General features: G+C 41.7%; 2 protein-coding genes and 1 pseudogene across 2 annotated transcripts; all 3 read left to right on the top strand.

Annotated features, from left to right (window-relative positions):
* The first annotated feature begins 5,203 nt into the window (after positions 1-5,203).
* On the top strand, positions 5,204-7,968 carry LOC141955183 (zinc fingers and homeoboxes protein 1-like; annotated as a pseudogene).
* A 13,514-nt stretch (positions 7,969-21,482) lies between these two features.
* LOC141955181 (zinc fingers and homeoboxes protein 1-like) lies at positions 21,483-31,790 on the top strand. The gene is made up of 6 exons (XM_074895145.1): positions 21,483-21,541; positions 23,446-23,680; positions 26,273-26,415; positions 27,205-27,723; positions 30,014-30,146; positions 31,764-31,790. The coding sequence occupies exons 1-6, from the start codon at positions 21,483-21,485 to the stop codon at positions 31,788-31,790; spliced, it is 1,116 nt and encodes a 371-aa protein (XP_074751246.1).
* Positions 31,791-40,775: 8,985 nt separating this feature from the next.
* Positions 40,776-68,120, top strand: LOC141955180 (ATPase family AAA domain-containing protein 2-like). Its single transcript, XM_074895144.1, has 25 exons — positions 40,776-40,845; positions 41,315-41,378; positions 42,378-42,485; positions 43,358-43,466; positions 43,689-43,804; positions 45,061-45,235; positions 46,480-46,568; positions 46,911-47,070; positions 48,657-48,747; positions 49,187-49,501; positions 50,764-50,890; positions 52,263-52,446; positions 53,995-54,180; positions 55,459-55,591; positions 55,726-55,934; positions 57,190-57,349; positions 57,803-57,925; positions 58,020-58,169; positions 59,343-59,741; positions 60,359-60,480; positions 62,445-62,573; positions 62,942-62,996; positions 65,838-65,890; positions 66,052-66,244; positions 67,981-68,120. Exons 1-25 carry the CDS (start codon positions 40,839-40,841, stop codon positions 68,118-68,120), a joined length of 3,597 nt encoding a protein of 1,198 aa, XP_074751245.1. The 5' UTR covers positions 40,776-40,838.
* The last annotated feature ends 3,020 nt before the right edge of the window (positions 68,121-71,140 follow it).

Raw genomic sequence — 71,140 nt, 5'->3', positions numbered from 1 at the left:
AGTGCTCACAATTTGAATTGAACACTTCAGTGGTTAAAAAAAGAAAAAACAAAACCTGCTTGTATGAGGTTTAGCTACCAAGGTGACTGCATCATGTGAAAAATAAATGTTTATGTGACTGAGGAGCAGAGACACATACCATATATGTTAAAGGTACTTTGTCAGTGCACCCATGATTGTTAAGTACTTGCCATGTTTGATCAGTAGCTTCTATGTGATCAAATGTAAAAACTGGTGATGGCTTTGTGTGTCAAAAGCAGTGGCACAAGTTACTGTCCTCCCTGTAGAGATACCTGGGGGAAATTTTGTAATAGAGAAAGACAATCTAGGTTATTTAGTGGTCACTTCTGGCCTGATCTTCTAAGTTAGTTTGGTGGAACCTGCTCATCACCCATTAAAACCAGTGGGGATAGGGAGAATCCAAGAAAACCTACTCGCAGGTCCCGTGACAGGCTCCCTTCAGCCTCTGTTGGGCTTCGTGTTCTCTTCCCAGTGCTCCACATGGGTCTGGCTTTGGCATACCCTGAAACTGTGTGTGGGCAAGCAGTACAGTCGTTTTTGGAAGATGCCTCCCTTATTACAAATTGTAATGTGACAAGGACCCTAAGCATGCCCTTATCTTTGTAGCACACATGAAGTCCTGCTGAAATAATTTTGACAAGTTTTGTGCCTGTGTTGAATTAGAACCGGAACTAATTTAAAAACAGGGATGAGATGTGAATATTGCAGAGTTTAGGTAGAGAATTTGCCTTTATTTTGGAGTCATAAGCAGTAATGCCCCCCTGATCTTTGCAGATAATGAACAGCTGAAGAAAATGGCACTATAAAATTAAGTCCTTCACACACCTCGCTGAGAGGCAGTACGGATCATAGCAGATCAGCCTACACTGGGCTGTGTGCGGAATAGTTTTTGACATGGATATATCTACTCTGAATAAATGGTAATAGTTAGAAGGAGGCTAAACAAAGGATCAACGATTGCATGTTGTCATGGATTAATCAGATGCTATAAGAAAAAGACAAAATGTTTTCTGCGTTGAGAGAGATCGTAGGCAATTTGTAATCTAGGTGATTTTAAAAGTTAGAAACAGTTTCTATTGCTTCATCTTCTCCTGAGCCACTCTGTGCATGTTCTTAAAATGACATTTGGGTTTGGATTTTTTGTTGGCACACTTTTCCTGCACACAGGATGGAAGTGTCATACAGCAAGCAGGGAGAAATGCCTTTTCATAAAGCATACAACCTGAACACACAGTGAACACTTTCTGTAATCTCATTTGTTTTCTTGATGCATTGGTTACTCCTGTTTGGGGAGGGAAGGAAGAGGTAGGTAAAAAATTTGTGCTAGAAACAGATTCTTTTATGTGTGTCTTCTGCTGTCAACCCCTCATCTTTTCCTTCTCAAACTATAATCAAAAGGGGCAGAAGGTTTCTGCCTGCGTTTAGAATATTTATATAAATCTTTATCCAAATCTGCTATAGAGACTACTTTAAATGTTGAATTCCACTGTGGAGAATAAATCTATTTTGATCTTGAGAGAACAAGAATGCAACTAATTGAGAGTTTTGCTTCAGATTCTTTCACTGAAAAATTATGCTTCTAACATAAAGCAAACACCTGGGATATTTCATTACAAACCAAATTACACAATGTCAATATTAACAGCGAGGGATAAAAATACAGTCCAGATGAAAATAGAAAATCTTAAACAATGTTTTGGCTTGTCCCTTATATATTTTAGGGTCAAATACATGACTAAATAATCTGAACCATTCGTGATGATCTTCAGGAATTCATAGAGGATGGGGAAAGGTCTCAGAGGACCTGAGACAGACAAACATAGTACCTAGTCTTAAATGAGGGAGAGGCATGAGAAGAGGAGGAGAACATGTAGGGAATCACAGATCAGTTAACAGGATCTTCATTCCCAGGACAATACAGGAAGAATTTACTAAAAATCACTGTGTAAGAATGTAGAGAATTGGGAAAATGTTCTTAAAAAAGGTGGATTTGTCAAAACCGGACTATGTCAAGCCAATCTGGTTTCATTTTTTGCTGGAGTAATCAGCCTACTGGAACAAAATGTTGCAGACCTTACTGAAGCCAAGATAGATGGCAAGGTCCCACATGGCATTCTTGTGAGCAGTACAGGAGAGGTGTTCTAGAGGAAGTACAAGGCTGATGCATAATTGATTTGATAAACTACTTGAGTGCAAGTTTTCATAATCCCCTGGTAAACTGAGAGAACATGTCAAGCAGAGTGGTACAGATGGAATAATCCTGTTAGCGCCAAGGAGAAGAGAACGGAGGTTTCTGTAAAGTCTGTGGAGGAAAGAAGTCTAGGAAGGGTTGCAAGCATCTTGCTTTGTTGAGATTTCAGTGAATGCTGTCGTAGCTCTTCATTAAGCTCTGAATTAAACTGGGTTTTGAAATCACAACATCCTTAAAAAAAAAAATAATCTTACATAGCATAGTCAGAAGAGCGTAGATGCAGCTTTCTTTTTCTGAGATGTGCTTGTGTTAAAGAAACTTATTTCTCCATTGGTAAACAGTGGAGGGGTAGGATAATCTGCCTGTGCACGATGAGCACAACTGAACCACAGCAGGTACGTGGTACAGAGATTTAGCTAAACGGCTGCAAATGCTGCAATTGCATATGGATCTGTAGGCTTGGAGACGCTGTGAATGCTATTGGGTAAATGAGGAGACTGGAGAAAAACGCTTACTGATTTATTGGACAGGTTTCCCATTTTATTTATCTCCGTCCTTATCTTGAACACGCTTCAACACTGCATGTCAGGTGAAATGTTGCTTTCACTTGGGCTCTGTGCCATCCCAGAACAGGACCTTTAGCAAGCTCTTATGTTCACTCATGCCGCCCTGCATGTAGATCCTACGTGCTGTGCTAGGGATGAGGCACTGTGGAGTACCGCAGTCGCTTTTTCAGACTGCAACTCGCAGTCAGCAAAGCTAGCTGTTAAGTAGCTTTTGAAAACGGGCATTTCTGGCATTTTAAAAATTTTACTCAAGATTGCAGAAAGATTAGGTAATACCACCCAGCTCTTCCCCAAGAGCATTGCTCAACATTGAGTCTTGGCAGTTGTCTGTCTTTTGTCAAGAGCCCTCTAGCCCCATAAAAAAAGCAGTATGGTTAGTAATGCTCTACCTCTTGTCCCTCAGGACACTGAGACAAATGGATCCATTTAGCTTTGCTTCATGATTCCTTCACTGCAAAGATAAATGAGATGGTGTGAAATGCATTATATAGGCATTAAAATAAATATCTTTTACACTTCTGTGTAGTTTTACAGACTGTCAGCATTAACTTGTAGAAGAAGGGTATCTTTCCGTTTCAGTACTATTAAATAATTGCCATCCCAGAATGATGATTACCCACAATTTATTGAGCACTGTCGGTGTCCTTAATACCATGTAACCGTATCCTTGGCATAAAAAGCCTATCGTGTCAGGCTGTGCACTTTGAATGTAAGCACAGAAGGAGTGCAGAGGGTGACTGTCAAAAACATTTGGGGAGGATTTTTATGAAAAAGTGAGGTGAGGCATACAGTTTCAAAAAAGCAGCTTATGGAACAGCACTGGGCAGCAGCTATGGATGAACAGTTTTGTCTTTTGCCTAAAGAAAAAATGGGAAGCTGAGAATTACTTATCTTCTTTCCTACCCACAAGTCCTGCTCTGCCATAATCAAAACGAAAGAATCTTCTTACCGTACAGTGAAAATAGTGTTTCTTTTCCCCTTCCCATTTCTTGTAACTGCATTTCTTCCTTTTACACTGTTCTTTTTCCTTTAAGACTTTGTCATGAACAAAGCTGGCCTTCTGTAACAGCTACTGAGTATTCCCCTTGAAGTTGAGCATGCCCCCACTTTGGGAAGTAGATGATGTTCCACTGTCTAAAAGTTAATGGTACCTATGGGATTTCTGTTATGAGAAATCAGTGTCTGATTTTATTTCAAGAAGAAAACTACTACAGAATTAAAACCCTCTGCAGAAGTTTGTGCATCATTTCCAACAGACTAGATCTGCTCCCTGTGGGATAAAATTCTCTCAAGTCTATGCTATTTAAGGTTACATTTATTCTCTGAATTTCTGTAGGCCTGAGATTTATTTGGTGGTACTTTAGATTTCTTAGAAATGGACAAGGAATTCTAAACATCATTTTATTTGGCTTCTGCTTGCTATATCAGTCTTCAATGCTTTTTTTCTCCGGTACAGTTCACACAATCAGTCATGTCCCTGTTAATGCATAGAGGCGTGAAAACAGATTTCAGTTAATTGCCATGTGCTAGCAATCAACTTTTATTGGTTTGGGATTGGTCTTCAACTGGAGAATGACATTTGGGGAGCTAGGAAGAAAGGATAGTCATCTTTTGTCTGTCAAAGTGCCTTAAAAAAGGCATTGTTCTGCCTGTTTTCAGTCTTGGGATAAAGACATACTCATGTTTGCATATAGAATGCAATAGAAAAACACTCTTAGGCCTGCCTTTTCTGGGACCCTTCACAACCTCAGACATGAGGGACATGACAGAGTCAGTAGTAGAGATGTCATACTAGGGTTGAGTTTTTGATAGAAAGGACTTGAGCTCATGGGGCAGTCGAGAAATGTTGCCAGAGCTTAGGCAAAGCAGTTCAAAGGCAAGTTATATAGGACAACTGACCTCAACATTATGCCAAGAAAAAGGGTTCTGAAGACAGGGAAACAGTCAGAAGGTTCCCTGTCTTACACCATCCTGTGTTTTATGCCTTTCAGTGCATTGACACGCACGAAAACAGATTTCAGCCTACAGTAAGTGGATTGGATTTTGCCTTTCTTAACTTAGTTTGAGTAACTCTTTTTGGAATGGGTCTGCTGTTTTCAGGGGATGAACAGTGGCAGATTGAACCACAAAGGACTGAATTACCTTAAGCCAAAATACGTAGCAGAATAGAAATTACTCTTTAACTAATTCCACTGTCTCTTCTTTGCTACAGGTGGTGGATGTGGACTTTAAAGCAGTCTCTCTCAACATTTCATCCTCAACTATTTCTAACCTGATTGCACTACAAAAGGAAATCTGCTAACGGGATAAATGTTGAGACTTTACAAGAACTGACTTGAAGTACCGAAAGCCATTACTATTAATCAAGAAGAGCTTGAAGTTAGGTCTGTACCTGACCAGTCAGTATCATTCTCACATAACAGGCATGGCAAGTAAAAGAAAATCAACAACACTGTGCATGGTCTTAGCCAACGAGCAGGATCCGGATCTAGAAATGGTATCAGAGTTGGAGGAAGGACCACCTGTACTTGCGCCAGCAGATAACCCTACAGCAGAGAGCGTAACAAGTGATGAGGATGTTCATGAGTATGTGGATTCAGACAATCAGAAAAATACAAATAAAGTAGAATAAAGTAGAAGGTGGTTACGAGTGTAAATACTGTACTTTTCAAACTCCCGATCTCAATATGTTTATTTTTCACGTAGATTCAGAACATCCCAACTTAGTATTAAATTCATCCTATGTTTGTGTAGAATGCAATTTTCTTACCAAAAGATATGATGCTCTCTCAGAACATAATTTGAAGTACCACCCTGGAGAAGAGAATTTTAAGTTGACCATGGTGAAACATAGTAATCAGACAGTCTTTGAACAAACAGTGAACAATCTCACTTTTGGCGGGAGTTTTGTTAGAGAAGAAAATGTTGAACAGGCTGACTCTTCTGAGGTCCCCTCATCAGGGATCTCAATCAGCAAAACTCCTATTATGAAAATGATGAAAAACAAAACTGAGAATAAACGTATTGCTGTTTTCCACAATGTAGTTGATGACATTGCTGGTGAAGAAAAGGGAACTGAAAAGGAGCCAAACTCTGAAGAAGTAGTAGAAAACCCACCACCAGCAGTTTCTGAGTCAAAAGCGAGCCATTCAGGTGTTTGCAGTGCAGCAGATGTGGCTAGTGCCGTAGTGACTCCAGCACCAGTGCTTCAGCCTGGGGTGGCACAGGTTATAACAGCCTTTACAGCTCCACAGAACTCAAACCTGATTCCAAAAGTCCTAATACCTGTAAATAGCATTCCAGCCTATAATACTGCTTTGGATAACAGTCCTCTTTTGCTTAACACCTACAACAAATTCCCATATCCAGCCTTGTCAGAAATCACTGTTCCACAGAACTCAAACCTGATTCCAAAAGTCCTAATACCTGTAAATAGCATTCCAGCCTATAATACTGCTTTGGATAACAGTCCTCTTTTGCTTAACACCTACAACAAATTCCCATATCCAGCCTTGTCAGAAATCACTGTTCTTTCCACTCAAGCTAAGTCACACAGAGGAACAGATTAGAATATGGTTTTCTGCGCAGCGTCTGAAACACGGTGTGAGCTGGACTCCAGAGGAAGTGGAGGAAGCAAGGAGGAAACAATTTAATGGCACGGTGCATACCGTGCCACAGACAATTACTGTTATTCCAGCACACATTTCTGCCGCTAGCAATGGTTTGCCTTCAATTTTACAGACATGCCAAATAGTTGGTCAGCCAGGACTTGTTCTCACGCAAGTTACAGGTGCAAATACGTTACCAGTAACAGCCCCAATAGCTTTGACTGTAGCAGGAGTCCCAAACCAAACACAGTTACAGAAGAGTCAGATTCACACTGCTCAGCCTGTTGCAGAAACCAAACAAGGAGCTGCTGTTCCAGCCCCTCAGCCTATCAAAAATGAATGCGCGCTGATGAATCCTGACTCCTTTGGAATCTGAGCGAAAAAAACTAAGGAACAGCTGGCAGAATTGAAAGTCAGCTACCTTAAAAATCAGTTTCCTCAAGATTCAGAAATTGTAAGACTTATGAAAATAACGGCCCTGACTAAAGGAGAGATCAGAAAGTGGTTCAGCGATACATGCTACAATCAGAGAAACTCAAAGAATAATCATGGGATTCATCTCAACAGTGATTCGTGTGCCACCATTGTTATTGATTCAAGCGATGAAATGAATGAGTCCCCAACGGGAGTCACTCCACAGAACAAGTCATCATGGAGCGCTTTTCCTGATTTCAACCAGCAGAAATTCAAAGAGAAGACTGCTGAACAGCTGCAGGTCCTCCAAGCAGGTTTTCTTAATAAGCCAGTCCTTACTGATGAAGAGATGAATAGGTTAATAGCCAAACTGACCAGGAGAGAGTTTGATGCCTGGTTTACAGAAAGAAGGAAATTGAATGTCTTGAAAGAAGAGGGAGCTGACTTGAACGAGAGCAATGCTGGCAGCTCAAAAGAAGAGACTGGAGAAACATCTGTGGGAGATGGAGCAGCAGGAGCCAAATCAGTGTATTCCACTTCAAGCAAAATAGGCAAAAAATCACCAGAGCAGTTGCACTTGCTTAAAAGTTCTTTTGTCCGTACTCAGTGGCCATCTCTACAAGAATACAACAAACTAGCAGAAGAAACTGGGCTCCCAAGATCAGAAATTGTGAGCTGGTTTGGAGATACTCGCTATGCTTGGAAAAATGGAGGATTGAAATGGTATTATTATTACTAGAGTGCCAATGCAAACAGTCTGATTGGCCAAGGCTTTGCGAGAAAGAGAGGAAAAGGAAGACTGAAGGGGAGGGGGAGGCCTCGGGGGAGACCTCAGGGAAGCACGAGGTTAAATTGCTGGGACAGAGGTGTGTCTGTCATAAAATTCAAAACTGGAACAGCAATCCTAAAGGACTACTATATGAAGCACAGATTCCTTAATGAGCAAGACCTCGATGAACTGGTAGCCAAATCTCACATGGGATATGAGCAGGTCAGAGAATGGTTTGCAGAAAGGCAAAGAGGATTAGAACTTGGAATAGAGCTGTTTGATAAGAACAAGGAGGAAGATGAAATGCTGGAAGATCAGGAAGATGAGGAAGAAACAGATGATAGTGATACTTGGGAACGCCCCTGACATGTTAAGCGTAAACTTTCAAAATCAGATTGACATGCCATTTGGGATTTGGGGGCCAAAACCCAACTAATTAGGTTGGATGTTATGGTGAAGAGCCAAATGATTTTTCATGGCCTTCAATTTAGCAAGCACCTGCTCAGCATTTTCCTTCTACATAAAAGAACATAGGCAAGTGTGGTGGTGCAATTCTTACCCCTCCCTGCCCTCCTTGCTGGGCTGCTTGGTGCCAGGTGTGATTCCATCCACATTCCCCCAAGCTATCCACCAATCTATGGAGATAAGGACTGATAACCTTGAGGAGCCTGGCTCCTGCCCCTCCCAATTGCTTGGAAAAGGTTATAATGGCCCATCATCTCCTGATGGCCTGACACACCTATGCCTGGGATGTGATCAGATGGAACAATAACAGGGTTGCATGTTATTCAAATTCTTGTGCAACTGCCGGAAGGCACCAGATAGTATTTGACAAAAGTCAGTTATCTTGGATCCTATAAACTGCGACCACCAGAGAGACCCTTTGAGCTCTCCTGGATCGCAGCAGCCTGTGACCAGCATCTCCCCTGAGCTGGGACGCCTCTCAGGTACCAAAACCCTTAAGGTGTCGTCTGCTCCAGGTGGAAGGCCAGGGCGAAGTCCCCCCGCTCGAGTCTCAATTATCGCCCGTTGAGGAATGCCAAGGCATTGTGAGTATTTGCTCTAAACTCGAGAGGGAAATTTTCTTTGAGCTAGCTTCTATTTCACCTGTTTGTTGGTGGGGATGTGTGTGTGTGGGTACGTACCCTTACCCTTGTTCCTGTGTGCTTGTCCCTTTTGTGTTCATTTCACCAAATCCAAACCCCTTTGTTTCTGTATGTATATGTCTGGTTTGTGTATGTGCATGTACATATGTGTATAAACTAAGGTACCGTTAAGTAAGTTAGAGTGAATATTGTCATTTTAGAACCTGAATAAGTCGCTTTTCTTTCTGAGCTATTTTGTATTGACAAATAGTTGTTAGTTATTAATAAATCTAGATTATTTTTCTAAATCATTACCGTGTCAATACTTTCATCCGCGACAGCAAGATGCTACCTGTGCAGGCAACAACTATTTGCTTCCTTGCTACAAAGCGATGGACATCCTTAGGCCTAGCCTAAGACATGGGGTTATAAGTCAGATTCAGTTCAGCTCCTCCTCTTCCGCATTATCAACTGGAAGATTCATGTTCATCATTCATGTGACTGCTTCTCAATATTTAATTGCTTTATGTTGTTTAATTCAAAAAAAACCATAGACGTGTTTTTCGTTGATGTAGGAGAACATTGCCCGCTCATGAAGGATGAAAATGCAAAAACCTAAGATGTCTTTTTGCAAACACCACTTCACCTGAAAGGTTTCAAGGCCTGGGTTTATTCCTTAAGGAAAGAGTTCAAAACAAAAGAGAAGGGGAAAAGTGTGACAAAGGAATCAATGAACCTAGGGGTGAGGATTGCTTGGTTTAAGAATGCGAGGTGATTATGGCACCTTTTGTGTACCTTCAAAGTGTTTTGGGTTTACAGAACTTGTGCTGAAATGTTCTTTGTTGATAATTATTTAGACTGAATGAGTCTAATGCTAGAAGATGCTTTTTGTTACATTCAATCAGTGTATCCTACATCAATTTAATTTAAATGCCTGACAGACTTCGTGCAGTTGATAGTAACATTTGTTTTTAGCTTGTGCACTCTTTGTTGGAAATGGTAAGAAAAGTACGTATATTTCTAGCTGAAAAGAATAATTTCTTGAAAACTTACACTGAATTTTAAGGTAAACGTGAGGTGGAAGCTGCCTAAAAGCTGTTCAGAGTTGCTTGGAGTTCTCTAAGAATACACAGATACAGAGATGAAAAGCGTCTTTGGCTGCTAGTAAGAAAGTTTTTCAAGTTGTGGCTATGACATGATGTTTATTTCTCAAAAAAAAAAAAAAAAAAAGAGGTTATATGGCTTTTAGATTCTTAGAAATTATAAACACGCTTGTGTTTAGTTGTTCTGAATAAGAATAAGAATAAGTGATAGCCCAGTTGAATGATTTGTGCGCAAGTTTAACCTAAATTCATCCTGACAGATTGAGCTCACCTCACCACTATGCTGATTGTTCTTGAGGCTACTGGGGAAACACACTTATTTTTAGAGGTAGTTTGATCTATGTGAAGTGAATGTCAGAAGTAGTTTAATCTGATACAGAACATCTACGTCTTGAACAAGTGTCTTTAAAACAGAGGGAGGGGGAAAAGAAGGCCATTTAGTCTCAACACATAGAACTCTGAGTTTGAATTAGCAACTTAAAAACAATGGGCCAAATTCACAGAAGTTAGTTTAGGCAGATGTCTGGCATCCTAGAAAACTGGCACTCTGAGGACAAGTAGTTTGTGTTCTTGCTACGATCAGTCTGTATTTTTTAGGGATGTTACTTTATACTTAGATGTCAAAAGGTGATGATGATTAATTGGTGCTGCTGTTATTGCCAGCATTGTCTGCTTTTATATTGACACTAACAGAAAGGATACTAGCAACCTCCTTTTGTACATCTGTCAGCATCTCCTCTGTAGGCTTCTGCATCTGATGACCAATGAGAGACAGATTAGTGTAGAGAAAATACATCCTAATGTTTCCACATTTCCAAGAACCTAATCTGGAATTACTCTTTCTTCCTCACTGTGATAACTGTCAAAAGACCAAGAAAGTCCTTTTAGTCATGATATTCTGAAACAGAGGAGCCCATGTTAGATCTGGGTTTTGTGCCTGGTAGTGGGTGAAACCCAGATCGAAGCAAGAAACGTCTGATGAAAAAAATATTAACTCGCCTTTCTCCCTGGACACTTGTAGCTGTCTTTCTGCTCGCAGGTTGAACAGGCTGCCTGAATTACAGGAGGATGTTGTCTGTGAAAGCCATTTCCTGCGGTGAGCTCTTCTGACTATTTGAGATTGCTGGAAAGAAAAAGGCAGTGGCTTTTGGTGTGTGTCATGAATTTGATGATGAAACTATTGCCTGGCTTCCAAGATTCAAATTGGTGAGGCACAAAGTAGCCAGTGGTGCTGGAGAGGACTAGCCAAGAATCCCTTGGTTTAACTTTGGAATGGGGGAGGAGCAAAACCATGTTGTCAGCATATTTCATTGAACTCTGTATGGATGTGAGATGCTGTAAGAGAGATCAGGGTCTGGCCTTTTCAGCATTGACTGCTCCGTGTGGTTGGGAGATACTCTTGTTTGGCTGGTAATGGTATGGATGAGGCTGTTGTAGATACCAGCAGATAGAATAAAGACTTATATTAGCTTCAAGCTCTGCTGGGAATAGGGGGTCAAAAATCTGGAGTTGCCTTAATCCTTAAGCTTGACCCAGAATTAATTTTCTTTTAAAAAACCCAAAACTAAAACCCGCCCAAGCAACCTGTCCATAATATCTCCACTTTTTGTTAGCAGAGACCGCATTTATATTATCATTAAATCCAGCCTTCTTTAAAAGATGAGAAAAAAATAAAGATCCAAGTTAATGATCTGATTAAACTGGGAAATTTTCCATTTTGGCAGTGTTCTGTTAAATAACACTCGTCTACAATGGTAGGCCTTAGCACATCTGGTCTGAAAAACACAGGAAGAGGAAATACATTGTTTATCAGACTAAATATAGTTGGATTGAATTTCTTCTTTCAGTAAAATGGTCAGAGATGGCGGCTAATGTATACTGGGCCAGATTTTCAGTTGCTGTAAATATTACAGTTCCACGTATTCCAGTAGTTATAATAGTATTTACAGCCCATTGAGGATCATCATCTCTGCAGAGTATAAAATTTAAATTAAGCCATGTGCTGTGGATCAGCTAATGAGAGATGCGGAGTGTCCACATTTCCTTTGGGCTACGTGCACACTGTAAGCCTTTCAGTTGTGCCAAGGATGAGAAAAATCTGGGTGAGTTCAGCCTAAAGAAAGCAATTGAATGCATTCATTATTGCTCCTAATCTGTCTGTTATTTCTCTTTGAACAAACAGAGTCCATCAGTTACCAGTTTATTTCATGTTTGCAGCACGTGTATTTGCACTGTGTACTGGGAGAGAGGGAAGCTCCTTCCGGAGGCCTCCTGTGTCAGGAGAGGAGCATTGGAAAGAGCTATCAGCATGCTGGTCTCTGTCTGTGAATTGTGGTTGTGGCTGGTGGGAACTCAAAGCTACTGGTAACAGGAGTTTAGCTCAGATTCATCTCGGCCAACCTTAGGCTGCTGTGCTCCTTGCATAGGTGCCCGAGGCACACTATATGGTCACTTGAGAGGAAAGAAATTGCCTGGTGGGTGGAGAGGATATGGCACCTTCTCATTCTACCGGTTACATACAGGAAACTTCCTCAACCTAAGCACATCAGCAAGTGTCTTTATGATGAACCTGAGCATTGCAGTGCTCAGCAGCAGCACGCCCCTGCAGCCTGGCTCCCTCCTGTAGCTTATGCACACCTGCAGGATGTTTTGGAAGCCACTTGGACTGAGCTGTGTTGACAGTGGGGAGCGAAGGGGCAAGAAAGTATGTCTACCCTGGGGTGAGTGTCCAATGTGGGGTTTTATGGATTTCCCTGCTTGGTGAAGAACTGTGTGTAGATGAGCCTGTGGTATGTTCTCTCTATTTGTGTGGAGCTTCACCTCTTAGGTTTGAGCCAGTTATGAACCAGCTTCCAGTGATTGTCATTGAGAGTGAGATGAAGAAACTGACCTTGCTCAGACCTTGCCTCTCGTTTGTTCTCAGTCTTCGTTGGGAGCACTGTTTCAGAATTCAGCTGTGAGCACCAGTTCCTTTAGAGCTAAGGTTGAGCTTTCCTCTCCGTCTGCTGTTTCTGCCAGGAGTACCTGATCTGATAACACCAGTTACTTGCTGTATCTAGAATTCAGCTAAAGGGAGAATAAAGATAATCCTGTGCCAGAATGGAGTGAAAGAAAGGGTTAAAAGAAAGCAAGTGGTGTCACAACTGGGTGAGGCATCCACCATCGTTGTATCATGCTGCTTCATGCCATGTTCTGCTCTTGCTTCTGAGTACAATGAAGGAGCACAGTTCCATCTTAAACAGTGCTGTCTTCCCAGTATCAACCTCTCACTGACCCCATGGTTAGTGCTTGTTGTAAAAAGAAAGAGCTAGTCCTCCCTGGAGGTTTGAATGAACTAACAGAGTGCTGGCTTGTAAGAAGTGGAAAGAAGGGAAGATGTAGAAGCTTGAAGGCTTTTGCTTGCCCTGCACAATTCAGTTACCTAGAAGTTGATAAGCAAAGCAAATTTTACTCTTGTTCTGACAGAACAAGTAAAGTATTGCAATCACTCATTTTTAGAAATCTCTGTCTTGTTTTCAAAGCAAAGGAGAGGAAAGATATCTAGTACCTCATGATTAGAATTTAGTGGATTGTCTCTAATACAGTATAGTAAATGAGGCCATTCCCTTTTCAACCTTGTCCAGTACCTTTTTTTTTTTGGTTTTTTTTTTTGTTTTCATGCCATTATATGCAATATGGTCTGGCAGTAACTTTGATTATAGGGAAGGAAACTTGCAATGATGTCCTCACATGACATGAAATAATTTTTCTAATGCAAGATTTGCTGACTTTGGGCAAAAGCCTATTTTCCTCCTGCTCGCCAAGGAACTGTTGAGGCAGGCAAGTGCACTCCCTTCTCTACAGAGCAGAGAAAGCATTTCTGGAGCCCATACAAAGTGATTCATGGCTTTATGCAGTCCCCGTAGGCCAGAAAGCCTAAAGGTGCTGACACTTTTCCTCCTCCGTTTTCCTCTGAAATGAGAGCACAGCAGTAACTGACAACTAGTCTGTGGCTGCTGAGTAACCAAGCTGTAGCTTAAGGTGGGGAGCGTTTTCCCTTTTGCACTTAACAGAGTACTATGTATCCAGGCTGGATTTCAGCATTTGCTTCTGTAATTACAGCAGTATCGATTTGCATCCTCCACCTGAATGTATCTGTCTATATTCATATCTCCCAAGGAGAGAAGATAATCTTTAAGCTTCTGTAATATTAAATATCCTTGCTCTAACCTGAATGCACAAAAATAGAGTGCAATAACATATAGCTACTTTATTTGATTTAATTTATTTTTTCTTGGAAAATAATTTTGCCTACATTCAGTGGTAATGAAAAGATGGTGGCTGTGATTAGAGAGCAGTGAAACTGTTGAGAGTTGTTCATGATGCTGATGTAAACTAGATATGGGAAGGGCTAGTAGAGGGCTTGGTTCCCTGCACTGAACAGTGCTGGATTACACCTATACTCTCCACCAAACTTGTAATGTAGATTTAGCAAGTAGCATGACACAAACTTACTAGGTCAAGTTACTTGAGGTTTGGTGATGTGTTAAAATTCTGTAGGAAAAGATTTTAAAATGAAAGATGTAGCAAGGTGAAAAATCCCCTCAATAGCTACTTATACACACTCAATAGCTCAAACTTTTGTATTGTTTTCCCACCTTTAAAAGGGGAGATTTTGAAGCACAGGCAGGTAACATCCAGTATTTTCAAGTTTAATGATTGGAGCTCTTGGGAGTTTTTCTCCTTCTGTGGTGAAGAGCATCTTCACTTTTTCAGTGGATAGTCATTGCAAATCTGACTTACATGACATTGTAAAATGTAGAGTGATAACTGAGGATCCTGTAGCACTTTTCATGAATTAAGGTGGGATTCTTCTGCATTTGAGCAAGACACTGCAGCTAGTCAGTATACCTAACAAATGCAAGCCCGTTGATCCTACATGCTTGGAGTTGGTCAGATGAACTGCACCCTGAACTTCATTGACTCTTAACATGTGGCTTGCAGGCAGACACGGACACTACAGACATCTGAAATTAGGTGAGGTGGATCTTCACCTGGGAGTGTGCTGGCTGGATTGCAGCACTTGTCTTTGTGTTGTAGTTAGCAATGGTACTTACCTCTGCTTCTGACTTGATGCTTGTTGGGAAGTGTGAGGCCTTTTTTTTTTTTTTTTTTTTTTTTTCCTAGAGCAGGTAGCACTACAGTGGTGAATAAAGTAACTGATCTTTGGCTATAATACTGTGGCCTAAAAATGATTTGGGGTTTCTCAAGTATTTTAGAGATAAGATTACTATATGAACATATGAACTATATGGATCGTGCATAACTTAGAATGTGTTAAGACACATAATATTTGTGTCCCAGATGATGAAAGTATTTCCTTATGCTTGTCCAATACTAGATACCTATCATGAAACTTTCCCTAAAGAACGTGCTAGAACGGCAGAAGATTCAAGTCTTCATCTGTGATATGATAAACTGCAAGAGCTCTGTTATGATGTCAAAATATTCCCCCTGCCTCCAGTTCCAACTTACAAAGGTGTTTCCTATTTTGCATAGTTGGCTATCTGCATGTTTGCTTACAGTCTGTACAGAAATGCACTAAAGCTGAGTTGCCCTACCTGGGAAGGCTTTATATTGTATAGAAAATGTGGCACTAGGTACGGCTCTTCATGTGCACAGGAGAGTTAACAGGTGTCGATCTCGTTTACAGAAATGATGGCGCTTTGCAATTTTCTATAATATATTGCAATATACTTAAATGTCCTGTTTGACATGTGAAATGAAATTAAGGTAATGCATTGTTATATATTTGAAGTATGAGGAAGACAATTCACTCACGACCAGCAAGGTTTTTAGAGGGTGTCCAGTGTGTCGCCCTCTGTGATCTGTCTGTTGTATGTGATGTTAAAGGAAGCAACAATACTGTCACTGTTTAGAATGAAGAGTTTCTTTTGAATGATGCAATAGTCTACAGTGTCTTTCCTTTGTAGTTGCCCAGTGTGGTGAAGGGGAAGCAATTCTTGAAAAAGTTCAAGATAACTGGTTGACTGTGAATGGGCCTAATCTTTTGTGAAACCAAGAAAATTTTTGGACACACACAGGACTTGAATACCAAAAGGATTGGAACTTAGTGTTGTGCCAAAGTTAAACTACTGTAGTTGGCAGAAGTTCCGCACTGTAAATTGAAGACTGATTAAAAGCTTGTAAAAAAAAAATAAAAAAAAAAAAAAAATAAAAAAAATCACATTTTAATACAGTACATTTTTATTCTGATACGTAATGGAAACATTCTGTTTTAGACCTTTTTTGAAGAGGCTTCAGTGACCACTAGATTTTGTCCTCTTATGTTTTGTTTGGCCTAATACTATATGTTCTAGTAAAATGGGCTTTATTGCCTGTGTTCTTTGATATGTGATTAAGCTTATAGCTTTGAGTGGCCGAACATTTTACAGAGTAAAAGTCCTTAGAAACAGTATAACATAACTGATATTTCCGTGTCTTATTTATCAGGCTCTGCACAAACTTAGAAAGTTGTGCTGGACTTGTACAACTCATATACGGGAACGCAGCGTACTTCTGGATATTACAAACCTAAGCCTTTGTGGCAGTATGGATCTTGTCTTTGGATTTATTTTTGTTAATTTCTTGAGGCAAAGAGACAAATAAATGCTGCTGTAAAATATTTGTAATATTTGCCATTATTGCTTTCTGTAGCAATTACTGCTTTTGCTTCAACAGATAAAGAAAATAAATCGGAGATAGAAAATTCCTGGTAAGAGAAAGGATCATGTGGGAACTTCTGAAAATAAACTTTGTACCAAAAATTTGAAAAAAGAAATAATGGAATAAATGTCTCTTTACTGAGTGCGTGTGGTTTTAAGAGGTGATGTGGAAACCAGGAACCATGTCTATATGAAAATGTCAGAAACCAGCTCTTCTCAAATGTCTTTTTTTCCTGTTTCACAAAACTGAATTTCACTGATTCCTCAGACGCATTGAATTTGGAGAACTGGCTTGGCTGAACAGCCAGCGTGAGGTCAGCTTCACGTGCAAGTCAGTACAGCTGCTTGTTGCTGAACTGTTCTGCTGTGTCAGCAGGCCAGGGACTTTCACGTGATTTTTCTCATTAAGGCAGATGCTCTTTATTGCATTTAAAAGAGTAGAGGCGAGTAGGAACCACTTCCCTGCTGAAGTCCCTGTCAGTTGGACATCATGCTTCATGGCTGCTTTTGACATTAACATGTGCCTTTTCCTCAGAGAAGAAGGGTCTGAGAGGAGCACTTTCTGCACCTCTCTGGTGAGCCTGACTTGCTGTCACCCACAGAAGCTCCCCACCAGTGGCAGTGCCGCCGTCTTGCATCAGCATGGCGCATCACACCTGTCTACTCAACTGCTGGGCTCCAGCTGGAGGGCTCAAGACCCAGTCTTCCCTTCAGGACCCGGCATTGTGCCTGCAGACCTATCCCTGCCTGAGAAAAAGGTATTTAAGGAGGTACAATCACTCCTGTGCTGTAGTTTGTCAGTCCTGAAAAATTACATCCCTAGCTGAAGCAGCGACCTGTGTGCAGGCCTGGAGATGAGTGCTAGTACCCAGCAGAGCTTGGTGTTTGGCCAAATGGTTTTACTCGATCTGGGGAAAAAAAGAAAAAAAAAAAAGGGGGGGGGGGCGGGGGGAGGGAGAAAGAATGCTTATTCAAGACTCCGTCAGCTAATGAGGGAGTTATGAAAAGCCCTGGATTATGCACACAGTCACCTTTTTTAAAACAGTTACCTTTTTTGTTTACAGTGTTGTCAGCAATTCCAAAATGCTGCAATTCAGTCGATATTTTCACAAGAGACCAGCTGGCTTTGTGCGTTGTTTCCCCTCTCCCAGCCCCCTCTTCCCAGCCCCTTCCATTTTCCATTTGTTTTCATAACAATACTGTCAGCTACTATTTTTAGAAATTTAAAATACCAAGCTACTTTGGGCTCTGCCTTATTTTTCTCTTTATGCCAAAAAGTCCCCTCTAGAATGATGTTAAACTGCTCCCTGTGGTCTTGGTGTTGCTTTGAAATGCTGATGGTGGTGGTCTTCAGTCTGTTGCATGGTGGTTTCTAACATCTTTGTTTTTTAAATGACTTGCTGCACTTCATATACTGCAAAATGAAACCTTTGAATATTGTGTTTCTACTGCTGTAATGTTGAATTATTAGCATTGTGACTAATTCCTCTCCCATGTGTGTTTCTTTACAGGCTCAGTGCTGAGCTGGTGCTCATTACCTTAAAATACTTATTTGGTAGAAGGAAGAAAAGGTAGAAAAGGAACGCAAGTGTGTGTCACACCTAGTTGATTTGTGTCTTTGGGTGAAAATAAAGGTCAGTGTTGGCAGTAATTCTCCTCTTCGTGATTTTCAGTTTTCCTAAATGAAAGCCAAATATAAAAAAATGTAATTGCAGTGAAGCCTGTCTTAAGTGACTAACGTGGAAGAGGGTCCACAAAATAGACTCTAATAATGACGTGTTCTGAACTGAAGGACATGGTACAAATAATATTGCAATAGTAACTGCTCTCAGTCTTGCAGTTTCTTTCCAGCAGCTGGCCAGAGCCCCCAGGTGAAGTCCAGCTGCAAGGATGTCTGTGCAAGCATGGCACCCAGCACCCACAGAGTGCAGAAGCAGAGGCCCACGGAAGCCCTGTGATGGAAGTGGCTCATTTGTCTTAGTGACAGCACGAAGTTAAAAACTGCATCACAGATGTATGTTTTGTGGTGTTCTTGGCTCTAAATTCAATTTCACTTGCAATGATTTGTGGAAGGGAGCAATTGTGGGCAAAGTCCATTTTTTATTTCTACATTTTGTTTGCATTTGCTCATTGAGTAGTTCTTTCCCTGTGCTTTGCCTCACGCTTTCTGTGGGACTGATACTTGTACAAGGCAAATATGAAGCCATAGAAGCTAAATTTAATAGCTGTTTCCACTGGTCCTTTCCAACAGTGCAAAAGCTGCATGGGAAATGAGGCACCGGAGAATCAACAAACAGTTTGGTTGTTTCCCTTGTGGAGGCAGCCTCCCCTGCCAGTCTCCATATGGAAAAGGAAAGCAGGAATGGAAAAGCCCACGAGTTGTGCAGGTCGCTCAAGGGCAGTCCTGAAGCCCTGCATATATTTCTTCAATGTAGCAATTTTTTTTCTAACTCTAGATTTGTTTCTCATTGTTCCTGCAAGACAGCAGTATTGCAGTAAGTCAGCTCAGTGTAATGCATGTTATTACAGCAGAGGTCTACAGCAGCCAAGGCTGCTTAAGTGGTGTCCTACAGGAGTTGCCACCTGCGTTACTTAGCCCTGCCCAGTCCTGAAAACCACAGTAGTAAAGTTTTAACCTAGAGAGGTAACAAATCCACTGTGGTTTCCACACCCTGGTTTCATCATGAGTAGCAATTAAGCAACAAGTGTAACTGTGGCCATGGGAAGTTAATGAATTTTCAGAAAAACTGATAAAACTGAAAAAAAGGGCATAGAAGAAGGTATACAAACTTCACTGTGCCTAACACCGAATCTGTTGGGGTTTTTTACAGTTAGAACAGTAGATTGAGGATACCACACTTTGCCATGACTTCTGCATCCAGCTTGTATCTTCAGACCATGAAGGTACAACCTTGGTGCTTGTACTACACGGCTGAGTGAAGAGGTTCAGACACATGATTCACATCAGTACTGGAAATGTGCAGGCTTGTGCAGGAAGATCTTTGCTTTAGGATTCTCCCTGGCATCTGATCACCTTCTTCCTGACTCTCCAGAAACCTTTTTTCCTATTCTGTTTTCAACAGCATTCTGGTCAAAACCGAGGGTGTATTCATTTTGTTCATCATTTGTCATGCTAGACAGAAAATAGTTGCAAAACCCATTAACAGCTGAACACATCTGTGTGTGGTGCACCCTCTTGGCAATAACAACTTTTCTGGGTTTTGTGAGGCCCGAGGGGGAAGGATTATGGCCTAGTTAAGATGGCTTGCCAGGGTTTTGAAAGGTTGCACTGTTTTAAGGTAGAGCAGGCAAATGAACCATCTTTTGGGGGTTATGTCTTCTCCTGACTGTCCTAAGGACCCCTAAAAAACTTCTGGCTTCTGCTAATAACAAACAATTCTTGCTCTTTGATTTCCATGATGCATGACCCTTCACCTCCCCACTCATTTTCGTTGCATCTTACTAGAACTGTGGGGTGACTTGATAACTTCTAAAGGAACCAGATTCCATGGTTCTGCTCTTCTGGAGAGATGAGAATGCAGAAGGACATTCCCTGCCTGTTGAACTCAGTGCCTGTTTGAAGCAGTGCTGCCTGGGATCACCTCTTCCTGCCCGGTTTCTTGCCTGATGCCCTTCTGCTCGGCCCCTGGCCTCTGTGCTCACATGTTAATACTGCCCTAGTTTCAACGTACTCTTCTCTTTCCACAGTGTGTGAGGGTGCCAGAGCACTTTTCCCCTTCAAGAGTAAGGACTCATTTTAGTTCCTGTATTTGCCTTTGCTCAGTCCTGTTTTACCTTCCTCGAGGACGGATCTAGGTTAGCAAATGTAGCTTCTTGCTCACATTTGGCTGAACTGGCTTCTCAGCTAGCTTGAGATGGATGTTCATTCTGATCTACCAGGACTTTCTTTAAAGATGTACTGAGTTTGAGACAAGTATTATTTTTCTGAAATTTGGGTCAGTAGCTCTGGCTCAGGGGGTCAGGCTTCTGTCACCCTCAGTATGACCACTTACTGTTCCAGGACGATTGCTCTTGAGCTCTGCAGTTGCATCTCATACCATCATAGTAAGATATGCTAGAGCTCATCTGAGCTCATCAGAACTTTAACTGCAGATTTGTTTGCAGTTTGTAGTAGTGGTAACCTCTGTATGGCCCTAGCCATGAAATGTTATTTGTATTACCCTCCCGAGTTGGTCATGGACAATATCTCCTTATGTGTGACACTATGCTAAGAGGATGAAAGATGGTCTCTGCTGTAAAGAGCTTGCAATCTAAATAAAAAGCAAGAGACAAGGACACAGTGAGACAATGTCAGAAAATAAAGAGCTGCTCCCCTCTTTTCATGTTTAGGGAGAAGCCTATGACTGTCAAGAAAACTAATCTTCCCTCAAGGTATGAATATTTCACAGTGTCTGGAAGAATCCACTTAAGATTCAGGAGCCGCCCATCCTTTGAGGAGTGCTCGCTGTGGGCCTTACTGCCCTCTTCACTGCAGGCAGCTCTCTTGCTTTGAGGAGGGAACTAGTCTCTCCTTTGCTTTCTTCCAAGAGCAGCTACTTTCCAGCATATTTTAATAAAGCTCTAAACCATGTGAGAGCTGCATGGTCGATGTGTGTGGATAGTGCCTACCAAGGTAGGGCCCTAGTTGCTGACCAAGGTTTCTTGTTTCTACTGTGTGCTTGATGGTCTCTGAAAACTTTGTGGTGTACATGCTCCTGGCACAAGAGTGGCTGGACTGTGGCGAGGACCCATGGAGGCTATCACAATACAGATAACATCAGTAATTAGAGAAGCACTGGGGGAGAATTCTTCCAAATTAATTTTGCCTCAGAGTAGACTGGAAAACGAGGAGAAGAAGGGCTGTCGGGATCTAGACAAGCTTCATCTGCCATGCTGTATTTTCTTTCCTTGGCCAAGAGGCTCAGGCAATAGAGCAGTGTGACAAATTCCTGCCTATCGCTTGAGTTGTCTTCACCACCCAGGCTGTGGGCTCTGGGCTCACCCTGACTGCAAGATGAAGCATGCTAGCCTGCCCCCAGTTACCGAGGTTGAAGCTGGGTCACAGCACCTCACCACCAGCGTAAGGAAGCATGCTCGTGTAAACAGCTACAGTAGCTTTGCTGATGCACGGGAACTTGTTCATCAACCACAACTTACTGGGGCCCGTTTGTTCTCTTGGTCTGATGTTCATGTGCAGAGCTGGTGGTTTAGGCTGATGGTGGAGTAATACCTTGGCTGCCTTTAGGAAGAGATTCATCTATGGCTTCTTTTATCCCTGAAGATGCCTACACAGCGCAGCTGCAGCCATGCAGGCTCTTGTAGGGCTCCTGTATCTCTGAGCCCCCTCAGAGCTGCCTCTTCCAGAGATTTCTCCTGTGTGAAGCCAGGGCTAACAGCACCGTAGCAAATCATGCTGTGCAGACTCAGGCAAACAGCTTTACTTAAGTACAGTGGGAATTTGTGTTCTGGCAGCTACATTGATGACTCGGGTCTTAGGGGAGAAATTGAGCAAATCTCCAGTGCTGACAAGGCACAGGAATTTCCTAAAGTTGCATTTTTTAATTTCTGTAATTAATACATGAGGAACCTTTTAAATGTCTGAGGGGAGGCAGGGGGAGAGCCAGGCAAGGGAGGAAGGAGGAAGAGAAGCAATTTTATGCCTGTGATTTATGACTGAAACCATGCAGTCAGCTGCTAGGCCCCCTGTGTGGTGCTCAGGAATCACTGCTCTCCTATCGCTGATTTACCAGACAAAGGCACTCTCTGTTGCAACACAGAGCCTCTGCAGACCACGCTGGTATCCTCAGAGGCCACGGCGGCTGAAACCCCCAGCCCGGGAGGACTCGGCAATCCAAGCTGGCAGCCAACCGGCTTCTCTGGGATTTGCCCCTGGGAGTGCCTTGCTCTTTGTGTTTTACTTTGAGCTGGGGCCACATTTCACTTTGATTACTCATGTTTCTTTTTTGTTTTTTCTTCTTTTTGATTTGTTCTTAATCGTCTTGCTGGATTTTCATGCTTTGCTCGTTAGACTGGTGTGTTGCAGCATGACTGGCAGTCCTGGAGGAGTGGGAAGGGAATAGGTGTGTCCAGTGTCCATGAGACATGCAAAAGAAGCCTCAATCCCCTTTTATTTTTTTGATCAAATCTACCTGCCAAAGTTGAGGTTCTACCCAGGGATTTATGCCAGCTGTTGCTACATCCAGTCATAAATATGGTGGCATGGAAAGATATTTTGGGCATGTATCCACTTAGAACAACAAAAACCCACATGTCTACTTAGAAAGGAAACCTTTAAAATTATGCATACAAGCAGTGCTTTGGCCTCAAAGACCGTTCTGGTATAGCCAGGTTCATTAGTCCATTTTGCAGGTTAAGGAAGTACAAGGATGACTTTTCAGCTCACCCTCTCCAAACCTGCGTGGTGATTAGATGGGACAAAATGGACCTTCCTGGGTGGATGGACTGGCAAGGTGGAAACAGCATTGCAGTACACTTAAAACACAGCACACTCTGTGCATGGTAGTATTGTGAGGCAGGGCAAACAGCTGAGGTAGCTACAACTTCACCTAGGTGCTGTTAATGAGGAATGGTGTGCCTGAAAATCTTTGTCTTGAAGAAGCTCTAGGATCAGTCTTCACTTAGTCATATCCCCTTTTGGGAAACCGTGTCTCAAAAACGCTGAGATTTCTCAAGTTTCCACCTTCTGCTTTGGAGCAGAAGTGAAATCAAATGGAAAAGTTACCAAAATACACTCCCACCCGCCCCCACGTAGGCACTGAGCCAAGATACTAACAGAACAACTCTGCAGTTATGCAATTAATTTATCAAAGCAGCTTGGTTTGACTATTTGTTACAAGATCTTACATTTCCATTACAGTGACTTGTGACCAAACTCCTTGCCAGAGCTGGGGAGGTGCGACAGCCCTGCTGCCTGTCCAGGGGTGCAAACCGCACCCGTTTACCGCCCCCTCCTAACACCGACAGGCAAACGCCAGAAACGGGGAGTCAGCCAGACGCTGCCCTGAGGCCGGGCCTTCCTCTGCTCTTGCTTCGCTCGGCGGGCTCGCCCCTGGAAGGCCAGCAGCACCCGGGCTGCCACCGCCGCCGTTTCCAGCCAGTGCCCCAGCCGGCTCTCCCCTCCAGCCCATGCAGCGGGGGAGAGCATGAGGCCTTCTCAGGGCGCCTGCCCCAGGCACACTACCGGCAGCAGGACTTTGAGGTATTTCCAGGGCTCTCACACGGCCTGGGGGTCTGAGCCGAGCCTGGGCCCTGGTGGGTGGAAGCTGTGGGGATAAACTGGGCTGAGCCTGTGGTCCCTGGTGCGCTGAGGAAACGTGTCTATTTATATAAAAGCCTCCCGGTAGAGCCGTGGCCTGGAGATGCTAGAGTGAGTGGCAGGGTTATATCCAGCTTGGTGGTTCCTCGTTTGTGCGGAAAGCATGACTGGCCCACGGGCAGGGGTGGTGACCTGGTGAAGAGCAGTCCTGCTGGCTGAGCTGCTGCCAGGCCACGATGGGTAACTGTTCTGGCAGGCTCCCCCAGCCAGATGTCATCTTTCCAGGAGTCAGTGTGAAGTCAATGTGAACTGGCCAGAAATGTTGTTCTGCACCCAGAGCTGATCCAGATCAGGCTTGCCCACCTGAGCAGTTCAGTGGTGAGCAGAGCTGGTGTTTGTGGCCGTGAAAGTCATAGTCAGCCAGAGGTGTGTGTGTGGATTTCTCTGCTCCTGGGGATAATACCATGTCCCACAAAGGCTGTCTCATCTCTTGTCAACCACCTGGCTGCTGCTCACCTTTTTCAGAGCTCCCCCTGCTGCCAGGTGAAAGCTGACCTTGGTTGTCAGGCTCGTGACAGTTGTCTTATGAGCCGCCTCATGAATTGCCCCACCTCTCTGTTGCTCTCTCTCTCTGGATGGCTGGTTGTGCCTTTGGGGTGCATTTACGTTTCTGTTTCTGCTCCTGCCTGATGTAGTCCTAGATCCTGTCCTCACTGCCTACTTTCTGAGCCTCATTCCTGATCATCCATGCTCTCCTGCCTTTATAGTCGTAGTTGCAGGATCCAGTCTTTTGTTACCTTGTTCCTGGTTGAAACCAGCCACTTCCGCCCTTGTTTCAGCTGTAATAGCTTCTTGTTCCAGGCTATATGGTTTGCATTACAGGCTCCCTGATTTCAAAGCCCTCAGGCCAGCTTCTAACTCCACTCCTTCTGCCTTGCCCACTGGATTTGTGGACCTTTTTGTATATCTCAGCTGGCACTGACTTCTGCTTTTTAATGTTATTCCAGTGCTACTGCTGCCTTGTCTATACACAACAGATGCTTGCCAGTCTCAGCTGAGACACCCTGAATGGATTCATAAAAGTGTGCTGAGAAGAAAGATGCCTCAGACGGAGGTCAGACATGGCTGCTGACCCTCAGGAAGAGCAGATTGCTTCTTGCTGTGTGCTGTGGTGCCCTCTCAGTGTAGAATGACACCCCTTCAGATCTCCTAGTGGAACAGACCATTGGTCCCTAACCCATTTCTGTCATGATGATCCATGTTAAAAATGTCTAGTCTTCAGTCCTATTGCTTAGCCTGGATCACTGTGACAGGACCAGAACCAGACTGCACATAAAATTACAGATTTGAGAGCACTGACCCTAGAAAGGGGGCTGGAAATGAATACATGGGGGTAGTAATCTCTTTGTTTGTTGTGAATACACTTTTATGTCAGCCTAGGCCACGTGATAAGAAATGCCAGGGACAGCAGTGATCTAAGCTGTGCCCATTTTTAAGATACAGGTGACTGTAGAATCTACTTGGAATTCGTAATGCCTGATTCTTGCCAGGTTATATCACTTTGTCCCGTAACAAGGCAAACAGGGGTGTCTTGCATTCCTTCTGTGATCCGTTTTGACCAGTGGCTGCTGCATTCTCTGGACAGAAGGGAGATGTCTCTTTTGGTCGAGAAGGAATGCAAGCTTAACACCAAGGAAGAAAAATATTTCAGCCATTTTGCTAGGAAGTATTTAGGGTATGTTGCCTGGAAGCTCTTTGTGTTAGAACCATTCAATTTTGCAAGGAATAATTAAATATTCATTGTGAGAGATTGGAGAATAAGCACTGCTCTTTAGTCTTCTGGTCTGAGCACTCACATGGAGGGGGAGGAACCAAGATCCCAGCCTTAGCTTCACTGAATACGTAATTTAATGTATTTAAATGTTAATTGGAGCCCCGTTGAATGCCCTGAGCATTAAGCTACAGAAGTATTGCTCATTCTTGTCTTTTTCCTTAACCCAATTAATATATAATTATTTTGTGCAAATTAGAACCACCCTACAGGAATGATAAAGATTCACCTTCCTTGCTGTATTCTCCGACTTGCTGATTATTCATGTGAGGTGAGGTACCTGCAGGTTCAAACCTTCCTGTGGACAATGATATGAATTTGAAACAAGGTCTTCCAAATTTAGGTTAAGTGCTCTGATCATTGAGTTGGTGGCTGGGGGAGGTACATCTTGCGTTGCAGATGATCCCTTCTGGATCAGTCCTGGTGAGGGAGAGGTGGACTGATGTGTAGTAAATCCTGCCAGGGCTTAAGCACGAGTTAGGATTGAGGTTGCTCATCACTGTCTAGATTTGACTGTGTAGTACCAGGGCCCTCGTCTGTTGCTGGCATAGGTGATAGCTGAGTCTGGAGAAATGAGAATGTGGACTTCAGCTCCTGAATTCCCTTTGTGACTGTAGTCATAACCAAAGCGTACTGTCAGGCTTGCCTTTAAATGAAAATCTCTTACTGTTTCGTTTGGCTTTTCTTTTTGTCGACACTACTAGAAAGCCCTGTGTGAATATTCAAACTGCTTACTACTCTTACCTCCCAGTAACATTGCAATGAGACAAGATGTCCAAGAGGGCCAGGCTCGGTGTTTATGTCGCTTAGGAAGGCATAAGGAGGCTCTGGATATTGCAGAAAAAATGGTAAATAATGCAATCGTTCTTTTAGATTTTGAATATTAAAATATTGCCAGTAGTTCCTTTATATGGACTATTTTCTGGAAAAATAATCTTCATGTGTACAATCCTTCAGGATGTTCAGTGCTCAGAGTATTTGGTAAACAGAGGGTAACTGTCACTGCAGATATAATCACTCTTTATAAATCAGAACACCCTGTACCACAATGAGCTCCCTGTGCAGGGAGGCTGCTAGTCCTGGAAGGGACTAAATATCATGCCCTGCCAGGCAGAATTAATGTAATGTAATAGGAAGTATAAGAAAGGGGATAAATGAATGCTTAAATCTTTGCACTATAAAAGGACGGCTCAAAACTCCCTTTTATTTCCATATACTCGCTGCCAAGCTGCCACCAAGAAGAGTATCTCACCACAAATTGAGTTTTTCCCATAAAGGAAAAAGTCCAGAGGCTCTAGAGTCTGCTAGAGTTTTACTGCTGCTGTTTATTTTACATAAAAGGTGTTTACGCTACAAAGAAGGGCAGCTGTATAAAACTCTGAAAGCATATAAACAAATGACAGCATTTGAGCCTCCTTGCCTTTCAGACTGGGACAGGGCAGCTGAAGGGAATGCTGTCAGCTTCATCGTGCATGATCTCTATCATGTATCGTTTAAAATTAAGAGCGCAGTTTTGTACAATTGAAAAATTACCTCTAGTGATATATGTGTGTCATTATTAAGGGAGACATTTTCTTAGGCTCTGAATGATGATTCTGTTCCACTCCTGGTTTTAATCTATTATCTTTTGTTTCTGGAGAAGCAGTGCTACTAACACAGATCACTTAACAATGGTTCTCAACCTGCAGTTTTCCATTTACCAGGGTCTGGAAAATGTAGAAAAAAAGATCACATGCCTGCAGCAACTGATCTGCTTACATCCTTTCAACCCTTGGTACTGGAAGTTACTTGCTGAAGTTTATATGAGCCTTTTACAGAGCTTGTCTTCATCAGTCATTCCAGAAACAAATATAAATCAGTCTGAAGAGGTTATTGTAAGGGGTGGTAGTTTCAAAACATCGACTGGAAGAGAGATTAATTTGCAGCCTCACAGATCAGACAGCCAGAAAGAAGACGCTTGGTCCGGCCTTGCTACAGAAACCAAGAGTGAGAATGCAGTGACTTGTAGCAGCAGCCAGGCTGTAAAAGAATTCCTCTGCGCTTCAGAAGAACTGGAAAGGATGGACGAAGGGGAACACACAGCCTCTGAGTCCTGGGAGCAGAACATGTCGAAGAAAGTTGGGATAAAGGCATGTGCCTCATTTATTAGAGCAAGGTAACTAAATGTATTCTTAGAATAATGTTAACTTTGCCCAATCGAGAACAATTTAAAGCATATTTTTCCCAGCCTTAATATAATATAATAAATAAAAATATTTATTTTCAGTTTACATTTTCAATTAAATGTTTGTTTTGGCATTGGCAATGCTAACTTAGAAGCACTCTGCTCTTGCTTCAGATCTTAAAAAACCAAATCCACAGCATGGTAGCTGTGAACAACCTCAATCTGAGTGAAAAGAGTAAACCAGCGTCATACACTGTTGAGAAGTAAAGCGTTTTTTAATGGCCTTATTATATTAATCTTTTCAAGTAATTATATACAAAAGGGCTTGTTCTTCAACAAATGCTTCTGTTAGAGCATGGCTGTTTCCTGGTTTGGTATTAAAGATGCAGCAGCAGAAGTGCCCCAAAGGGAAGGCTAGCCAGTCCTCCTTCTGCGAGTGCCACCTGTCTTATTTGCTTGAAGCCTCATGCTTGAGCAAAAATATATTTTGTAATAATACCCCAATCTGCATAATGGATGAGGTTGAAAAATGAACTCTGTGACAGCTGATTGACAGGCCTGCATTAAAATGCTCTTTCCTTTTCTTCCCTCTGTTGCTAAAACTCTTGCACACAACAAAAATCCCCAAAGCGTAATCTGTCAAAGAGATAATTAGGAACTGGTTTTGTTAAAATAGTCTTGGATTTTTTCCCCCCCTCTTGCCTCTCAGTAATGTATGAGTCACTGAGAGTATTTAAAGCCATTTTATGAACTTCCACAAATGTTGACAGCGAACACCTGTTAGGGCAAGATTTAAGAAATGTAAAAAAAGATATAGTAGCTTCTAATTGTACTCAGGCTAAGAGATGGTGACTGTAATTGCTACTTGGGAGAAGTTAATAAATGTAGTACTGATATTTAATATTAAAGCTACATTCATATTAAAATAATCTGTGTTGCTTGTTTTGGTGTGTATAGTTCAGCATTGAGACAATTAAAAATTGTGGTATTTGCTTGCTTGGCTGCACAGTTTCACAAAATGTTATTGTGGTTTATATTTGCAGATACACTTGTCCAGGGTAAACTTGTCCCCTGCTCAGGGCTTATGCATTAAATAGGTTGTCTAATATTTTCAGGTCTGTTGGATTTTAAGTGCATGTTGCATAAACAGGTACAAGGTAAATTGCACCTGGAAAGGGGATGTTGGTATTGCTTTTTGTAGGAAATAAGGTTCTGTGTTAAAACATCATGAGCTCTTCTAGTTTTGTCAACCAAAAAAAAAAAAAAAAAAAAAAAAAAATTGGATAAATTGTTTTGTTTAATTTTTATTCTTTTTTTTACATTATGTTGATGCAAATTTTGAAACAAAAATGCTTTACAAATTAAAAATACTTTCTGTTTTTACTTTGAATTTCCCAGTCAAAACTTTATTGAAATTACAAATGGTTTACTGGCTCAGACTTATAAATTTTGATGTTTATAATGCTCAACTTTAATCTAAGATTTTCTCTTCATAAAAATACACTCCGTTATTGTAACACCTGCTTTGTTTAACCTTGGTAAATGTGATACAATTTGTTGTCCTATATGCATAAAGCTTGAGTTAAACATAGTTTCAGTCATGATACTGCTAAGTTCTAGTAGTCTCTTGGTTGAATATAGTTAGATATTTCCTCTGCTGACGTGTTTTACAGTCCTTGTGTGAGGATGACTCTGGAAACTGCCACTGCGCTCTCTGGTCGAGCAGTTGGTGATGGGGTCCCTCAGTGACACAAACCCACATTGTGAGCACAATGTCTAACCTTCACCAAATCATGGTGGTGACTTCTGGGGCACTGCCTTGAATATAAAACGGTGGTGAAAGCTGTTAGAAAATATTCCAGGGTTGGCCTATGTGGGGAGAATGAGATTTGTCTAAACCCCCAAAATTTCTAGCTTTTCAGGTTACAAAGTCAATCACTGCCATAGGCAAAAATGCACTGCTGTCTTGTTAGGCCTTAATAAGGATGTGGGACTCCTGATGTACTACAGTTAATGCTAGCAGATCCAAGCTTCACTTTGAAATTGTGTGATGGATGCATGGAGAGAAAAATGTTTGCACTTCTCAGTACTTCTGTGGTAGCAGGGGTATACCATACCCATAGTAGATTGATATGGATGTATTCACTTCTTTGCAGGTTTTGCAGTTAGCAAAAGTCAGGAAGAAGAGCCGTTCTTAAGTATTGTATTTTGGTTGGTTTTAGGTTTGCTGACTTGCTCTTTTGCCAGCTGTGCCTTTTTTGAACTGCCTTTTTTGTTTCAGGCTTTTACTTCAGCTTACTCGGTTACAGCAGTCATCCTTTGCGTTAGAAAATAACATAGAAGGTCAAAAAGAAATTGATGACAAAGTGGCACGACTTGGTTTCGGTGAAAACTCCTTGCTGTTGATGATCAAGGTAAGGGGATGTTTCACAGTGTGCAAGTTCTCAGCTACACGTAGGCTGGTTGAGGTACCTGAGCCAGTTCAGGCACAAAGTGTCTGTAAGCATGACACTCCCCTCAGGTAATTAACTGTGCCAGGAAACATGGTAAATTAGCTGGGACCAGTTGTCCTGGTAGTGCATTATCTGGAACTGACAGTGATAGCTATATAGCTTTTGGGAATGTTCAGGGTTGTTAAGTTTCTCACTGGATGTGTACTTGCAGATGCATCATCACTGTGAGTTTCTTGGGATGCAGATTTTATCTCAGGAATTTTAGATACCACAGAGTGAATCACAAGTATGAAATGGAAGTGGAGATTACTTTGATGACCACAGCAGTATTAAACACTTCCAGAAAAAGTATTAAACATTTTCAGAAGATGACAGAGACATCCTTTTACATTATTTCTTTGTCCTGTTTGATGTACTGGATTCTATTTTTAAAGAAATACAAAGGGGGAGAGTAACATTGCATGACTTTATTCATAGAGATTAAACATTTTTAGTGCCATTTATAGAATTTCTGACTTTTATTTTAAGGAATAAAAGGAAGCTAGTGAGATTCTAACTTCGCTGTCAGTCTTACAGCTTTAAGTTAGTGAGCACCAAGCCGTTGCCAGGGTGGCGGTAAGTCCTGTGGGATTTCACCGTAAGAGGGCAGCAGCATGTAGACTATCTCAGGTTTTGGGAAGCTTGGAAAAGAAACTTGTTTCCTTGCTTCCCTTGACACCTCCAGGAGGAGATGAGTGTTGGTGCCTTTGCAAGGTGAGCACTGAATGCAGAGCATTGGTGTTGAGAGATCCGCTGGCGCTCAGAGAGTAAAAGTCTCCCTGCACAAGCGTAGCCAGAAGCTGGGCGGGGTTGTGCAGCTCTGTAGCTTGGGCACTCAGTTCTCGGTGGTTACAGCAGAGTGCAACAGGCAGACAACTTGATCGTGACTTGGAAACTTCTGCATGGCATGTGGTTCATGTGTCAAGGGCTTTTCTTGTAAAAATCTGTTATCAATGTCATATTTGTTGTTTTCTCTGCAAGTTATTTTCTTGTTTCTCATCTTTCTGACTGAACAAGATCAGCAGGCATAAAAAAAAAGTGTATCTTCAGTTGCTTTGGTTTCCTGTGGATAAATGCTGTCCTCTCGAAGGAAATCTTTTATTGTTCCTCTGAAGGCAGTTATAAATGGAACAGAAATAGGAGAAAAACTCTACTAACTAGTTTTTAATCCCAGGACATGCATGTTCAAACTTGATTGCTCCTCAGAACCAATTTTGAAATAACAGGCTTTGGTTTTTTTCATTAAAAGACAAGTTTATATGAAAGACTTTGCTGCAATAATTTTTTAAAAGGATATCAAGTTATCCACAAGAAAAGCATGGCAGAGAGGAGCTTTAGCTTTGGAAGCTGATTTTCCACCCCCCCCGCCAAGAACTACTTCTTGGTGTAGAAGCAGTCCGAGGCTCGCCTGCCATTAGTTGTAACACTATCAAGACAGGAGAATTGAAAGAACAAACTTGCCTAAATGAGGCAGAATTTCCTTCTCAGCTCAACAGATGTGTTTCAGATAAAAGTGTTCTTATTTCCTTCTTTTCCTAGGAATTTTCCTCTGGCAAAATTGTATGATTCAAGGGACACTGTTTAAGATCAATGCGAAAAAAACATGTTGCCCTGTTCAGACTCTAGCTTTGATGAAAGCATGGAAATATTAAGTGAAAATGTCAGTCGAAGACACTTGATGAGGTATTGTATTTTGAGATGTCCAATCTCTGTTCATTTTATAGAATGAAGAGGAAAAGTGAAAGCATGCACAATGAGTCACATCATGATAAATCTACAGCTAAAAATCTGTGGGTGTATATGATTATGTTAATGTCAGTGCCAGTATCTTAGAACTAGAATCACTCTTCTTAGGAAATGTCTTTTGCTTGTATAAAAACCATGCCTCTTTCCCCAAATCCCTTGAGACTTCTCGTCCACTTTGGTTTGGTTTTGGAGATTATTTGCCCGACCCTGAGACTTAAAGATTTGCAGGTTTAGGGAACGTCCATCCCTATAAAACTCTTTGCACATGATAGACAGCAGACTTGGGGTCTGAATCCGTATGGTCCACAGGCTTTTATTTGCATGATGTGGAGCACTGGATTATAAACCTGAAGTTCCCTAGTCTTGAGGGGGGAACCATACAATGCGGTACGATACGATACAATACTTCTATACAATAATTCTAATCCAGTAATTCTTCTCTCCTCTGCCCTCTTTATTAATGTAGAGAGTTGGCAAAGCCGAACTCAGACCAAAAAAATGAAGACTATAAAGAAGGTAAGTAGTTGTAATTCCTTAGGATTCCTTTTTAGTCTGGTTTCTGAGAAGCATTGCATTTGGTCACTCTATTTAACTTGCCCCCAAAATCTTCTGAACACATCAGCCAGAATCGGCTGAAGTTGTGAGTATTGATATCTCCAAGATAGTGAATTTCCTATGAGTTTTGTGAAGAGAGGTAAGTGCAAATAGGAGGATGTGCTGTTAATTCCTTTCAGGCTGTGGGAGAGCACAGTGTGAATTCCAGCCTGTTCTTAGGCACTGGAGAATCTGTTCCTTAGCCTGGGTTTCTTGGTGACATAGATTTTTCTGGAGTTTGCAGGACACCAAGTAATGGAAAATCTGTCTTGCAGCTAGGAGGGAATGTTGCAGTATTGTCGTGGTTCAGCTAGGATAGGGTTAAGTTTTCTCCCAAGCAGGGGGAAGGGATCTCTAGCCGGGTTATTCACACCATGCTGATGTCAGGTCCGTCATGGCAGTGCGGGAAGCTTTCCTTTGTGGCTTTGGTGGCAGAAAGCACGCATGGCGGGCTGGCTGTATCCTTGCGGTATTTCTCTGTATATCTTTTGTCTCGTTTACTGTCATTACTGTTTGTTGTTGTTACTATCGCTACTGTTGTTGTTCAGATTGTTTTATTACACTGTTGTATTAAACTTCTTATTTTAACCCGGGGTTTGTGCCCTACTTGTGTCTGGGGGTGGGGGAGGGACAACGGCAACGTGGTCTCCGGTCCCAGCAGGGCCTAAACCAACACAAGTATTATCATAGAACAGTTTGGTTGGAAGGGACCTTAAAGATAGATCATCTAGTTCCAACCCCTTGCCATGGGCAGGGACACCTTCCACTAGACCAGGTTGCCCAAAGCCCCATCCAACCTTCCAGGGAGGGGACAGCCACAGCTTCTCTGGGCAACCTGTGCCAGTGCCTCACCACCCTCACAGGAAAGAACTTCTTCCTTATCTCTAATCTGAATCTACCCTCTTTTTTGAAGAGTTTAAAACCGTCACCCCTCGTCCTGTCCCTACACTCCCTGATATCGAGTCCCTCCCCAGCTTTCCTTTAAGTACTGGAAGGCTGCTATAAGGTCTCCCCAGAGCCTTCTCTTCTCCAGGCTGAACACCCCCAACTCTCTCATCCTGTCCTTGTAAGGGAGGTGCTCCAGCCCCCCGGTCATCTTCTGGGCCCTCCTCTGGACCCACTCAAGCATGTCCTTCTTATGCTGCCAGAGCTGGACACAGCACTGCAGGTGGGGTCTGACGAGAGTGGAATAGAGGGGGAGAATTGCCTCCCTTAGCCTGCTGGCCACACTGCTCTTGATGCAGCCAAGGATACAGTTGGTTTTCTTGGCTGCAGATATACATTGCAGTGTCATACTGAGATGCTTCTCACCAACACCCCCAAGCCCTTCTCCACAGGGCTGCTCTCGTTCCACTCATTGCCCAGCCTGTACTTGTGCTTGGGATTCCCCCTACACTTGTGCAGAACCTTGCACTGGGCCTGACAGAAGTTCGTGAGGTTTGCACAGGCCCACCTGTCCAGCCTGTCCAGGTCCCTCTGCATGGCACATCCCTTCCCTCCAGCGAGTCGACTGCACCACCCAGCTTGGCATCATCAGCAGACTTGCTGATGGTGCACTCAGTCCCCCTGTCCATCTCTCCAGCAAACAGATTATTATATATTGCAATATTTTATGATATTGTAATACACTATAATATTGATTTCATTGTAGTGTTGTAATCTTTATTGTTTGTTTATACTATTGAATTAATTATTATAACATGCAAGTTAGAAAATAATTCAGTCAGGAGACGCACAAACCCACTGATGTCAGGAAGGTGTCCCTCGAGCTCAGCGATTCATCTTGGAACTGAATTGCCGTGCTGAGAGCACAGGAAGGCTCAGTGCTCCTAGGCTGTTTGCTGGCAGCTGGGAAAATCCGTTAGCTCCAGGCAGTGTCCTGCTAGCCTTGGGCTGTATGCGGGAAGGGACCTGAAATGCACTTTGTCTGTAGTAATTCAAGTTCTACCTGTGCAATGTACATTGTTATTTAATGAGCTCTGCCTTAGTGTTATTGTTGCTGATGATGAGAGGGAAGCATAGCTGTGTTTATACTGACTATCTCACTGATCTCTCCACTGTTTTAATTATAGTACAAGTAACAAACCCATGGCAAGTGATGGTGTGTGGTAAGTACTGGGCAGATCTTTCTTTGCAAGCAAGCAAGGGTTTGAGTTCTTTGGTATTTGTCTTGAGGAATTTCTTACCTTCTAGAGATTTTGTGTGATGATGGAGAAAATTAAAGTGATGCATGTTTAAACAGTGTACTAAAACCACGCATCTTAATGAGAGACTTCCCACGTAAACAATTTTTTAAAAAAACAATTAGATACAATTTTACATGGATGGAGCAAAAACACTTGATATGGAGTTATATTCGGGAAGAAGTAACTGCATGGAACAAAAGTTGTGTGTTTGTTTTCATCAGAGTGTCTTTTCAGTCTATTAAAAACTTGAGATACAGGTCGTGCTTTTAAGTAGGTAGTTTAAAGAGAAGTAATTTAAGCTGAATGCTGTGGTCACAACAATAACTTCCAATTCAGTATTTGAAGAAAAAACCCCAGTGCACTGCATATTTTCTTTACATTTTATTAGAGCAATGGTGAAATAAAGGGGAATAACGTATTTTCTGCCTCACAACATTTTATATACGAATGCATTTTAGTCACCAGAACATTGAAGATGAGAGCTGAAGCAAAAGCTGCAGGACAAGTCCATGAAGAAAATGAGGCTTTGGAAGTCTGCCGAAGCTGCAGACTTCGACAGAGTCATTACACCGCTACAAATCAGTCTGTTTTGTTTGACAAACTTATAACAAAGTAAGTGGGCTTTTTTTTCACCATCTTGCAAAAGTACTAAAATGAGCCTTATTAGCAAGCCTTTGTGCTATGGCATAATACTGGCTAGGGACTTTCTCCTTTGGACAGCAGAAAAAGGTGCTACTCGTGGCAGCCAGAGCTAGATGTATTCAGTGGTTAGGCTGAGACATGTCCACGTGCCCCTATGTAAACATTCCGTGCTACCATAGTTACCAGGCTAGTAGGTTCCACCACGTTCCGTAACTTGGAACTTTCTGGATCTTTCTAAGACCTGGTAGTGTTCAGCTGCTGTGGACCAGGTAGGGTCTGCTCCTCCTCCTCCTCCTATGCCCCTATGTCCTGTAATTGTTAATATACGGATTTATATAAGGTGGGAGCCTTTTTACTTCACAGCCAATCTGTTTAACCGATTTTTGGGGGAATACGTGCTTGTGGCTGTTTTAGACTTCCAGACATGCAAGTGTGTGGGGGAGGCTGTCTTTGGAAGGTGCTTCATTTGTAAAGACTCTGGGCACAGTTTACGTTTAAATTACGTTTAATTTTACGTTTAAAATCCCAGTCTGTTTTGGGATTGCCAGGTGCAGAGACCTCTTCACAGTAGAGCATCTCTTATGTGTGGACTGGGTGGATTTGCATGTTGTCTTGTGAACCCAAATGATCACTTTATGTTGTGATTTTTGGTAGCTTTAACTTGCCCTCTGAATCAATTTTCTTAGCATCCAAAGTGCCTTCTTAAATTTTAATTAACTTTTCTTCCATGCTTAATGAATATTTTTATAATGCTTGGTTAAGTTAAGCTACTGAGCAAAGTTTTATACAGCAAGGGAAGTAGTCCTAGTGTTTCTGCTTGTCTGTCAATGTCTTAATTCTCTTTGTGAAGCCCAGATGGACATTGTTTTCTGAAAGGTTTGTCAAGTGTAACAGCAGCAGCATGTTTTTTCCAGCATATATCGTCACGGAAAATCAACTTGAACCTTAAACTACGGTTAAGAGAAGAATAAGTAACCTGTTGTCTGAGGAAGGCTGTGAACTAAAAATGACAATGCTATCATGCAGAACAACTTAAGTGTTATTAAAAACTGCCATAATTTTTTTCTGATGCTATCACCTTCAAAGTTCTTTTTTTCCTACTAAGCCAGACTTTTTTTCAAACTGTTTAGCTAGAGAAAATAAACCTGAAAAGAGTATATGTTTGCAAGTCCTCAAAGCTTGTTCTTAAATCTCTCTATGCTCTTGCATGTCAACTTTTTATCTTAGTACTGCAGAAGCAGTCTTGAAAAAAATGGAGAAGATACGTAGACAGCAAGTGATGGAAGACTGTGAGATGTTCCGCAACACAAAAGTAAGATATTAATTTAATTTACTATTTTTGTATCAGCAGTGTATTTCACATAGGGAAACTAGTTGTAATTTTAATTTAGCTGAAATAACTTCTTCCAAAGAGTAGTGTAGTCTAAAACAACATTTGTTTTTGCTCTGTAATTATAGTATAATATCTTTCTCTTATAGTTATGCTACAGATATGCTCTAAGGGTGGAGGGAATATCTTCTTCAGAAGCCATGAGGTGGCAGTGAGATGCTGAAATCCATGTCTTCTACTACACTTTCTGAATTACCTTACGAATTTTGAATAGACACTGTTACAAACAGCTGTTTTAGGTCTTGGCTTTTCACTTCAAATCTTACTGAAAAATTAATTCATTGATGTTTGCTTCAGCTATGTTTGTTCTTGTGCCAGACTTGCCTGGGAGCTGAAGTACTCCTCTGTCCCTAGAGGAACTTCTGTTAAAATTATACACAGCAATCATATTTTCTATGTCTTATTTTTGCTCTGTTAAATTAAGTTCTTGCTGTCCTTTTGAATGACAGGCACTTCATTTCTTAAACATATTCATAGCCTACTTTTGTACTGTTTTATTTAGATCTGAAATCCTTTTTTTTTTTTTTTTTTTTCCTAATGAAACCATAATTGTCCCTAGTACTTTGTATATCATCTCTGAAATGCCTGTATGATTTTTTTTTGTCTGCTGGGAGATGCTTTTTCTTGTGTTCTGCCACACTCTTGGATTATTAATCTGTGACTGATTGATACACTTTGGTTTTGTATCTGGAGAAGTATTTAACTATCACGTGTCCTAAGTCCTATTTCAGAGCAGAAATTCTTGTCCTGAAATCGTGAGTGCCAGAATGATGTTCCTATTCTCTCTTCTTGTACTTAAATTTCATCTTTTGTGTATATGGAGTACCTCGATAGTGTTAATATAGAGGCTCCAAATATGCCCGTGTTAGGTTTTCTGCATATTTGTGACTGATCTTTCTTGTTTCTTTTAATTAGGGAAATCTTGATATTTACTCCCAAGGAGAGGAAGAAATCCGAACAGGTGGCAAAGAAATAGATGATAAGCCAAATGACATTGTAGGTTAGTTCTGTTTTAGATTTTCTTTACTGTGCTCTAGCCAAAAGCCTTGTCTTAAACAATTGAGATGAGCTGAACTACTGGGTGTTTGTTACCTCTTGAAACATTCTGTATTGTTGTTGACATTACGAGCCATAGTCATGGACTCTAGGGCTGTAGCGTAGTGTTCTCAGATCAGGTATTCAGAGAAAAAAAAAAAAAAAAAAAAAAGAAAAAAATCATTGCTTTTGCAAAATGCTTGCAAGATAAAAGGCAAGAGATGGCTGTGGACAGGTGGGAATACAAAGAACTGAACGGTGTTGCTCCGAATGAGAAAGAACGATCTTGCTACAGCACAAGCACGACAGTTTTCATGGTTTTGAACAGCACAGCGAGAGCATTTTGTGGAAGTCAGGTGGGCTGCCAGATGTGTATGGAAAGCTCCTCCCAAGTGTGAAGATCAGCAGGGGAGAAGATAGACGTGTTCCTTTTTGTGTTTATCAGTAGTCAGTGGAAGCTGCTGTCTGGGCAGTTAGTTAGGAGCTGTCATCCTGGTACTCATGGAAATACCATGAGGAATAAGGTTAAATTGTAAAAGGCCATCTTAACTTTATGTTTGAAGTGAGGAGGGGAAGACTTTAAGGTTTTAAGGAGAGTGATAGTTGTGATGAAGGCAGTCAGTGCAATGGCCCTTGCAGGAGTTTTCTGGGTGGAAAAGGAGGGGGTGAGACTGTACTTAAGAACAGAAGAGAATGTGGCAGTAGTTGAGCCCGTCAGTGTTAGATTTTGTGATAGATCTCTGCACACCCACAAGGGAGCTCAGAGGGACAGTGGCAGGAGGGAGAGTCCAAATAATACCCTGCTGGGCTACTGCCAGGGCCATCCCAGGGCCATCAGCCCATCCAAGTCCTATATGCACGAGCCCAGAGGAGCACAGGGGTGCACAGTGAGAGGCAGGGACCCAAATCAAGAAGGAGCAGCTCCCTTGTCTGGGCCCCTCTTGGGGCTGTCCCAGCAGAGCCATCAGCCCCAGTGTGCAGGTGTGAAACCCATCTGGATGAGTCGTTGGGAGCAGCTCTCCAAATGACATTTTGGCCTAAGGGATTACTGCCTAGAGGTGGGACATATTGTAGGATGCAGGGGAAGAGCAGTTTGCACAGGACTTATTATGGGATCTTTAGGGCAGGAACCAAAGGCAGAACAAGGGAGGGGTTGGGATAATTTCAGGAGGAACAAGAGTGGGAAAGTAGAGGGGCAAGAGGATAAAAAGGGCTGGTGACATGTCAACAGTTTGCTGGTCAGCACACTTGACTGATGGTGCCCTGCACCTGATCACCTCTCTGACCATCAGAACTTGAATAAGAGATGATTTGTGCAATAACCAGTGAGGGCAGTATCTTGTACATGTTACACAGACTGTGTGAGACCTGGCGATAGAACCTTACACTGGCAATAGAACCTTACAGAAAGGTTCAAGGTAAATGTCCAGGTGTCATTGAGCCCTGGGGTGATCTTGTTCCTAATCACGAACAGGCCTGAGAACAGTCCGTGGCCTGTCGTTAGGCCTATGATTAGATCTGACCTAGCCTGTGGCTCCCGATCAGACCTTCATGTAGAGCAGTGAGAGAACACTTGGAGCCATAGGAGTGGTCTGGTGAGAGGCTGACCTAAAGAAACCAAGGTAGGACAAGGCACGAACAAAAAGAAACATTAGGTATGCCAAGGCCGTTTGACTGGAGAGGGAGAAGGACAGGGGACTCATCATTTGGAGATTAGGAGTTAGGAGAATATCAACTCACGACTTTAGTAAGAGCAGCTTTAATAGAAGGCATGGGCATTCTAGAGGGAGGAACCGTATGGCTTGGTTCAGGTGTGTGGATCTCAGGCAGTTGGGCAGGAAAGACTTGTCCTTGTAGGTAGTATGTGGAATGGGAAGTAAGAGTGAGGCAATTAGTTTGGGATCAAAGTGCAAACTCTGGAATTTTAATTTAGGAAAAATCTAAAATGTAATTCTATAAGGAAAAGCATGCCAGGAAGGAGTGGGGCAAATATTTCAGTGCTGGTGTAAAGAAGATGAGTGGAGCAAGGGGAAGGACTAGAGAAGCAGAAAAACAGAGAAATTCATGCCTTTAAGAGGAGTATTGGAGTATCAGTGGCTGGGAATGGTAGTGATACCAAAACATTTTTTCAGTTTTCCATGTGCTGTCTATATATCTTGTGTATTACCTTGCATTCAGAAAGCAGTGCAACCTTTTGGGAAGAAAAAAAAAGGGTAGTTCTTTCCAAGGAATGAAATTCACTTACCTGTAGCGAGCGGGTAGGTAAACAGAGTGTGTCCATTCCTCACATGGTGTACAGCTATGAATGTGAGAGGTTGTTATGAATGTTAAGAACCTGCTAGATAATGATACTGCTTTTTTGCACTCTTACCATCTTTCATGAAAAAAACTTTGTTACTTTCCAGAAGCTAGTGGCATGAACTGTATGCCTTCAACATTGTTTTCTGATTGGGGAAATTCAAACCATTGTCCATTGCCCATTGTTGCTCATGTAATCTGTGGCAGAGGCAGCATTTGGAGCTAGATTACAACATGCTTACTCTTACCACTGTAGAGTATTAAAAACATTTCCTTGAAACACTTTCTCAAAAGAACAAGACTTTCTGAAATAGTGGTTTTCATAGGAGCTGCATCTTAGCTAATTGAGATGACAGAACTGTTGGTGTTAAGACTGATTAGAAGTCACCCAGCCATTGGTGCAAGGGCAAAACAATATCTGTTTTCATGCTCCTCTGTGTTTTCTGATTTCTGGCACGTGTTTTGCATAAACTGGCCTTAAGGTGTTGCAGGTTTTCAGATCTATTGTGTCCTTAACATTAACATAATAGTAGAACCTGTTAGGCATCTGTGTAGTGCATTTTTTAATCTAATTTGCAACAGTACTTAAAACCCATTTAATGTTCTGTCAATCAATGTACAGTAGTTTTATCGGAAGAAAGCGACGCGAAAGGTGATGGTGAAGACACTCAAAAGCGTTACAACTTTCGACAGAGGAAAACTGTTCAGCGCTATCAAGCTCCGATGGCAAGTACGTTATATGCATAGTTCCTCTTCAGACTAATTTCTTGCGTATGAGTGAGGTTTTGTGGAATGAAAATATATATACACACACTCCTATTTACATTTCTTACCTTCATTCTGCAAGTAAATTTTATTAAATACATGTATCCTGTGCACATGATCTTTCTTTGCCATTTGTCATACTTACTGTTGATTTTTGGTAAAAAAATTACCTACATATCCTTCGAAGAACAGTAATTAAACACACTTGATAATCTTCCCCTTGTGTTCTTCAGTTCTCCTTAAAAAGCAGGTATGTGTTTTTTCATTTATACTGTGCACTGATTTACAAAAAATGAAATCCCCTTCCCAAATCACTTGCAACTTCTTCTGAAATTAGAGATGGGTGAAACACATCATGTTTTCTGCCTCCTTCACTATCCTGCTTTCTCTTAAACTTGTCTGTAACATTGTTCTAAATTCTTTGCTTTCAACAGAACCGGAAGAGCGTAAGATGTATTTTTCAGGCCAGTCACAAGGGTCTTCCAGAAGAAATAAGAGGTTGGTGTATAGTTCTTCTATAGAATAGTGATAGTTCTTCTTTATCAATAGTGCCGTCAGTCACATTATTGAATGAAGCTTTCAAGGGTTTCTGTATTGGTGGTAATTACAAGTTAATAGTAGGATTATCGATGTGGTCTGAGGGTATAAAGACAACGAATGTTGGGGGGGAGGCTATACTTTTTATTAGCCATTAGATTTTTTAAAAAGGGATTTTTACTGCCTTTTTACTGATGCTACCTTATCACTGATAAGGTGATTATGGAGGTTGTGGCAGAGATTGTGGAACTGAGATTCTTTTATTGTGGAATTGAAGCCAGCATATCTGTCTGAAAATCATAGACTATTTAATCTTGAGGGATACAAATTATTTTCTTAAAATTGATGATAATAGAGGGAGAACCTGTATGGAAGTTTTAATTTTTTGTTGATCACTCAAATACTGATTCCTCTCTGGAATCAGTTAATTTTTCCGTAAGAAACTGTTCTTAAACAGGAAAAGTGCTAAATGAGTTTATAAATTGCAATAGTAATGACAAAGGGATTTTGGATCCTGTAACCGGTTAGAGCATGGAGAATGGGGTCTCTTGCTAGATAGGAAGCGCTTTGTTTTGCATCCTTGAAAGCAGACAGTTATGGAAGGAAGGGGTTTTGAAGACAAATTTTTAAATAAGTTAAAAAGGATTATGTTTCCCAGAGTGGATACATAATGCTAAGTGAGGTTCTGTTTGTGTGTGTGAGAAAGATTGGACAAAATGAGTAATCTGTTTATGAAATTTTGTGAACTGGTTAAACATTTTACCTTCCAAAGAAAAACTAAATTTTGCTGTCACAAGGAAAGTCATGTAATGTAACTTGAAATCAGATTCATTCATAAGAGTGAAACGATCTGGAAACTTAATAGATCTCAAAGTAAATTCTGCGATAGAATTCACTTAGATTTCAATATGACTTAGTGCGTACTTCAGTTTGGTTACTTGCTTGTTTCAATGTATGCAGACGGAGACAGGCAGTCCACGACAGTGATTCCTCATCCTCATCGTCATCTGAAGATGAAGAGCAGTTTGAGAGCCATAGGAAGAACACCCATAACAGAGATTTAAGAAGGTTAATGAAATTGGAGAATCTGGGAGGAGTTTGCATCTGCCTAACTGTGAAATGTTATCCTCTTCCTCTTGTGCACTTTCTAAACTGTCGCAATATCTAATCACATCTGTTGATAGTGACAACTGTAACTGGACTCTCTAAAACTGGATTTTTAGAATTGATTTTTAAGAAGCAATTTGATCTCTAGGTGGGAATGGTGGGAGGAACACTTATATCATGTTTTAATTACTGTGCTTTACAGAGGTTTATTCAGAAAGAAAACCACTGTAAAAAAAAAAAAAAAAGTTATAAATAGAGGAAATGACTGAGGTTTTCTTACATAACAAATGCTCTAGAAGAACTATTTTAATGACGGTTTAACAGATAAGTTTTCAGCCTGATGTCTTTCAGACCTGTGTGTCTTCTGGCACATATATCGTAAAGTCCTCAGCAAGTCCCAGCACTGGTGGACAGCCTTCATCATGTTAATCCACACTGAAATAAGTATCCCCTTGGGCTGTAACTTTTTGAATGTAAAATCTTTAAAAGATGTCAGTGTATTTTAGGGGGTTCTTCCATCACACGAGTCAAGGTCAGTTCATGGTCTCCACGTACAGCATAGCTGTTTCTTGCATTCATACTGGCGTGGATATTCGTAAGTGCTAAGAGTTGTTAAAATAATTAATGCTTTAATGTCTGGAGTGACCATTTTCCTTTATTTACTTATGGATATTAAATGTAAACCCATTTGAAGGAACATTTAACTATTTAGGAAGTTTCTGGTAATTCGTGAGGTTTTTGTGCATTCGCTTCCCATCATTGTAAAAGCAAAAATCTTCTAGCTGCATCGTAAGTTAGAAAGCGCCTTTCTCTTTCTCCTTAATTCAAAACAGGTGTCTTCCACTAAACTTTGGGAAAGATATGTTGAAGAGAATTCACAAGGATCGAATGAAGATTGGAACAGGTCTGTCTGATGGTGATCCAATGCAAACAGATGGTCTGGTAAGTATTTTTAGTTCATTGTGTCAGTGAATTGTTTACAGGGCTTATAAAAGCTTTCAATAACGTGCTGTCTACAGCTACCTTGGTTAACGGTTTTTCTCGAGCAATTTGAAACTGCCCAGAATGTTACATTTGTGCTGACATGTGATTTCTGATGGAACCTTATTGTGGGTGCAGCTTTCTTTAACATGCAAAAATGTGTTCTACTGAATTTATTTTTAGGTACGATTTGATGGTGTGGGTGGTCTTTCTGACCACATTGCAGCTTTAAAGGAGATGGTCATTTTTCCACTGCTTTACCCAGAAGTCTTTCAGGGATTGAAAATTCAACCGCCAAGGTAACAGACATTGCTTGAAACTATAATTCACTTGTTTTCCGTAGAATATTTGACTGAGGTATCAATATATTTACATGCTTCAAAATTTTCAGTGATGTTGATGAGGATTTTAGCAGTAGCAAAAAGTAATTTCTTGAAAATGGATAGAATCCAGAATACGTGTGGGCTCAAAGATTTAGTTTTTGGTGAGAATACACTTTAAAGGTGTCTTGCCTTTAAAAGGTGGCGTTATGTTGTTTTTGAGTGCTATGTACAAGTCAGCTTAATTAGTTTACAAGCAAGGAGGAGTTAATTATTGGTAGTCATGTGTGTTGCTTGGAAGTCGTCCACTTGTCTCTCCCACTGACTCTTTGGTTGTGTGGTTTTTTTTTTTTCAAGTGCTCAAGTAGCAATTTTACAATTGATAAGACTTGCAACTAGAACCTTGCAGTGTGTGTTTGTGTTCGGGCTAAAATAAGAATGTGTCCACTTCTTATACAGCTAAATTAGTTCTGCATTATGAGATGAAATTATTAGAGATCTAGTTGTTAGCTTTATATGCTCTTCGTCAGCAAAACTCGATCACGGACATTGAAATATGACTTTAAATTCTTTGCTTTCAGGAACTTAAAACTATTGCAAATAATCAAAATAAAATCTCTCAGTGTTTTGCTTCTTTCTTCATTGGAATTCTCTTGAAAGAGCAGTGTATTAGTTTTTTTAGATGAAGAGTATGTTTATCTGGAAATGCAGAATATCCTCCCAGCTTTAGAGTTCCTCCTCATTTATCATCAGCAATGGATGGTCTGGGAGTCCAAATCCAGTAACTTAAAGCTTTTTGAAGGAGAATGAAATGCTTTACTACCAAATCTTGATTCTTGTGAAAACAAGAATGAATATGCAGTGCATCACTAAAAACTGAACTGGTGATTCATGTTAGAGCCCCGTCTCATCCTTCACTGAAGTTTGTTCTTGTTTGGTTCCCCCGTGCTGTAACCACCCCTGTTGGTTTGTCATCAGTTTTGGAAGTGTCCTTGTGGATCTTTTCTCAGGGTTTTGTACATCTGTGTTATATTCTTTGTTCATTTTGTTTGCTGCCTTGTTGAATTGTGCAGGAACACAAAACTTCCATCCAATTTGTCTTTTCTCACACTTCAGCTGTTACTGCTGTTGTATAGATGAAATCTTTTATTTAGGAGAGAAGAGTTGTGCGTTTTAGGGATGGGGGTTGTAATGTTTTTTTTCTTAAATCTTTTTTTTTTTTTTTGTAATTGCAGAGGCTGCCTATTCTATGGTCCGCCAGGGACTGGCAAGACACTGGTGGCTCGTGCACTTGCTAATGAATGTAGCCAAGGTGGCAGGAGAATAGCCTTTTTCATGAAAAAAGGTGCTGACTGCCTGAGTAAATGGGTGGGTGAATCTGAACGAGAGCTTCGTATGTTATTTGATCAGGTAAGGTTGAAATGTGCTATGTGTTCTGAGCTGTAACTGTAATTTTCTGTGGTGAGTATTTTTAAGAACAGTTCACTCTTTTTTGTGTTTTGTCAGTTCCTTCCACTAAAATGGGATTGCCCGTGTTTCCTTTTTCAGTGGGTTTTTTTAGGGGCTTGAAATCTTGAGGTGTACTGTGAAAGATTAATAAACAAGAAAACCTCTCAAAGCAAACGCCCACCCTCTGCCACAAAATAAAACAAAAACGCACCACCAAACTTTCCCCCCCCCCAAAAAAAAAACCAGCCACAAAAAGGGTTTCAAGAGGCAAGAGATATGAATCATAGAACAGAATCATTCAGGTTGGAAAAGACCCTTGGGATCATCGAGTCCAACCATCAGCCCTGCTCCACGAAGTTCTCTCCTACACCATATCCCCCAACATCTCATCTAAACAACCCTTAAACATATCCAGGGATGGTGACTCCACCACCTCCCTGGGCAGCCTATTCCATTGTCTGACCACTCTTTCTGTGAAAATTTTTTTCCTAATGTCCAGTCTAAACTTCCCCCATTGGAGTTTAAAGCCGTTCCCCCTTGTTGTGTCACCTGTGAGAAGAGACCAGCACCAACCTCTCTACAATGTCCTTTCAGGGAGCTGTAGAGAGTGATGAGGTCTCCCCTCAGCCTTCTCTTCCTCAGACTGAACAGTCCCAGCTCCCTCAGTCTCTCCACACAGGATTTATTCTCCAGGCCCTTCACCACCCTCATTGCCCTCCTCTGCACTTGCTCCAGCACCTCGCTGTCTCTCTCGTATTGAGGTGCCCAAAACTGGACACAACACTCCAGGTGTGGCCTCACCAGTGCAGAGCACAGGGGGACTTTCACCTCCTTATGATATGGTGGCTTTAGATCAGAGGGAGAAAGATACAGGCTAAAAGCACGGTCATTCAAATTGATAATGGAAGCTTGCTTCCAGAACCTGTAATTGAATTAAGTCCCGGCTCTGTTCTCAGTGGTTGCCAAAGAGCTGTAAAAAGTACTGGTATGATTTGTTTCCTATCACCCAGTCTCAGGGGGGCTGACATAGGCTGCTGTCTTCTGTTACTCATGGCACTTACTCCATTTGCTCAATTAGTAGAGATCCCTGATGCTAGTCTGAAGATCTAGTTCTAGTGACCTTCCAACCATAACGTTTTTCATGCATTTTCTCTTTAAAATAGTGCTGGTTTACTTCTGTCAGCATTCCTGTGTTTTCATTCCAGGCCTACCGGATGCGACCTTCAATTATTTTCTTTGATGAGATAGATGGTCTTGCTCCTGTGAGGTCCAGTAAGCAAGACCAAGTTTACAGGTAGTACATTTTTTGTACCTACGTAGAAACTGCTCGATCTTTGTGAAAAGAAGATCACAACCTATTTAACTTTGTGACACATTCATTTATCCTGAAAACTAGTAATACAGTGCTACTAAATTTCCGTTGATTTTTAAACAATAGTTGGAAACAATTCACTAAGCTTGAGATCAGCACAAGGCTTGTGTTACCTTATCTATTTTTTGTATGTCTTCAAATGAGTCACTAATCTGTTAAAAATCAACTAAAAGCTTATCCTTTTGGGGTGATCGTTGGAGAAGGCCATGTAAAACATAACAGAATTTACTAAACCAGTGAATTAAAATTATATCTTCCTGTTAGCTCTCTTGTTTCAACACTTCTGGCACTCATGGATGGCTTAAACAGCAGAGGAGAGGTTGTGGTAATCGGAGCCACCAACAGACTGGATGCCGTAGATCCCGCTTTACGAAGACCGGGACGCTTTGATCGAGAGCTCCTCTTCAGCTTGCCAAATAAAGAGGTAAGAACTTAAACTGTCTTAATGCTAATGTAGCAGAGTCCATCTTTATAACAAAACCATGTAACAATGCAGTATCACTGAGCAGTTAAAATCAAAACTGGTTTTGTACAACGTGGACGAAAGAGGGATATCTGGAGAGACTGTCTTGTACTGTGGAGGGCAGATCTGATACTTGAATATTTATGATTAAGTTCTGTAATTAGTTCTGGTTTCACTGTGACCAGCCAAGAAAATGGGATGCTTCTATCAAATGTTTAAGAAAGATTGAATGTATGAATTGGCTACAAATTACTGCTATCTCATCTTGGAAATGAAAGAAATGGTGTGCACACAAGAATTTCATTTTTGATAACAAAAACCTTAACCAGGGTGCAGGAGTGAATGAAAATTTCCTGTTGCCAAAGCAGTTCATGCTTGCTTACTTATTTAATTCACTTGGGCACTTTCACCCTGAATTGTTCTTGCTCTTGGTTTGTGAAGGGGTAGCAGCTCTTCTGTGTTGGATTGTTCCCAGGCTGGGTATCCTGGGAGAGGTACTTATTAACAGGGATTTGGACAAAGGGGTGAAGGACGCTGCACAGGTGGAGGGCTTGGGAAGCTTCTAGCTCAACGGTGATAGCTAAGCAATGAAAGTATTATAGCAACCAAATAATAATAATATCATTCTAATTCTATTATAATTATTTAATTACAATATTATAGCAACCAAAACATATTGAAAGGGTGACGACAGCGTGCAAAACTGGAAGGCTGGTTTTGTGTTTTCCCTCTGGCTGTCACTGACACTTCTTTTTCTTTTATTAGTGCTTTTTGGAAAAAGGATAAAACACTTACTGGATTGAAGGCTGGTGAAAGTGCACTAAACAGTGTATTTAAAACAAACATGTGTCTCCAGTTTTTACCTGCTCTCAGCAACAGGAGAGGGGGCACCATGAAACAGATCAAATATGCTACTCCCTACTGTGGAAATCTAGAAATCTGCCCTAATTAATCTATGTACCAGGAAATACTTAAATGAAAGTCTTGCTAATTGGAGATGAGGATAGGCAACATTTGACACTTTCTGGATCAGTGACAGTAGTTTGAGTCATAATTATTATTCTTTGTTACAATTGTAGCAATTTGAAATGTTGTGCTAGGACTGTTTTCCTTGAATGCATCTGCAGAAAAGCAAATTTGATGAACTAATGAGACTGTCACCATGAAGTTTTGCTGAATTTGAGAGAATTTTCTTTGGTCAAAAATCTCTGTTTGCAAATAATTTAGTTATTTTTTCACTAGAGGTTCTTCCTTAGGACCATTAGGTCTTCTACTTGTGGAAACTTACTTTTTATGGAAGCTATAAATGCATTAGATTTCACTGCAGACCCCCAGGAAGAGTTTAATGTAACAAGTTGAGAATGATTAAATATTGTGCTTGAAAAAGCAGAGAGCATATTAACTGAACTTTAAAATTCTTAGAAGTTTAGTAGAGAAGAGAATTATTTGTATTATTGTGAGGTTTTTTGGGGTTTTGTTCTGTGGTTTTGAGGGTTTTTTTAAGAAAAAACCTGGGACAAACTAAAAGGCAACCATTCTGTTTCCAGTCTAGAAAAGAGATTATAAAGATTCACACGCAAGGCTGGAACCCTAAGCCATCGGACAGGTTTCTTGAAGACCTAGCTGAAAAATGTGTTGGTAAGTTTGAAAACTAAGTGAGTTACTGTATGTGACTGAGCCCCAAGGAATCTGGGCTTGTGTCAGGCTCTACCCCAGCTCTTGTGCCTTGCCTGCAGAGTGAGGCGGTGAGGCAACTGGCACGTCTTGGGAGCAAATAACAACAATGTCAGATGCTTCTTTTCTTTTGATTTTATTTTGTCTGTCAGAATGTTGAACGGGGTTTGGGCATCTTCCTTGGGAGCAAAGTTTTGACTGTGATGCTGCTTCATAAGTGCAGGATATCAAGCTGCAAACCACATAACAAAATTTCTCCGCAGTGCAGTCACTCTAAATTCTCTCTTAACCAGTTAATGTTGGGCTGTATGCAGAGTCTTTCAGGGTTGCACTTTAGAAACCTTGGCCTTTACTTCTGTGTCGCCTGAAACTGACCTAACGTGATTCTTGTTTTGTTTATTAGGATACTGTGGTGCTGATATTAAATCGTTATGTGCTGAAACTGCCCTCTGTGCTTTGCGTCGCTGCTATCCTCAGATATACAAAAGTGATGAGAAACTGCAGTTAGATACCAATTCTATTAAAATAACAGCAAAGGATTTTGTCGTGGCTATGAAGAAGATTGTTCCATCTTCACAGAGGGCTGTGACTTCACCTGGGCAACCGCTACCCCCTATTTCAAAACCACTGCTTGAAAACACCCTAGCAGAAATTTTACAAGCCTTACAGAAAGTATTTCCCCATGCAGAGACTGCACTAAAGGAGAACCAACAGCAAGGTACAGCAAGAACATCCACTTTAAAATTCTGCCAGGGCAAAAGTTCTGGTTTGTGCAGTCAACATAGGCAAACCTCTCAGCTGTAACGATAGTAGAATGTGATAATATGCATGTGCACAGTGCTGCATGAGAGCTGTGAATGACTTGTCGTTTGGAATAGAGCGCTGTGTGTTCTCTGCTAGAGCACCCTGTTTCTGACAGTAGCTAACACGGTATTTGTAATTTCTAGAGATGGATCTAAAGTTTAATGTATGGGGCACCTCTTTCAAAATAAATGTGTAAATGGGGAGACAAGGGTATTTTTACATGAATGCTTCTAATTCCTGTCTGAAGACTGTCAGGACCACAAGACAAGGGGTTTAAGCTAAATACTGGTTTAGGTGTCATGACTTTTAACCATAGTCTCTGAATTGAAATGTTTGTGGATCACACTGTACACTTGCACGTGAGATCAGAATGTTCTAGGAGTGGATACTTCGGGGCTTGGCTTGCATAGCATATGTCACCTCATGCTCCTGACTGTATCAGCCCTGATCAGGTTTAGTCTGTCAGTTGGTGTGAGCAAGTAAATGTATCGACTCACTCCACTCCTGATTAATGGAAATTTGTGAATAGTTAGTTGTTATGCTCATTCCTGGAGAATATTCCACCAATATTGCTCCCAGTAGGTCTGGGAGATGTATTTGCATTGGGGAAAAACAGAGGCAAAACTCCACCAGCCAAATCAAAGCAGAGAGGCTCGGGGATTGGTAATGGCATTCTCTCTCTGCTGCCCGCTTTACCTTATCTCCTCCTTCAGTGATCGGCAAGGAGCCGTATTTAGTAGGTTATTATATTCTGACTTACTAGTCCGAGACAAATTGAAGTCTGTGGCCATCGCATTCATGCACTAATTGCATGAATCGCATTAATTGCTCCACATCCAGTGGGGGAACCTCCTCCAGAAAGAAGGAGCCTTATTGGGTTTTTCACGTGTCTGGGAACTACAGAAGTTGTTCCTAATCGTCTTTATTCTAAGGAAAAAAACCTCCAAGTTTTCACCAACAGAGGGATAATAGCTTACGCAAATCACGGGATGTAGGACAGCTTTGTAGAGACTTGTGCAGTCTCAGATCTGTGGTAGAATGAACTCCAGAAAATAGCTTTCAGCATGTGCCCTCAAATACAAGTGGTTTCCAACACTGAGTTAGAAGCTTGATTAATGGATTAATGTGATATTGAGAGATGGACTATTGAGGAAAGTTAACAAACTTATCTTTCAGACAGTTTAAATAATATTTTAAGAGATGATGTGATTGACAGCGATGAGGAATTACCATCAATCTTTGAAGATGAGCCAACTCATAATATGCCTGATAGACAAAAGGAAAGCCTCCTCACTTTCAGCAGGTAAATGTTTATCCCCTTTATGTTTATGTTTTGAAGATGGCTGGGTCTGTAAAGAGTTTTGATGTGAAGGGTGGTAGATGAAGGAGTAAAGCGGGGGGGGGGGGTGGGGTGTGATCAGTCTTTGCAAGACGTAAGGGTGAAGGTCCAGCTGGTTACTAATGTTATAACGGAGTACATGATCATAACCCATTAAACTGAACGGCCCGGCCCTCTTTTCCCAAGTCAGTGGTCTACAGACTATTAGAACATGATTTAACCCATGGTATTCCTTGAAAGACTCAAGACCAGAGAAATGTGCTGTCTGTCCTTCTAGCTAAAAAACTCCTATGGATTTGTGTAGCCATCTTTTGACCTTCTACCTTCCAGGAGCGTTAAACCAGTAGCAAATTATGTAGCAGAAACAAAATTGAGAAAGGGCTCGTTAAAACACTGTGAGAAAAACATAAATGATGTCTGCATTTTGTAACTTTCACCTACTAAATTAATGTTAATCTTTTGACATTTTACTGTGGAAGTCGTATAAGCCAACAGTTGAAAAAAGAGATTCCTGTCATCCCTGTAGTGTCAGTTATTTTTCTCACTTTCTGTCACTGTGCTGTCCAGAAAATCTTTGGACTTGCTGAGCTTGGTTAGGTCTCTAGGATCTTGGACTTCACCCAGTAAAAGTACAACAGTATTGGGGTGGAAAAATCAAATGCTTTTCACAAATGTGTTTTGTGGGAGTAAAGCAACATGACTGAGAAACGAATGCACAATTCAAAGTGAAACAATTAGAGTGGCTGAATAAAACAAATCTAAATCTTCTACGTCTTCAGTATACCGCTGTAATTTAACCGATCCAACTGTGCACTTGAGATAACAGCTAATGTGTTTCAGTGCCCATGTTATTTTTTTTTCTAAAAATATGGTTCTGCCCCTTCCTTCCCACAATCTCCAGTAACTATGGCCAAATTTCAGCTAAACTTGACAGGTGTAGAGATCTCACAGTTACTTAAACTGGTGCGTATGGGTGGTGAAGAGATCCAGACTAGTGTGTGCTGAGAGTTGTTTTCCCCCATATCAGGTTACTGATGAGTTGTCATGTGTGTATTGAGCTGGACAGTCCCCCTGTGGAATTGAAGAGCTGGTACTTAACTGAGCCCAACGAAGAGCAGACACGCTGGGGATTGGCAGGTTTTCTTAGGGGAAGTAGGGTACCTGTTTGTAATAAAATGGGCTGTGATGGTCTTCCTGATCACAGGCCAGCTTCTTATTTGCTTGAAAATGGAGAGTATTTACCAAAAGAAAAAAGTGCATAGGAAAAAAAAAAAATAACATCTGTATGCCTATTCATCACGTCCTTTTCAAACTTACTTTCTCCTTACTGTTCTAGAAATGCTCATTATCAGCCGACATCTTGCAGGCCACGGTTCTTAATAACTGGAGATTCAGGATATGGGCAAGCTTCTCATTTGGCACCTGCAGTAATACATGCCCTGGAAAAGTTTCCAGTTTATGCACTAGACCTAGCTGTTTTGTTTAGTAGCGTCACGTCTCCAGAAGAAACATGTGCACAGGTATCTGTTTCCTCTTTAATCTCCTAAAATACATGAACTGTATGTAAACCAGTAAAGTAAGCAAAATTCATTGTTAATGGAGTTGGCCTGGCTTGAATGTGCTGTTAGGTTTACTTTTGTCTGAAAATCCGCTTTTTTTTCTAGATCGGATGACACTAAGGATGTTGTACATGCCCATATTTTCCATTTCAAATTAAACAGTGAGGATGTTGTTAGCAGCTGGAGAAGATGGGAGGTGCTGCTAATAAACGTCTCATTATGGCTAGGAATCCTGCCAGACTCGGTGGGATCCAGAATGTTGTTTTCATTGCTGCTTAAGACTCTGTGCTCCCAGGAGATAGCTCTGCATCAGCCCGACTGTTTGTCGTGCACTTTCTGTAGCCACCTTTTATATTGGTAAAGCAATTGAGGTTTTAGGGAAAAGAAGTGTTTCTTTTTTATACACATACAGCTGCCCTGCTGCAGTATATGCAGTAGAAGCATTAAGATTCATGGAACACTTGCATTGGTACTATGGTGTGGGTTCTTAACTAGAAAAATTAAATGTAAGCAGATTTAGCACTGCTTTCCTTTTTACTTGTAGGCAGGAAATCCATTTCATTGTTTGACATCACTGTATTAAAATATTCTGACCTTTAATAGCAGCTTTTCAGAGCTGTACAAGTAAGGACAGACACATTACATGGCCAGATACTCTTTAGTCGTATAAGAGGAGCAATTCCTTTCTTGTTATGTGGTGGTTGCACCTGAAGTCCTATAACCAGCATGTCTAGTCGCTGCCCAGATATACCACATGCACTTCTCATCTTGTGACAGGCACTCCCAGAATACTGATAATCCCAAAGGGTGCATAGAGAAATTTGCTATGTGAAAGGACTGTTGCCATTCTCCTCATGCAGTAGGTGCATGTCTTCCTTTGTGGTTGAGGTACTACCTGTAGGAAATGGCTTGTGATCTTTCAAAGCATTGGGATCTGGTCTGATGGATCCTTTGGTAATGAGAGGCTGTGTGTGGCTGACCTATTCAGACAGGCTAAAGAAGGGTCACAAATCTTACAAAATGTACTTGAAATTATGAATTGTAACCAGGCCTCTTCTACAGTCTCAGGCCTCATCTTCTCACATAGGTCTTTGGTTGTTCTGACTCTGCTCCAGGCTGACTTGAATATGTGCCCACTCTGAATTGAAAATGGTGTCGCTGCAGTCATGTAGTGATTTACCCAGACTAGTACATCTTGCTGAAGGGTTATCTTGTTCTCCTGCTAGTCTTGGGCACACCACCACACCAGCTGAGTTGTGAAACACTTTAGGAGTTATCTTACGCCTAGGAAGTTTTGAAATCGGTCAGAAATTCAGATCTGTTTCTATCTGCGTAGCAATGTCTATATTTGAGTCAAAGTGAAACTTTTACCTTCTTGTTAAGAAGTTCTTCTTCTGCTGGTTTGTTTTGATGTTTTGGCTTCGTAAGATAGCTTGACTCTTAGTTTGACGTACTCGTTACCCTATTCTACATGGTTTAGTTTTCTCATCCAAGCTTTTCTTTTACCAGCTGATGCGAGAAGCTCAGAGAACAGCACCAAGTATCATTTACATCTCACATATCCATTGGTGGTGGGAGGCTGTTGGACCTACATTGAAAGCTACTTTTATAACACTACTGCGGAACATTCCAGCATTTGCTCCAGTTTTGCTGCTTGCAACATCTGATGTGTGTCATGCAGATCTCCCGAACGAGGTACTTCTGTTGATATTTGTCTTATTTTTTTTTTATTCACTTTCTTGTTAATTGATCAGTCCTTTAAGAACCAGAGTACTGTGCCCTGTTAAGCAAATTTACACTGTTAGTACTCAGGCACCCTAACCAGGTCTCTTAAAATTTGCTTAAATAAAACAATGCTGAAGGCATTTGTGTAAAGTGTTTTCTGAGTAAAGAGATTGACTTTGACCCAACTTTTCCACCTTCTCGCACATTCATGCTTATTAGACAGATGTATAAATTTACTTCAGATCATAATTCCAGTGACTTCTAGATAGTTAGGTATGTTCTTAGTCAAGAATATACAGTGTTTGCCATGTAAATGGGAAAAAGATATTTTTACTGAAAACCCTTTACTGAAAATGAAAGATCTTTTTACTGAAAAAATAGAGTGGTCACACCATTAATGACAGAATGTCATTTCAAATTTAAATACCTCCATAAAAATTTCAATCTCCATGTAAGTGAACGCTTTACAAATTAGAAAGCTACGTTCCAACTTCTCTAACTTGGTAGCAGATTTTCACCTGTATTCCTTAACACAATTCAGTAGGAGTACATGCGTGGCTTTCTAGACATCTGAGAGTGTGCATTAAAGAAAGGTGTTCCAAATGTGAATATGCTGCTCTGATTACCTTGTCTCAGTTACTGGGGGGGGGGGGGGGGGAGGTGTGTTTGCTTAGCTAGATGGTTTTATCATCAGGGGCTTTGAAACAGTTTAACTTTCTACAGAAGTTTTTAAGCTGTTAATAAATTCCTTCTAAATTAAGTATTGAAATTCCTTCCATACCTTTTGGTAGTAGAGATTGAAAAATGGGAGTAAAACTTGGAAGTATGCAACTTCAGACACCTCACTGAAATTAATTTTCAAAAAACCCAAACCAAAAAGCCCTCACTCATCTGCTGAACCCTGCCCGTTCCTTCTGTAGTTGCCATAAAGATTCAAACTAAAGGGCAGCAAGGCAGGTAAATGCAAAATCATCAGTCTTGGAGGTGGTGAATGTCACCACTTTATCAGTGTGTCATATGGTCCCTTTGCTGGGCTTGAGCTCTAGGGGAGTTTCTTAGAGAAGATACGTAATCTGCCGTGCTAACCTATGAAAATCTAGCCTTTTAAGGCCAAGAAGATAACTTTTTCACAGTTTGTCTTGTCTAGATGATTATTCGGTCTAATTTAGAAAGGTACTCATCTTTTTGGAAGAGAATATAAACTTGTGTAGCCTTCTATCTGTAATATCTTTTCTCCTCATGTTTTAGATAAAAGACTTGTTTATTAATGATTATGAAGTTTTCCAACTCCACTTGCCTAATAAGGACAAAAGAAGAAAGTTTTTTGAGGACTTAATTATAAATCAAGCTGCTAAACTTCCTGCATCAAAGGGCAACGCAGGTGAGGATATACTTCTCTAGCTGTAAGTTAATAGGTACACAGTATTTGCTGTGGTGGTAATTTTCTATCAATAATTTTCCATATGCTTATGTTTGAGTACCATAAATTGAGTAGAAGTTTCTGATTGATTTAAGCTTGTCAGCCACTGGAAGAACTGCCTGAAGAACTGCCTGTAGCACTGCCGCCTAAGCCTCAAGAGCTGACAGAGAAAGAAATAAGACAGCCGGAGGAGCAGAAGGAGGAGATGTTGCATCACCTTAGGGTTTTCTTACGGAATGTGACTCTCAGACTTGCCGCTGATGGATGTTTCAGAGCATTTACAAAGCCTGTTAACCCAGGGGAGGTAAATGACTGTTGTCCTTTAATACCATTTTATCCGTGTGTATTCATCATTTCTCTCTGTCTATTTCTCAGTGTTTGTGTTCTCTTTATAGGAAGGTTTATCTTTGTTTTTCGGACCATACTGTTCTGGTCTGTCAAGAAGCAGGAAGTGAATTTTGCTTTTGCTGACTCCTTGAGGCTCTCGAGTGTCTGTTACTTGACTATTCACTGGACGCCCTGGGTTCCTTCTAAAATGCCATTAGAATTTTAGAATATTTTAGTCAGAAGGGACCTGTGGCAGTCATCTAGTCCAACTACCAGTTAGACCAAACATCAACACAGTTTGCTCATTAAAAGGCTTTGACGTGTAGGCGTGTTACAGCACTGAAAAGCAGAGAGATCTCTTTCTTTATTCGAAACAGTATCTATAGGACTGTTTCAATAAAGTCTAAAGCTCTTTCACTGACTGTTGGTAGTTTCTTTGAGAACAAGAGTAGAAGCAGTAGTTTTAAAATAAATGTTAAGATTCTATTCTCCGTTTCATCTGGGGCTCCTCAGTATGAGATCAACCGTAAGGGCTGTATGGTTTCTTCTTCCTCCCATACACTTCTGAGTCTCTTTCTCATTGAATTTATTGAATAAGTCTAAGCCAGGGACATATACTTCCATGTCAGCTGTAGTTTTAATAGAGCTTTGAGTTTCAGCAAAGTCCTGCTCCCCTAAGCATCCACTGACTTGTTTTTCCCTTTACTTCTAGTTTCCGAGATGTGAATAATCTAAGCAAACATAGATGTCCTCACCTAAACTAGTCATTAGGCTCCTTTTATGGTCTGAGAAAAGAAATCAGCACCTCTGGGTCCAGTTAACTCATTCTAAACTAGATGTCTAGGACAGATGCTTCCATGGTGTAATTCCTGCAGCCTTTTCCTTGCCTCCAACAACAAAGAGAATCTTAGGTGGCTTCACTGAGAAAGGTTTCTTGGCTGGGATTTTCTGAAGCAAAGTGAAATGAATCCCACTCTGGGTGTCTGTTTTCTTCCCTGCCCCACACAGGCTTCTGACCTCCCTGCTGCTTTCTTTCCCTCTTCTGGTCTGTTTCTTCAAAGCCAGTTGAAGTAGCCCTTCTATTTTCAAGAAAAGAACTTGTTAATTTCTGTGTTTTCGGATGGATCGTAAATATTTGGGGTTTTTACAAAGTACTTTATTTGACTTTATTAAAATAATTAATTTTGGTAGACAATGTGTTAAATCTCTGAGCATGTTTATTTCATTTGTAGGCATCTGATTATGCCAGAGTTATTAAGCAGCCCATGGACCTGTCGACCATTCTTTCTAAGATTGACTTGCACCAGTACCTGACTGCAGAAGATTTTCTAAAAGACATTGATCTAATCTGCAGCAATGCTTTAGAGTACAACACAGCTGAAGATCGTGGAGGTGAGGATGTGTTTTTATCCTGGATTTGGAAAAATTTTAAATTTATAAATTGATAGATGTCATCTGTGGGATTAGATCATTTTAAACACCCACAGAGAGCGTTTCTTGCCAGGTTGCTAGTGTTGTAGCGTTGAACTACGTGGGTGTGAAATGGCGATAGAAGTGTTGATCAGTAACTAGTGCTTTTGCTTTAATAATTAACTCTTATGTTGGTTTATATATCTATATATAAATATATATATAAATATATATTTTTTTATATATATATATAAATATATATATATATGTGAGGATATATATATATATATATGTGGATATATATATATGTGGAAAATATGCACTGAGATAACCTTTCATAACCTACCTATGACAAGAACAAATCTTTCTAAGTAGTCAAAATAAAGGATTTCATTGGCTGGTAGAAAATACTCAGTTCTGCCTGTAAAATTTCAGGTTGCCTCATTAGGCACAGAGCTTGTACTTTGAGAGATACTGCATACGCCATAGTGAGGGCAGAACTGGACAAAGATTTTGAACAATGCTGTGAGGCGATTGAAGAATCTCGTAAGGAAAGAGGTATGTTTTTTGACGCTAAGGACTTTAATACTTGTCTTAGTATTTGTGACCAACAATGCAAGACACAATTCTTTGGTCTCTTCTTTCCTGCAAGGCTGTAGCTCCTCAACATATACTCCATCTTACTGCTGTGCAATGCCAAAGCCGAACTCTGTTCCTGGGTATAAGGAAACAGAACCAAAGTGTAATGAAAAAATGAAGATGCCAGCAGCACCGATAAATTCCAGTACACCCTGCTCTAAAGGCAAGTGGCATTTTATTCACACTTTCTTGGAGACGGTGTTAAAGTCAACAGTGCCTTCTCTGTTCTTATCACATAACAGGTTACTGTGATGCCTGGTTCTTCATGCCAGAGTCATCATATTTTTTAACTTGCTTCAAAATATGAGATAAATCCAGAGATCATTCATTCAGTATGGTTATGAAGGTCAAGTACAGTGGTTAGTTTACATCGTAAGATACTGGCCTTGATGGCCCAACTGACATGTAATGGCTCCTAAATTGCTACCTCTTGAAGCCAAAAATGTTGTACCTGGCAGTTGCTGAACAATCAACTAGTTCTTAGTTATATAATAACAGCATTTTTCCCTTTCCTGCCCAGAAATGCTAAACTCTATGCTCCCTCTTCCTGTGATTTCCAATTGAAGGGGGAAAGGGGAAAAAAAATAGGGGAACAATCATGATAGATATGTAAAGGAAAGATCATGATTTCCTCACTCTTCCTGTGAAAAGGACATGAAAGAACAAAGGGACTTGGGTGTCTCCGTTAAAGCACATGACATAGTGTGAAGTTTCCTGGGTCTCACTGGCATGACTGAGAATTTTGCCATTGACTTCACCCATATGCTTTGAGCGGTACTCCCTGAATACAAAGAATGGTGGCTTTTTCTGGAAGGCGAGAATGCGAATTATGTTTTAAACAAGGTTAACTGAATCAGAAAGCGTATGAGGCATAAGTGTTTACGGACAATGTTTTCTCCAGTAAATATTCCCTTAGAATTGTCTCTTTAACTCTGCCCAACACACATTTAGCTTTTGAAGTTTACAGCTTTAAAACGGATTTGAAGAAGGGCTTGTCTCCAAACGCTTTTCTGTTTATCTAGATTAATTCACGGAGTAAGACAGTAAGCAACTTCACCTAATAACCTTGCTTTGCAGTAATACTTCCTATCAAAAGTAAGAATTTTCTGCTCAAAAAATCTTGAAGCTGATGGTTTTGTGAATGGAAAAATCTAATAGCAAATTGACCTCATTAATTTGCAACTCTTTCTCTAGACACATGTAGGGAGACAGACACTGGTACTTGAGCTTCTTTGATCATTTTCCCTGTAAGTCAAGTAAGATGAGGATGCTGGATTTGGAAGGACGAACTGCTTGGGTAATGTTTTGGATTACTTTTTCTGGTATCCCTTTGTAGGTGTATCAAAAAGAAAATACAAAAAGAACAAAGGCTCTTTGGGTATCAGGGCAAAGAGGAGGAATTTTCAGTTCAATAAAGAAAATAAAGTTCCGGAAGAGCAAAATGAGGTAGAGAGCAGTGAAGAGTCTCCAGAAAAACATGTTTCTAATATGGATCACGCTGAAGTTGAGCCCACACGGGATTACTCTGTGGAAGAAAATGAAAATGTACTTCGAGAACGACAGAAAAATGGGAATGAAAATAAATCTGGGGCAGAAGATGAGACATTTTTCCTTTTCACAATGCCTGCTTTTGAAAAGAAGAGTGTCGTGCTTCCTGAACCTTCAGACCTAGGAATGAACAGTGAAGTGATGGCTTGCCAAGTAGCAGAATGTTTGGAAGAAGGAAATTCAAATGGTAAGTGAAAGGTCAAACAGGTCATGTAGCTCCTTTTTATTCCTAAGAGGGTTACACTACTTAGTAGGATTTGGTCATCTTTAATGCCATTCTGTTATTGCTGCTGTATCTCCCTAGAACCAGCACTCAATGTTTCTTGCATAATGATGCCGCTCCTTTAGTTATGCTAGCCAAACTCATGGGTTTTTGCAGCTGCTGTTTTTTTGATTCTGAGGTGTGTTTTTCAAATGGCACCAAGCTGTGCTTCAAGCAGTGTGGAGCCAGAGTCACATGTGGAATAGAAGACATATGTCCTAAAGTTTGCAATGTAAGATGTGTTTCCTAGCCTGAATTACTTTGCAAGTTTTACCATGCAGTGCTGTAATGGCAATGTGACGATATTTTTTCCCCTGCTGCCTTCCGTAGTGCTTTTTTTTTTGTGTCTGAGTTGCTGATTTTTATGGATCAGTGACTTTTGCCAGAAAGAAAGTGAAAGTCAAGCATTTATCAGTGAAAAAATGGTAACAGTTTTGTCTCTGTCATTCCAGAAAGAACTGTGTTCCAGGTACAGGATACTTCACTGATACTGTATTCCAGATAAACAGAAATTCTGACTTAAGAAATTTGTGTCATTCCAGATTTCTGGGTATGCTCTGTAATTCATGAAAGATATTCTCCGGTCGAAGAGCAGCAGGTGATACATGTCAAGCCATCCACGGGGACTGCCACACAGCCAACGATTGTCGATTACCAGTTCACAGTAAGTCTAATTTCTGTTTTGTTAATACTGAAGCGGGACGTTTTGTTGCTATGAGTACAGTTGCCAATTAAATGCCAATTAAACAATGGCAATTAAAACAATATATGGGGAGGATATATAGCTTGTGAAGTAATTGAACTGGTAATGGGCTATGACTGTTGTGTTTCCACACCTGGTGTAGACTGTTGTTCTTGCTTTTGGTGAACTAAATTTTAGGAAACTGGGTTCTCTCCTCATTTTTTTAATTTAAGAGGACTTGCTGAATTTTAAAATAGCCCACTGACAACCTGCTGGTACTGTTGGTTAGTGATGTCCTAACAGTTTCTGTGATGGATTTGGGGGTTTTGGTTTGGTTTCTTGCAGGTTTTTATTTATTAGGAACCTGAAAAGGACCTCTATTTCTACAAGTGATGACTTTAAACCTGAAGTTACCAGGCTGGCATAAAGCTCATCATGGCTAAAATACGAATACCTGCTTTTCTGAAATTCTTTCAAAATCCAGTGTTAGAATTTTGCATTCATAGTTACAGTGTGATAAGGATTTTCCAGTCTCTTGTAGGAGAGAAGTTGCTATCCTAGGCTACAACTGGGGAAAGACTTAAAGATGGGCCCAGCTGCAGGGAGTAAAAGAGGTTCCTTAACATGAATTGGAGAGGGTAGAAGAAGGACCTGATCTTCAGGGAATATTGCAGTGAGGAAAATTAAGAAAATGGCTAGGTTGCAGTCCTGGAAGTTGGCCAATGCAGAGGAGGGCTGCTGTTTACCTGCCATGATGAGAAAGGGAATATTACATGGATATTTCCCCTGTTTGGGAAATTGTGGCCAGACAGGAATCCCCTTTGGTGAAGGGGCTCGTCAGCACAGTTCTGTCATATTTTTAAGCTGTGACTTAATTTGTAGAGGTGAAACTAACTTTTTAAAGCTGGCTTCCTACAGAAGCAGATTTCAGGGAGGGGGTTTTGTTCATGTCTTCCTGTGTATGCAGAGGAGCCACATAGGTTTTTCATAGAGTCAGGGTGCTAATAATGTGCTCCAGGGTTATTGTCCACTTGGCAGGTGGTAAGTACGATAGAGCCTTTGTATATGTTTCAGCTGCAAGGAGTGACACAGTCATGAAATGCATCTGATGTGAGGCAGCCAGACTTTGGCGATGGGCAGTTGTGAGGCAGTAATACTTTCATTTGGTATGGCTGCTCTGTTAAGCTAATCTTCACAGCCTCACACACCACCCAGATACTAAACAACTACAGCAGGGGAAGAAGGTGCTGCCACTCCCTTGTTCCTGTTGCTTTCCCAGAGATTATCACATTCACATCTTTACCAGAAACAACTATGTGAGAGATGGGTCATCTGCTACAGGCAGAGATACTCTACTAGTTTATCCACTCGTCAGTTTAAAGGCGGGAGCTAACGGATCTGACTTTGCTTTCTGATGTGCTTCAGACACCTGAGCAATGTGTTCTGCCAGCAGCTGTAGGCACAGTACACGTTCAGGTAATGGTGAGCCCCTAAGGATGCTTCTGTTTCCAGCTGGCACAGCTGTATCTAGAAGATCCATTGTGTGGTGCCCTGCATTGCAGAAACAGTTTCTCTCATGAAATGCAATGGTGGCTTTGCTGTGGCAGCTGCCCTACAACAAAGTGGATTGTGTCATTCCCTGCTGTTCTGGAAGCAGTTGATTCACAGTTATAATTGTTGATGTGATTCATCAGTAATAAAGTATTGTCTGAAATTTAATCCTTCCTTTTTTCTGAAGTGTGAAAAAAACCAACCTCATTTTCTCCAGTTAAATCTTGTGAGGTATTTTATCTGTTCTCTGAAGCATCACTCATTTTATTTAACAATATAAGGAAGTAGGATGTCACTTGTGTTGTGCTGTTACTGTTTAGCTTCTAAAAACATAAAGAGCCTATGCAGAGGTTCTTGCACTATTCTCAACTTGCTGTTTCCATTTTTTTCTTCAGCAACTGTTGCATTTTGTCACTGTGGCAACTGAGAACTTCAGTATATTTCAGCTGGAAAAACTCTATGCTGTTCTTAGTCACTGCATTTACCAACATCGGAAAGATTACGACAAAACCAAATTAGCGAAGGTACGTTTTTCTTGTCTTATAGCACTTTCCATCACTGTTATGCATGTGTGTGTTACGCATGTACATGTACTCTAGACATCACGCTTACTTAGCATGACTCTTTGCTGCCTAGTTACCTGTGTGACAAGACTTTTTCATTTGTCTGGAAGACATTTATCCGTATTGCAAAACCATTGTTGTATTTGGCATAATTGTTGGCAGCTTCAGCAGGAAAAGGCTTGAAGTCAAGGGGTACACCCACACAGCCCTCTCAAAAGCAGTTAACCTCAGTCTGTCAGTAGTGCTTCTCCAGAACCTTTTTAGGGGCGGGTGGCTGTGAAATGAGGGCGCTTTTCTCAACCTGTTGCTTCCTCTTTCTCCCCTTATAGGCAGAGGTGGTGATACTTCATATAGCAGTCATTCCGTTCTTGAAAAGAAATTTAAGTATGAGACATAACAAGACTTTGAGACTCTCCTGTAGTCTCATCTTAACCTTTTTTTAACTAGTGTGACTCAAGCATCTTTAATTTGACATAAGGGGTGTTTTCTGCCTATGCTGGTTTAATGCCGAGTCAAATTCTCTGATCTCTTCCTGTAAGAGAGGCTCTCTGAGTTGTCAGAACTCAGCAGAAACCGTCCAGAGGCACCCATGGTCCCAGTCTGGCATTTCCAGTATCAAATCCATTTAGATAGGTTGGATATTCAGTCTTCAGATTCAAGATCATTGAATCCAGTTGTCTCCGAGATGCTTGTGCCTTAGAGAGATAAAATTCTTCATGCCTCTCAGTCTGCCTTAAAGAAGAGGAAGCCTCTTCTCTTTGGCCCTGGTCATCTCAATCCCTTCTTCCCACCTGGTAAAGAGTTAGAACAGACACTCCATTCTGATTGTGCAACAGTGAGGATTACTTGGATCCAGGGAGCCCATTCCTGAAATATGTGCCCGTCTTTCATCCCATAGAATGACGTAGTTTAGCATGAGAAGGGATTTATTTACGTTATCTCAGGGCTTGTGAGCTTTTGTGACTTAACTTTTAATGCTTAAATTAAAAGTGACTGGGTTTCTTTGTTTTCTGCTTCTACCTTTAGCTTTAACATATATAACAATATCTCGTATTCAGAGTGACTGTGCAAATCAGTCAGGAACGAGCTCTGCTGTATGTAGAGATGGACTCTGAGGAATTACTTGTTAGAGTGCAGAAAGTAACATTTCCAGCTTTTAGCTGTGGCTTTTCAGGAACTGCCTGCTCTTTCTAACTGTTGAAAGCACTGTTGATGCAGATCCATAGAGTCTCCTTAGCCTCCTCTCTGTTTTGGATGCATAAGGGTGTGTTTGAAGCTACTAGTGGGTATAGAAAGACATTGTGGTGGTGATACCCTGTGTATTTGCTAAGTATTACTAAGATTTTCATGTATGTACAGATTCTTTTTATGAAGACATAAACAGAGTTCTTAAGCATATATTCATGCTGACTGCTACTGTCTTTTTTTCTTAATAGGAAATGAAGAAAGAAATTGCAGCCTTCAGTTATGCTCAGTGATAAAATTGATTTCAGCATACTTTGTGATGTTTTCATTCCATGTTGTTATATGTGTGTAATTCAACAAAGGTTACTTCTGCATATTTATACATATATTATATAGATCTTAAAATACTTTCTTAATAAATTTTAAGTGCTTTGATAGTTTTGTCCTATATATAGAAATGTACATATATGTGGCATACTGCTGTGATTGCCTTTGGAATGCTGCAGATCTGAATATCTCCCAGATAATTTCAGTACCTTTCTTTAAAAGAAAACAGTTGAAAAGGTGATATGCTTTTATCACTGTTTTCCACATTGTGGGAATACATTTTTCTGAAATAATCTGTGGGGTTGTATAGTCCATGGCTTATTACATAAAGGTTTAAACCACGTCTCATTTTGGTATATGAAAAGTAAATCCTTTAGAAACCTCTTCACACATTTCAGAGGGAGGGTTTTTTTAATTACCTGATAGCACCTTAAGTGGTTTTCATAGAGCAACAACCTGAAGAATGTGGGAGAAACACTCCTTCCACAAATGTAAGAACTTCTGCTGTGGCCTATTTTTGCCAGTCAGAATAGCCTAACTTGAAACAAAGCAAGATTTACCCCTCTAACTTGCTAAGGTAAAGTTTATTCTTGCTTGTAATGACAATCTCGATACTGGGGAGTAGCATTTTAATAGAAATTGCTAGTTGCAGATGAGGTGATCTTGTAGTTGAATTAATTTGTAACTATTTTTCTAGTAACCTGGAGAGAATTGTATCTCCTTATTACATAGAAGTGAATATATTGTTCGTGATAAATATATTTAGAATAAAAGCAAAGCAATAGCCCATTTTGAAGATTTATGACTCTTCAAACCAGCACATTTCTCAGTTAATTGGACAGAGTTATTTTTTTAAAATTAATATTAAGATAGGCAAAGCTTAATTTTATGAGAATAAAATTTTGTATCAGTTGCAATAAAATAGGTGGCACTAGACTTTGCTCTTGTGTTAATGTCATCTCACATACAGAATGTCTGGTGATAGTGAATGCCTAACTGCAGTCCCTCTGTGTGTGTTTGGTTTCTTATGTTTTAGCTTTCTTTTTTTTTGTTTCTTTCTAGTGTGTTTGTCCAAACCTACACAGAATTTTTTCATCTATCTGTGTTGTTTGGATGAGTATTGATAAAAAATGAATCCCCTTGTTGGGTTTTTTTTGTCTGCTCTACCTACTTTCATCGCAAAGTAATTTTTATCATTCAAAACCTTACCCTTAAAAACCACTGTGAGTCTGAAGACTTCAAAATAAGGACTGTATGTGAGCAGCTTACCCCCATCTTGCTGTATTGGTTATACAGCAAAGGCAAGTCCAGGAGGAAGAAAATCGACACTGAAAACTTGCATTTCAGTGTAATGTGTTCCATTGGAAATGTAATACAGGAGTTAACGTCATTTTTCCTTCTCTTGGTCTCCACCTTGGCTGCTGTCACCGATTCTCGATGGGACTGTGGGGGTGGTTCGCCGACCGTGTTCCCCAAGATTACGCTTGGAAAAACTGAACGGGAGTGACTGGAAATGAGGAACCAGGAACATTACTGGGATTGGAACTTTTGCTCTTCCAAGCTTTGATCAGACTCCTTCCTGTTGCCAGTCTCAACAGGATACTGTACCTATGCAGTTTTAAAAAAAAATTATAATGGTGTAAATCTTGATCTTCCATGACCAATGGTTAACTCTTTAACAGTTCCCATAAGCCACCTCTTTCTCTTTCTCAGGGAAACAATCACATTTTACTGTCCGAACTAAAAAGGCAAAGAGTGATGAAAGAGTACGTATAAACACAACATTTTTGAGAAGCAGGCAGGGGGAGTTTAATAAATATTGACTAAAATATCTAGGTATGTACTAAAGGAAAAGGTCCCCTTTCTCCAAGTTCTGTAACAAGACAGAAAAAAAAAAAAAATAACGGGTGTGTGTTTTTTTCCTCAGAGTCGTTCCCTCTGCACTCCTCGCCCCTGGATTGGGTCTGTGGAGCCTGCGGCAGTGTTCTCCCTCAGCGACAGCTCGGGGCGCCTGAGGGATGCTCGGGGCTGGCGGTGGCAAAGCCGCTCTCCCGGGGCTGCGGCCGACGCGGTCCTCAGCGCCCGCCTGGGTGTGTGGCGGGAGGGTGCTGTGATAGGTGGTAAGCTGACTGTTCATCAAATTCAACAAACTGTAATATGAACTATTGCATATTGTGTAATACTAACAACAAATGCTTCATTGAACTAACCTGATAGTGTAAAAAAAAAAAAAGTGACAGGAAGGAGGGGGGGGGACAACAAGAGAAGAAGCATCTGTATGTCAGAAGATGTGGAGAATTGCAGGCGCATAATTGAATAAAACAGGAGGATGTTCATGACCATGAATCTCATTATGCAAAGAGATTACTGGGCCTAGATTGATAAGAACACTACAGACTCAAGAGGATCATCACATTCCAAGCTACACCGTGAGGAGGACCCACAGCCTTCCTCCCAGAAGACCACCCCCCACGATTTGAAGACCCCTGACCGTAGTTTTAACAACTTCTGTGCAAGCCTAAAGGACTGATAAGCTAATTACCATATGAAGCGGGAGTAGGCGGGTTCAAGTAATGAATATGTATAGGTGTATAATGACTATGTAATACTTTGTAGTATAAGATTGAAACAGAGTGCCCTGGAGGGTGCGGTCCGTTGTTGGAGCAGGAGACTCCCCGGCCGCCCAGCGCTGTTTCGCTTGTTGCCGCTTGCTAAATAAATAAATTGGGAACTCTGACTCAGCCAGTTTTAAGAACTCAGTTCATAACGGGTGCCAGCGCGGAGCCGAAGTTTGCCGGCGGAGGAGCAGGCCGCGAGGGCGCCGCTGCCGCCCGGCCACTGCCGGCCCGTCGCCCCCGTTCTTCCCTGCCGCAGCCGCTGCGCGCCGGCACCTCGTCGGGAAGAAGGGCGAGGGGACGCCGGCGGCCCCCGGGCTGCGGCGCCGGGGCAGGTCCCCCACGGCCGGCCGCTCCTCGGCGGAGCCGGGCCGCCCTCCAGCGGGTGTCTGCCACCTGACGGGCGGGGCGGCGGCGGGGCGGCTCCGGCCCCGGCCCCGCTCCCTGCTGGGGAAGCCGGGGCACCGGCCGCGGCTGCCCGACCGCCCCGCGCACCCGCCCCGGGGCGGCGAGGCGCCGGGAGGATGTGAGCGGGCGCCGCGGGAGGCGGCGAGGCGAGGGCCCGGGCGGGCGGCGGCGCTGGGAGTTCCCGGCTCACCCGCCGCCCCCCGCCCTAGGAGCGGGGCGGTCGTCGGTGAAGCGCAAGATGGCGGCGCGGCCGCGAGCGGAGGTGGCGGGCGGGCAGGCCGGCGGGCGGGGCGGGCCGAGGGGCGAGGCGGAGCGGCGCCGTCAGGCAGGGGCTCGCGTCTCCCGCCGGCGCGGGCGGAGGGGCGGCTCTTGTCGCTAGGAGGTGGGAGGGCGACCCCCCCGCCCGGGGAGGCGTGCTCCCCGCACGGCCCCGCGTCCCCGGGGAGCGGGCCGGGTGCTCTCCCGGCGGCGGCAGGGCAGCGACGGCGGGTCCTGCCCGGCGGGGGGGCCGGGCCGGGCCCGGCGGGGGCTGCCGCCCCGCTGCCGCCCGCGGGGTGGGCGCGGTGGGTCGGCCGCGTCCCGCCCGCCTCCCTATTGTCTGGGGCTGCGGGCGAGTGGCTGGCGCTGTCCCTGCGGCCGGGAGGCGGTGGCGGCGGGGGGTGTCGCCGGCCGGGTGCGGCGGGCTCCGGGCTGCCTGCGGGGGGAGAGCCGGGGCGTAACTTCGCAGCGGACTGCTCCGTCCCTCCCCCGGCCCGGCCCGCAAGGGGATTAAACCCCTTCGAGCCCGACGACCGACCGTCTCTCACCCCTGCGCTTCCCTTTGCTCGCCGCAGGGCGGAGGAAGATTCGGCGGACTCGCCCGCCAGAAAGGAGAGGCCAGCAGTTCAATCCCGGGGCGCCCGCAGGAGCTGGCGAGTTCCCGCCCGGTTTCCCGGGCTGCGTGCCCCTGCCGGCTCTCGGGCTGACGGACTGACCGACAGACAGACTGACGGCAGCCGACGAGCCGTGAAGTGCTGGCTCCGGAGTTGTCTCGCATCCCGTGGCGTTGCGGAGTGGGTGTGAGCGTGGAGGAACAGTGCGGTGTCTGTGCAGGCCAGGTTGGGAAAGATGTCTGGCTTGTTCTTCTGGGGGTGTCTGGGTCTTGGGGCGCCTTCTGACGCTCGGCTCTCCCCTAGATCAGGATGAGCAGCACGGGAGATCAACACCGACTTCAATAAACCGTGTATGGCGGCAGTTCTGGATCTCTGACAGGGCTCAGAGTATCTGCAGTAGTGACCGTTATCGGGTAGGTATTTGTGCTTGATTTCCAAGCTGCTTGGACTTGTTGGTAGGTCAAAGTTTACTTTGCCCCGTGTCACGTGAAATAGTGAAGGCTGAGATGTCTCTTGGTCTGCAAGCTGGAATAGGTGCCGCTTCTACACTGGATAAGTAGGGAGAGTGTACTCGGCGTGTCGAAGTGCATATAAACATTGTATAAATAAAAAGTGCATTTTGTTATGAAACTTGTTACGTGAAAACAAATACTCCGTTAAAGATAGGAGTGAAAAAAAGAATGTTAAAAGCTGTGCTCTTGGCTTTGACCAGCAGTCTAGTTTTTGTTTGGCTTTGCTTAGAAGGATTTCACACAGAAAAAATAAAGCTTGCGAGTACTTACAGAAACCCTGTTTAAAGCAACCTGCGTGACGCAAGCTCGGGGGCTGCCCTGAATTGGGACCTCTTTGAGTGAGCACGCATCATTTAGAAAACCCTTTTGTTACTGTCTTTAGGTGTTGCCAGCAAGGCAGTCTATTTCACTTGTATTGTTAAATGAATTCCCTTGAGCCGGTTAGAGGCAAATGCTGGTTTTTATAACTGAAATGATTGGCTTTTAACTTCAGGCTAGTGGTTCTTGTGTCTTTGCTAGACTGAAAATCCCTCTGTCACCACATTTGGGTAATGTGTCTGTATACTCTGATTGTCCCCAGACTTGCCTTTGTAAAACATAGCAGTTTGAGGTAGAGCTTTTCTTTGTGAGGCTCTCTCTCTTTCTACTCTCTTCATGTTTCTTATGACTCTCTTCTGGATTATTTCCTCTCTTACAACAGCCTTGATGACCATGTGCGTGGTTTAGCTGGATTCAGTGGCCTGGTGCCTAGCCTTAATTACTGTCACTCATGGCTGTTGGTCGTTATCTGCACAGACAGTATTTATCACTGCATACCAACATATCACTGGAGACTGTTAGAGCTGTGTATCGAACAGTTCTGCCTTCTGTAGATTTCTGAGTACTGAAGAATTTCTGTCGAATAATGGACTTTGTGTTATCATTAGGTTTCCTTTTGTTCCTGATGTACTGAAAAGACTGTTTCTTGTGTCTTTTGCTTCACTGAGCAGTCTATTGCACTTCACTTAAGCTTATTGCTATGCCTGAGCATGTCCGTGGGTTTTTGCCCCATTTGTTTACAGGTAGTCTAAGGGAAAGGATTAAATTTTGGTTAGCTTCTTCATCTAGTTATGATTGACACTGCTGACCCTTTTGTGTAGATGTGCCTTTAGAAGAGTCTTATTTCAAAAGCAGTCATCTATCTTTGAAGTCAGATTCTTTCCTCTAGTCTGAGTTCAGGATTTTTTCCACCTTTATGGAACTGGAACTTTTAAAGCAGCAAGTACATATAAACCGGGGTTTTATTCTGTTTGCACTTAATAAATATCACCAGGGCACAATGACTTGTAGCTAAGCTGTGGCTAATCATTATTTTGGTGATCGGTTTCTCTTTACGTGGCAAGCAGAGGTCTAGTCAAGAGTTCCATGGTGTCAAATTCAGTATTTTTATGTTTTCTAATTTTTAGAAATCCTGAACCTGTTGCAAAATTTACAGAATTAGCTTTTCAGTGTCTGATTATTAAATTAGAGTCCTGTGTGGTAACAGTTTTGGGGTCATGGCATGAGGGAAGGTTCTGAATGGACATGCTGTTCTCTTCTGGGTATTAACGGTCAATATTCCCTCTCCTTGTGCTTTAGATGTGGTGTCATTGATCCATGAGTGTCCAGGATGGTTCACCTCTGAGTTGTCAGTGACTTGTTTACAAGTGACGCAGTTTTCAGTATAGTACCATTTCCCCTTTTTCTTCTGTTTACTTTGTATTTCCTAAATAGGCAGCAATGTTGATCTTAGTGTTCTGCTCCTGTATCTCCCTACTGTGTGTCAGTAGCCTCACCTTTGTGAATACATACCTGTAAGAATACAATTTTCTGATGTTATTTTTTTAAGTTTCTGATATTGCCAAATTAGGCATTAAAGCAGCTTCTTTTCTCAGGCTATCAAAGGGATGTGATTACTTAAGTTTTCAGCATTATTAGTATCATCATTATTAGTTTCAATTAATTGTCTTTATTCTGATTCATCTTCTCTCCTTTTTTAAAATTTTTTTTGTGGCTAGTTCAGTACCTTTCCAAACATTCAACCCCCTTCGCTGCATAGACAGTTGTTTCTTTTTCTGTGGAGGTGGGAGCCACCACAAATGATACATTTCCTTATCCCGTACCAGCCAGATGGCATTTCACAATTCTGTGCCTTGCATCACTTTAACTGATGGTTCATTTCCAGTTCTATTGCCTTTCTGTCAAGGAACTAGAAGGAACTTTGGAAGGTCCACTCAAGTCTTTTTCATATCTTCAGAGTTCAATGAACTGTAACGTATTTCATAAAACAGTGTCTCTACTACCAGTGGATCCTTTCTAATCAGCTTCAGAAATCGGCCAAAACTGAGCAAAAGTCTGCTGCTGTTGCCTGTGGGAAGATGTGTACCAGGCTTTTATCCTGAAGAGCTTTGAGATCATAGTAGATGTTAAACTGCAATAGAATGCCGTGAAAAGTGTATAATCTAAAGGGGCAAGAACTGGAATGTAGAGTAGAGCATGCATTTATATTGTTAAAAATCTAAAAAGGGCAGTATCACACTAAAGCACAGAAACTAGGAAAATTGCCGATGACTAAAAGAGGAATGAATGCG

The sequence above is a fragment of the Athene noctua genome, unplaced genomic scaffold (genome assembly GCF_965140245.1).
Source record: "Athene noctua unplaced genomic scaffold, bAthNoc1.hap1.1 HAP1_HAP1_scaffold_130, whole genome shotgun sequence".
Classification (NCBI taxonomy): domain Eukaryota; kingdom Metazoa; phylum Chordata; class Aves; order Strigiformes; family Strigidae; genus Athene; species Athene noctua.
The sequence above is the reverse complement of the archived record's forward strand: the minus strand, read 5'-3'. Positions and strand labels throughout refer to the sequence as shown.

Excerpts from the sequence above, each read along its gene's own strand:
- LOC141955181 (XM_074895145.1), top strand. The coding sequence starts at position 21,483 with ATGCTAGCCTGCCCCCAGTTACCGAGGTTGAAGCTGGGTCACAGCACC. Across the intron at positions 26,416-27,204 it reads CTGGATATTGCAGAAAAAAT|GAGAAGCAGTGCTACTAACA; the intron begins GGTAAATAATGC and ends CTTTTGTTTCTG. Across the intron at positions 27,724-30,013 it reads GCCTCATTTATTAGAGCAAG|GCTTTTACTTCAGCTTACTC; the intron begins GTAACTAAATGT and ends TTTTTGTTTCAG.
- LOC141955180 (XM_074895144.1), top strand. Across the intron at positions 57,350-57,802 it reads CACAGCTGAAGATCGTGGAG|GTTGCCTCATTAGGCACAGA; the intron begins GTGAGGATGTGT and ends GTAAAATTTCAG. Across the intron at positions 58,170-59,342 it reads CAGTACACCCTGCTCTAAAG|GTGTATCAAAAAGAAAATAC; the intron begins GCAAGTGGCATT and ends ATCCCTTTGTAG.